The sequence below is a fragment of the Molossus molossus genome, unplaced genomic scaffold (assembly GCF_014108415.1).
Source record: "Molossus molossus isolate mMolMol1 unplaced genomic scaffold, mMolMol1.p scaffold_m16_p_1, whole genome shotgun sequence".
NCBI classification, from domain to species: domain Eukaryota; kingdom Metazoa; phylum Chordata; class Mammalia; order Chiroptera; family Molossidae; genus Molossus; species Molossus molossus.
In genome coordinates, this window is record NW_023425344.1 from 241,224,273 (window position 1) to 241,295,606 (window position 71,334).

The 71,334-nt window shown below is 48.9% G+C and overlaps 2 protein-coding genes across 2 annotated transcripts in view; both read right to left on the bottom strand.

Annotated features, from left to right (window-relative positions):
• Positions 1-3,479: 3,479 nt before the first annotated feature.
• On the bottom strand, positions 3,480-29,167 carry LOC118623593 (protein Daple-like). The gene is made up of 9 exons (XM_036251347.1): positions 29,081-29,167; positions 26,530-26,676; positions 25,749-25,905; positions 22,364-22,548; positions 19,185-19,322; positions 16,560-17,635; positions 15,611-15,730; positions 12,460-12,685; positions 3,480-4,403 (listed from the first exon to the last, which is right to left on the bottom strand). The coding sequence occupies exons 1-9, from the start codon at positions 29,165-29,167 to the stop codon at positions 3,480-3,482; spliced, it is 3,060 nt and encodes a 1,019-aa protein (XP_036107240.1).
• A 30,047-nt stretch (positions 29,168-59,214) lies between these two features.
• CCDC197 (coiled-coil domain containing 197) overlaps positions 59,215-71,334 on the bottom strand; it is a 13,894-nt gene continuing 1,774 nt past the window's right edge. Inside the window, 8 exon segments of the mRNA XM_036251361.1 lie at positions 59,215-59,247; positions 59,393-59,485; positions 59,709-59,828; positions 60,642-60,761; positions 63,361-63,455; positions 63,458-63,548; positions 65,087-65,168; positions 71,095-71,167. Of these exon segments, the coding sequence (XP_036107254.1) occupies positions 59,215-59,247; positions 59,393-59,485; positions 59,709-59,828; positions 60,642-60,761; positions 63,361-63,455; positions 63,458-63,548; positions 65,087-65,168; positions 71,095-71,167 (707 nt within the window).

Sequence of the window (71,334 nt, forward strand, 5' to 3'; positions counted from 1 at the left end):
AGTCTGGCAAAAATTAACGAGCTCTCTAAGAAAATCAGTTGGCTGTGTATACACATGTGTATGTACATATATATGGTATATGCACATATATGTGCCTACATATAAATCTGTTCCCTCCTCTTCCCCTGGCTGGTTGATAACATTTGGTGGGATGCTTCCCAGGGTTTCTCCAACCTCTTCTAATATTCTCACTTTACAGGTCTCCCCAGGGTGAGCCCCTCTTGTCCCACAGGTGACGTCAGATCCCTCCCCAGGCAGAGCTCAGCCCTGAGCTGTGGGCATGAGCACCAGCTGTCACTGGGACATTTCCCACCAGACCACACCTTTCCCAGGCCACAGCGGGGGGGGGGCCCCGGAGCTCAGCAGGGGCATGGTTTGGGTTGTCCCCTCAGCAACAGGACCCCATAGTCTGCAGTACTGTGGGGACCCCCAGGGGGGCCACCACCTGGGGTTGGCTGGGTATGTTCGTGAGGCGTCAGACTTGGAACCAGCTGAGAGAGTGATGGATGGGACACAGGGAAGAGGGTGATGCCACGTGGTCTGCATGTAGGGACAGATGTGATGGGATGAGGAACACAGAGGCTTGGGGGGGGGGAGGGATGGGGAACTGTGTGCTGAGCATCTTGAGTTGAGGTGACGTTGGGACATCCGATGGTCTGCATGTAGGGACAGAGGTGATGGGATGAGGAACACAGAGGCTTGGGGGGGGGGAGGGATGGGGAACTGTGTGCTGAGCATCTTGAGGTGACGTTGGGACATCCGATGGTCTGCATGTAGGGACAGAGGTGATGGGATGAGGAACACAGAGGCTTGAGGGGGTGAACTGTGTGCTGAGCATCTTGAGGTGACGTTGGGACATCCGAGCTTCCTGGACCTGGAATGGAGGTTCCCAGGAGAGGCTGGAGCTAGAGGTGTTTGCAGCCTTCCGGGAAGATGGTAATTAAAGCTGTGGACGTGTATGAGTTGTCTGGGCAGGAGGAGGGGGTGACAGAGGGTTGGGTACACCCCAGGTGAACCACATAGGGAACCTGGACCGCAAAGGGATGGGTGGACCCGGTGTGGGGGGAGGGGAATGTTCACAAAGGAAGGTCACCTGGGGTGAACGCCCGAGAGGTGCCACAAGGGCTGAGAAGTCGTGAGGCTGGCGGACCAGCTGACAAGCCCCTGCCAAGGCCCAGGGTCAGGGGTGTGTGTGACCTAGAACGGGGACAGTTAGCTAAGGGGGAGGGGGGGGGCAGATTCCAGGCACACTGTGGAGAGAGGCGGGGTCAAGCCTGCATCAAGGCTTTGGCTTCTGTGATTGACAGCTGGGGTCTGGATCCAGCAGGGAGCCCAGCGGTGACAGGGAGTCCGGGAAGCCTGCAGACAGGCAGGGCGCTAACAGGCAGCTGACGTCAGGCCTGCAGCTCAGGAGAGGTCAGCGCCGCAGGGGGGAGCAGGGTGGGGTCAGCCCTGAAGAGGGGCGGGGGGGGGGGGGGTGAGCCCTGAAGAGGGGCGGGGGACGTGCCTCGAAGGGGGAGCCTGGGAGTTGGCACAGGAGACTTTCAGTGGGGTTTGTGGAAGGAATGGGTGAAAGACAGAGGAACGGGCGAGTTCGAGCACCGGAGAGCTGTAAGAGGGGAGAGAATCACGGGACAGAGTTCTGCGAGCTCCTGGGACCCACCGGCAGGTGTCAGGTCCTGCCAACGCCTGGGGACGAAGCCTGGGTACAGCTGCCGGTCAGCTCAAAGCACCGGGGCGCAGGCCCTGCCGAGTGGCGGCCATGGCGGCGGCAGGCCCCTGGGGAAGGAGTGGAAAGGAGGCAAGAGGAGACTCACAGAAGGGCTTCGGTGAGGGAGGAAGGGGACAGGAAGCTGCTGCTGGACAGACAGCCACTAGAGGACTGGGCAGCTGGAGATATTTACATCCTCCCCCCGCCCTCACCTTTAAGCATCTGGTCTGAGGCCTCCAAGGCCTAGGCTGCAGGTGTGGCCTTCCTTGGGGAGCAGCCTGGCAAACACCCAAGGGCCACTCTACGCTGAGCTCCGGCGGTGGTGTAATTCCCTATCAGTATGGATTCAACTGCATGAACTTAAAATAAACGCAAGTCTGTGAAGAGCTGTTGCATGGTAAACAGGAAAACCTCGCTTTCACTTTCTCTGGCCTCCTGCCGAGGGTGCTGTGGGTTCCAAGAGCCTGGGGGCTGGCGCGGGGAGCCCGACGCCCCAAAAACACCGCCAGTGACGAGCTGTAAGGAAAACTAGGACTCAGTTCACCTCCAACTCATTTTATTACAGTTCCACCCTGTGTTCCAGAACCAGTCTATTTAACACACCCCAAAGCCCTCCTGAAATCCACTGTGTCAACCTTCCATTTCTTTCTCGGCATAGTAACTCCAAAGGAAACGTCTCTGCAACACCAAGGTCACCAGGTGCAGCGCATCCCGGGAAGAGCACCTTCACTAGACAGGAAACAAGCTGTCAGGACGCTGGCCACGCCCAGAGGAGCAGGTGAGACGCCCCATGGGAGAGGATGACCCCACGGAACGTGAATAGGGGGTCCCTCAGAGCACAGTGCACGTGAGTGTGTGCACATACACACGGTGTCCTCACGCATGGACACATCCTTAGCAATGATAACTCGGTTTTCTCTCCTGTTTAGGTTTGAAACAATGGGTGAAGCCAGACTAAGACTTGAACAAAGCTTCATGAATCCACTAGACTTTGTTATGGGGACACATGAGATAAAGTCTATGGTACAAAACCAGCAACAGCCCACAAAGGGGGGCCGCTACCGGACGAGAACGCGCGCAAACCCCGAAGCGATTCTTGACGTTTGCTGTTCGGTTGCTTCACTGCACCCCCCCTGCGTCATTGACCCTGGAGACGTGGGCCGGGGTCTGAGCCTGGGAAAGAAGTCAGGACACGTGACCAGGAAGTACAAGGAGGTGGGATCTCAGAGCACAGACAGGCCTCTTAGGACTCCCCGTGGGCACCTCGCAACTCCCACATGGGAGAGAGGGCAGACGGGTCCACAGCTCGGAGAGCCCCCTTCTCTCCCTTCTGGTCACGTGTCCTGACTCCTTCCCACCGCGGAGGCCCCTACCCGGTGTCCAAGGTCAAGGGGAGGTGGGGTGAACCTCGGAAAGCAGGCATCAAGAATCGCTTCGTTGGGTGTCTGCGCGTCCTCTTCCAGCTGCCCTTCACTCATCGACGGTGGGTGGTTTGTACCATAAACTTCCCCTATGAATCCCCAGAGAGAAACCAAGCTGATAACTGTCCTTTGTTCAGAGCTTAGTTTGGCTTCACCCATATTTCAAATCATTATTTAACCTGAAAAGACAATTAAGCTTTTAAAATGTGTCTACATTGTTGAGGACACCCTGCACATGCAAATTCTTAAAAGAAATTTTGTTTCTACCTCAAGAAGTTGTTGAAAAATAATAAATCAACATCTCATCCGCAATGGGGGACCCTGGGGTGCTGCAGCCACATTACAAATCAGGGGTGCACACGCTCTCGCACACGCTCCCGGCGGGCGTGGGGAGCCACGTCTGGAGACCTGCCAGGGCTCTTGGCAGGGCAGCCCTCTCGGTGGCCCTGTCCTGGGACCCTGTCCCCCTGTGACAGGCTGTGCCCCACCCGGCCAGGGGCAACGATGGTTGCTTCCCCTGAGTGTTGGGGGGTCTGGGGCTTGGTCCTGGCGGCTGGGGCTGCAGCAGGCGCGAGGTGCTGGAGCTGGGAGCTGCTGCCCCCTTCCAGGGCAGGGGCCGGGGCCGGGGCGGGCTGCTGCAGGGGGGCTCTCTCCTCCTTTGGGGGAGCCAGTGAGAAGCGCCTCATGTCCAGTGGCCGGCTTCGGGGCCCGGGGCCCTGACAGGAGCCACCAAGCTTTCCCACGAGGGGGGTCCTCTCCTGGGCCAGGCTGTGGGAGCTGGGGGGTGTGGAGCTTTGCAGGGGGTGGGTTTCTCTGCCCCCCGAGTTCTCGGAATGCCCAGGGTTCTGAGGAGACTCCTGTCTGAAGGCCTCCGGCCTGCTGGCCCGCAGCAGGTGGGCGGAGGCCAGGCTGAAGGCGCGGGTCAGGGCCGCAGCCCCGCTGGCAGGGGCGTGGGCCGTGGGGGCCGCCGGCGCCTGCCGGGTCTGCCCCGAGAGGGGCTGGGGGGGCAGGGCCTGCCTCAGGGGGGCACTGGGAGCGGCTGCGGCCTCAGCAGGCCTGAAGTTGGGCTTCGCGTACTGCCCCGGGGCCAGCAGCTTCCCCTCGGAGGGGCTCACAGCCAGCTTGAAGGCGGGGGCCACAGAGTGGGCGGGCACCCGGGCCCCTTCCTTCCTGGCGGGTGGTCCCGGCTGGCCTCCGGGGGTCGGGGTGGGCAGATCGCTGGCCTTCCTGAAGTAGTCGCTCAGCAGGTCATCCCGGCAACGGGGAGCGTCCTGCAGAGAAGGGAGGTGGGAGTGAGGGCCAGGAGGGTCCTCGGAGAGCCCTCTGCCTCCCAGGACACCCCTGGGCAGCCACATGGCCAGGACTAGAGCTTCGCTCCTGCTCAGCCTTTTCATGGCCAGTGTCACCCCCACCACACACGCTGCCCCTGGTCAGGGTGGCGGGGCCGGGGCAACACACAATCAGGGAGAACCGCCAGCCGTCACTCAGGCAGCCCCCTAACTTCCCCAGGAGGGGCACAGACCCAGGGGGAAGGGCTTTCCACAAACCCATCCACGGGAAGGCCGGGGCTGGAGCTGCCACAGCCTGGTCCAGTCTGTGCCTCAACCCACCAGCGGAGCGGGGCTGAGCCGGGCCGGGCGGACCGGCCTCGTCCCTCTCAGCACCGGCTCAGACGCCTCGAGAGGGCTCTGCCTCAGGCCACCAGGAGGGACCAGGCCAGCAGCTCCTGAAAAGCCAGACCGACCGCACCCCAAGTCCTCGCTGCCACCAAGACGTTTCTCTGAACCTGGGAAAGGGGTGGCGGGCCCCCGAGGGGAACTCAAGGGTGCCCAGGGGACGGCCACCCGGCCCAGCAGCTGTGCCCGGGCTGGGCATCCCCCGGAGGAGCCAGTCTCCTCTCCCCCCATGCTGGGGGTGGGCAGAGCCGCCGGAGGCCAGGGTCTGACCCTGCTCTGGGAACTGCGGCCTCTGCCGGCAGCGCCCGCCTGGAGGAGCCCCGTGGAGGTGTCTCGAGCTGACAGACACCGCCCAGGGAAGGGAGGAGCTCCTGGGAGGACGAGCGGCAGGGGTCACCCGCGGAGGGAGCAGACCCCGGCCAGCGGGCCGTGGCAGGGAGCAGCGGCCCAGGGGCCATCTGCACCTGCCAACACTCCGGGCCCCTGAAGACATGTGGACGCTCAGCCTGCCGGAGACACGTCGGCTGTTTCCACGTCAGTCAGAGTCACAGGTCCCGGGCGTTTGCAGTGAGACCTGTGCTCGTGCACACAGCAGGCCCCGTTATCAATGCTCCCCCGCCAGCCCTGAGCTAGAAACCCAGGTGTCACCGCAACAGCCGAACAAACCCCAAACTCGTTCAGTTCTCCAAGCAACCTCGCAAGGTTCTGTTACCACAACCTCGAACAGGTTGAGCAACTGCGGTTTAGAGCTAAGCAGGCCCCACATCTGGAGAAGGCAGACAGGATCTGAACCCACGGCTGTCTGCTCTGCAGCTGTCTTCCACATCACTGGGCTCTTCCCCACACTTTTCCACACCTCTGACACCATCTTCACGACCCCCCTCTCTGGCCACCCCGACTGCCCACTGTGACATCCCCCAGCATGAACACGGAGGGAGTGGGGGCGTGGGGGGCACCGCGGTGACTTCCACTTCTCCAGGCTGCTCAGGCGAGGGGAGGGGAGTCAGGTGAGTGGGGTGAACACGCTGGGAAGATGCGGGGAGGTGGGGGTGGTTCTCAGGAGTGGAGCATCAGCTTCCACAACAAACTTCTGCAGTGAGATAATTTTGGTCTCATTTAGGCTGAAAAGGACAAGGCACCATCTGGGAAGGTGGAAGTATGCAGATTCTCCGGACCCGACCTCAGAGCTCCTGAGTCAGGACCCCGGGGCCCAGCCGGTGTCCAGCAGCCCCGGGGAGCGTGATGCAGGCCAGCGCTCAGGAACCGAGCATCAGACCGGGACCCTGGAGGAGGGAGGGACGTGTGGACCATGCCCTTAGAACCTGCCTGTACCTCTCTCTCCCCCTAGTTCTCCTGCTAGGATAGCCTCACACTCCAGGCTGCTATTTGATTTCACTTTAAGTCATGCTCCTGCCTGTGCAATGACTGGGCTCCAAACAGCAGCCGTGCTCTGGCCTAAGGATAATGCAGCCAAAGGAGCTGCTGCTCAGTACCGGGGAGCCCCTTCCCCAACCTACAGCACAGGGCCCTGAAAGCTACCCTCTCTCTCCTAGGGGCCTTGTTCTCTCCAGGTGGCCGGAGGGAGGAAAAGGAAACAATCCAGCCCCTGAGGGAGGATGCTGACTTCCTAGGGACTGAACCCTGTACCAGCAACTGCCAGCCAGAAACATTCCGGAATCCAACGGCCACCAGTCAACTGCTCTTTTGCTGAGGACTGCAGTGCCCTGTGCCTGAAACCTGCTAGCTTCTCTCTGACAGCAGCCCTGGGTCCTTCCCGGGGGCAGCAGGGCCGCCGTGTGGCAGGCAGCAGGGCCTGCCTGGGCTGAGAGCGGCTGCCAGGGAGCTGCTGCGGGCAGAGCTGGCCTTGCAGCCGCGGGCCCTCGCGCAGGCTCCGCAGCCTGGGAGCAGGCACAGCCTGGGCTCAGGGTGGGATCCAGGCGGAGACAGCCCGTGGGTCAGGCCTCTGGAAGTCCCGGGGGGACGGTGTTCCCAGCTCCTGCTCGAAACCAGGCAGGGCTCCTGCGCTGCGGAGCCTGGGAGAGGGGCAGACTCCTGACGGCCCACAGCCCCTGGGCAGGTCTGCCTCCGGCACACGGCACCGTTCCCTTGACATCCAGCGGCGAGAGGCCGCCCATGCAGGGTCTGGCCAGGAGCGCAGAAGGGTGCCGGGCTGCCCTGCGTCACTCAACTCATCTTCTCCCAGGGGTGTGGCTCTTTTGTAAACAAGGGGGACCAGGTCCTGAAGCTGAGCCAGGCTCTTGCCCTCCACTCAGTCAACCAACCTCCACATCCAAGACCCTGCCAAGTCTGCCCGCTGGAGAATAAACCGCCAACATTGCCTATTTTAGCCCAAACTCCAGTTCGCCTCCGTGCGGAGCTACTAGTTGCCACCAATCCCTGCGCAGCGGTGGTGGGCTCCAGGCCTTTCCCGCCGGCGGCCTGGGACCGGCCCCAAAGTCACACAGCTGTGGCAGAGCTGGGGTCTGAACCTGTCTGTGATGCCAAAGCCTGTCCCAGCGCGGCCACCGTGCTACCACCTCTCAGTTCGCGAGGCCCCTCCTGCCTGCGAGCCAGAGCCTTTGAGAAGGACCCGGCCCGGTGCTCTTCCCTCTCCGTTCTGGGGGCCTGTGACTCACCTTTGCTGCGGCCTCCTGGGTGCCGGGACATGGGGGTGGAGCTGGACGAACAGGTCCGGGAGCCCAGCTCAGACGGCCAGGCCTTCGTGGCTGGGTCAACAGAGACATCCCTGTGGTCAAGGCTGCCCCTGTGTGGGGATCCTCGCTTCGGTTTTAGGTCCCCAGGGCCTGGGACAGAGAAAGACATTGAGAAATGGGGCTGCAGAACCCCGTGCCAAGGTGGGGCTGCCACGCCGAGGCCTAGAAGCAGAGGCCGCAGGGCACACGGACCACAGGGACAGAAGCTGGGCTGAGCGCCTCCCGGGCTGGGGTCTGCACAGCTGGGAGAAAGCAAAGGACAGACTCAAGAGGCTCAGCAAAATGTCAGGAAAAGTCCAACACATGAGCCACGGGGCACACCTGCTGGGTAACACTGTGTGTCACTCAAATCCCTGATTTAGACAGACCCCGCAGACATCTGCTCAGGACCACTGAGCCTGGAGTGAAGGCCCCCAGGTCCAGGTGTGCACCCCACCAACTGGCTTCCTCACTGCAGAGAAGATACTGCCGCCCTCACAGTGATGTGTTTAAGGAGTCCTCGTCTCTGCATGGTGCACCGACCGCAGGAATGGTTTTCACCTTGAATTTTGTGCTTTTCTGCAATCTCCGAATTTTCTACGATGAACATATACTCTTGTCAAAGTTAAATAAAATCCTTACTTAAAAAACAAAGACATTGGGCCCTGGCCGCTTTGGCTCAGCGGTTAAAGCGTAGGCCTGCGGTCTAGAGAGACCCGGGTTCGGTTCCCGTTAAGGGCATGTACCTCGGTTGCAGTTTGTCCCCGGCCCTGGTTGGTCGTGCGGGTGGCAGCCACTCGATGTGTCCCTTTCACGTCGATGTTTCTCTCTCTCTCTCTCTCTCCCCCCCACTCTATCTGTACAAAAAATGGAAAAATGTCCTCGGATGAGGATAAAAAAACAAAACAAAAAAACAAAAAAACAAAACAAAACAAAGACATTGGGAGGTACAGAGCAAAACGACCTTCAACCACTTAGGGGATGGGTTCTCCAAACACAAGTTAACAATTCATACGGTTGGAGGGCCCAGGGCAGTAGGACAATGATGTTCTGCACAGGACCTGCTCCAGGCAGCCCAAGGTCTGTGGACCCAGAGCCACGCCCTCTGTTGGGATTCAGGCCCCTCCCTGCCCCCTCCCAGGACCTGACCCCCTGCCCCTCAGCCACTCAATGTGTAGACCCACTGTGAAGTTTTAAGGACCCAAGTCTTACAATTTGAGACATAGGGAAATTTTGGATTTTGAAAGATAACCTTGATGAGAAGCAAGAGTCAGGTCTGGTGGAATGAATCGGACAGGCGTCCACGGGTGAAGTTAAGATGAGGAGCAGAGGACAGGTGGAGGTCAGCAGCAGCAGCGATGGCAGAGAAACCGCGCGTGCCCTACAGCATGCTGGGAGATGGGCTGGAGGACCAGGGAACCAGAGCAGGTGATGAGACGAAGTCACTGCCGCACCCACTGACCTGAACAGTGTAACTGCTACAGATCTACTTTATGGGACCTTGTTTTATGCTCTACTGGTTTTCCATTTACAGTACTGAAAATAATCTTTCTTTTTAAATAAATTCAAGTGGAACCAGTCAGTGAGTCAATGAAGGCACAACAGGTGAGGGAGCACAGGTGACAGAGACATGGCAAAAACCATGGCGATGGCCCAGGCTGGCTGCAGAGAGAAATCCCTGCAGTAGCTGAAGGCCTCTGTGGACGGGCGGCCCCGCCCTGCCGGTGACTGTGGGCCGACGCTCGGTCTGTCCACGCTGGTCTTTCACCAGGATCTCAGAGGTCAGAGAAGCTCCACATGGTCATAAAACATCACTCTGAGCCGAACCCTGGCTCAGCAACATCCATCCAACTGTTCAAAATGTTGAGTGGAGGAAAAAGTCCTTCAAAACATAGAGCGCATCTAAAAAGGGCATTATGTACTAAAGCCAACAATTCCAAGCTGACAGGGAAAGGGGAACAAAGGGCAGCAGGTTTAAATTTAGTGCTTAAAAGGTCTTAGAAAAGACTCACTTGAAGAGGCCATATATTTCAGAAAGCACAGCGACAGCGGGTCTGGTCTGCGTCACACACGGGCATGACGTGTAAGCCTGCAGGTACCATGGAAGGGGGCAGCACATGGCTAGGGACTTACTTACTACGGACATCCTGGCCCAAGGACCTGTGTGGATGTCCCGAGGCTCCCCTCAAACTGTGCTGCGCTGTAGGATGGTCCAGAGGGTGTGTGTGATGACTGATCTCTTTTGAAATCAGAATCCACGTTGGTTACTTTAAGTTTGGCTTGGAAGTGGGGTCAAAAAGAGAGAGATTCACTATGGGTCATCTGGCCTTTTGTTTGAGTTTCAGGAATGAAGGGGAGAATAGGGTGAAGACATCGACAAAGGAACAGGATCAGCAATCTCTCTTTCTAAAGAAGGGAGGGGCTCTTGGGGGGGCGGTAGGGGATGACAACACAGCAGGCGTTTAAAGAAAGTCGGGTGGGCCGTTGCAGACTTGTCTTTATCCTTGCTTTGGCTTCTCAAAAAGTCATTCTTTTTGCGCTAAGTTGCTAAATTGTTATCCCCGGGATAACCCAAGAGAGGAAGGGGGAAAAAAACACAACAAATAAATGAACTAAGTAATAACAAATGATGCTCCATTAGCTAAGTGTACTTGGGAAACCAGAATCCTGTCCCGCCGGAGAGATGGAAACAGTGCCCAGGGCACAAGCAGAGTCGGGACCTGGTGAGTCCTTCACGCTCTGGCCCATGTGATCCATTTAGCGCCTCCCTGCGCCCAAGGCTTCCTTACCTGGAGGAGACCCTGTGCTGCTCCAGGACCAGGCATCAGACTGTTTCAACCTCAGTGTTTACATTATTACACAAGACTGTTTATCAACTGAGGACCCGGCGTGTTCTATTCGTCCACTTTAATGAGAGGCTCCTTGACAACCCGGCTCACACACAACTCCTGCTCCTGTTCAAAGACCTTGGGAACACTGAAGGCTGTGTTTCTAGACTTTTGTAATGAAACAGTCTACCTGAACATTTCACTGGTAATTCTTGTACATCTAAAGTAACCTCTTCTGGCAGGATGAGTTTGGAAATAATGAAAATACCTCTAGGATACCAAAACACCCTCAACATCAAGAATCAATCCCATGTAGATGCCTACGCATCCTGTGCTCCAAAGCTACACTCTATGACCTTCCAATAATAGTTTTATAGGAACAAACAATTGGTCTACGTGTCTGTACATGTCCTATACATGAACGTAACTGATTTACCCAATTTCTGATTTAGGATTCAAGTCCAGAGCAGAACCTGCCTGATTTCTGTCTCCACAGCACCACCCGGTGGCCACAGCTCGCACCGCAGGATGAGGGAGGGATGGTCGGCGCTGGTGCCCAGGTGTGCTCAGCACCTGCAGGGACCACAGCAGCTTCCGCTGCAGGCAGTGCTCGCAGGGGGAAGAGCTCAGGCTCCGGACTCTGTCAGACCTGGGTTCGGGTCCAGCTCTAACACTTCTCTCTGGCAAGGGCTTACCCTTGTCAAGCCTCCCTTTCCCAGCTCTGGACCGGGGGCAGGAGCGGTGCTGTCCTCACGTGGTGGGCAGAACGAAATGAGGTGGAGCAGGTCAAGCAGCGCAGGGGATGCTGCGCCCAGATAGAGCCCCGGGCCCGTGGCTGCTGCCACTCGGTCCCCACCCCTGCTCAGTCTGGGTCAGCACTGGTCTGCACCTGTCGGCACTTCTTCCTCGGAAAGGTTTGCTAACTCAGGGAGGCTGACTACAGTTCCTGGAGTCAACTTGGACAATAACGCAAGTTGAGGTGATAAATGTCAAAAACTCAAGTAGCCAGGACAACAGCCGAGGCCACAGAGCTCTCTGGATCAAACGCTTCCTAACCAGCTTCCCCACCACCTCCCTGCACGCGAGCGTGTGCCTTGTCCTCTCCTGTACAGACTGAGCGCGCGGGCACAGACCCCACACTGTGCGCTGTCACTGTGGCCTCGCGAGGGACACAGGTCCTGAAGCGCATGTCTTCGGGAAGGCCTGTGCGTGTCACACTCAGAAGGCGGCTGCCAGCGCCCGGGCCTCGAGCCAGGCCTGGTCGTCAGAAAGTCCTGGAGTCCCTCACACACGTTACATTTCACAGGGTGCACGTTGGGACAGTTTATGGATAAATAATCTATAAATGATATTTAAGACTAAATTTGACAATTAAACCATGTTTAAGGCAAGGGCTTTGCTTAATATAATGTAAGAGGCACTTGCTTTGCCCCCAAACCTTAACATCTCTGCAATCGGAATGCAGCCTCACGGTGTCAGTCACCGGGCGAGGAGGCAGTTCGCACAACCGATTCACTCTTTAGATGTGCTCACGGCTGTGCAGATGATTGACAGCCTCTTAGATCCGATGAAATACATACAGCCTATGCAACCAGAAATCCATTTCAGAACCCCTGACAAACCCCAGACGACAGCCTAAGTGATGAGGCACCCCTGGTGGGGGGACTCAAGGCCAGCTCAGGTTGGGAAAGAAAACTGGACCTGATCAGCGCCACCAAGGTCTTGCTGAAGGTCCTGCCTGTGTCCAGTGCGTGCTGCGTGCGCTGGGATCTCCTACAGACACGGCTTCCTCTGGGCCTGGCAGGACCGAGCTGGACTCTGCGGAGCCTGTGTGGACACTGCTCCGGATGTTCGAGTCCCTGCCACCCTTACATGATGCGGGCGGCTCCTCACGCTAAAGTAACTAAATTATGGGCCGAAACTGCCACAGCACTGCGGTGGGCGTCGATTTTCTACTTGGCTGTGAACACACCTAAGGAGGCAGATGTGTGTGTGCAGAGCGCCCCCTCCAGGCTCCTGCACGTGTGTGCACATCCATCCATGCGCTGCCTCCTTGCTCCTGGCCTGTCCCCCAGGGAGACCTGAGATCCTCCCCTCACTTCCAGCCTGTAGCAGGGCAGCCCCTCCTACCTTTGTGGGGGTGCCTCCCTCTTCTACCCAGTGGGAGCAGTATGGGGTGGACTGCAGAGGCTCCAGCTGAGCCTGCAGAGGCTGAGAAGTGGAGGGCATGGCCTGTTCTGAGGACTCCAGTGGCCAGGGCATGCTGCCTGAGGTTGACGTGAGATGCTCACTGCCACCCTCCTCCTTCCGTTTCATGAATTTCACTAAGGCTTTGGCTCCAATCCAGTGGTTTGTCCTAGTTGGAAGAGGAGTTTTAGGGCATAGTCCACCCGCCCTGCCCCCCGGGTCACTGGTGCCCTAACGCGAGCTGGGATTTCCACCAGCAGCCTGGGAAGATGGCTGTCAATTTGGGGTTCAGAATGATGGTGCTCTTCGCCATCACCTCAGTCATCGTATCTGGGCTCGGGGTGCACAGTCTGCAGTGAGTTCGCACAGACCAGGGACGGGAGAATCGTTCCTCCTGGCAGAAACCCACACTAGTCCCCGGGAAAACAGAACCTCAAATTCAGCTCTCAACTCGACAGTCTGTGCGAGACCCAGGACGTGCTGCTCCGCTGATCTAACCTCGGCTTGTCGGCTATTTCCCATCAACGGGCCGTTGTCGAGAAGCCGGGGCCCCGCATTTGTCGCTGGGTTAGTGATGACTGAACTAGGCGGGCAGACTGTGACCGTCCGGGCACTGAGGAGTCTGGGTGAGGGTCGAGGAGGGCAGAGTGGGCCGAGGACGTAAACCGAGTGGACTGAAGGGTAGGTCCTGGGTTGCAGCTGACCGGAAATGGAGGCGTCCTGACCCCAGCAGCCCCTCGGGTCTGACCCGGCCCTGCCCGAGCAGCTCTGCGCTCACTGTCCCTCCGTGTCCCACCTCCGTGTCCCACCGGCCTCAGCTGTCTGCTGCGGAGGGGGAGGGCCTGAGCCTGTGGTTCTGTGACCAAGAGAGAGGCCTCGCCCGACTCGTGGTGACTCGACTTCAAGGCTGGGCTGGGACAGGACAATCTGAAGGGCCTGCACCTGGGGCGCAGGCCTGGGACCAGGGAAGCCCTGCTGGACGGTGCCAGCCTATCTTGGGGACCAAGCCAGCCCCCAACCGGCTGCTGCTCTCTGGTGAAGGGGACACGTCTGTGAAACCGCCCTGGGGTCCCGTGAACCCGAAGGAATAGGTGAGACGGAAAGGTCCCGTGTTTGAAGACCATGCAGGCTGGTCCAGATGCCTGACCCGAGCTTCCCTCCCAGAAAGAAACACGGTTTTCCGGGTCCCGAAGTGTTGAGACAAAACCTAACACTCCTGCTCGAGTGGCTCTAAGACCAGACTCCGCCCCTGACCGGCTCCAGGCGCAGACGTGCGCCCTCCTCCGAGGACGAGCCTGAGCACGGAGGGCGGGTCTGAGGGATGCTCAGGTCTTCCTGTGCTGGGAGGACCTGCACGCGCCCCACACGGCGCAGCTCCTCACAGAGGGCGGTCTGAGGGATGCTCAGGTCTTCCTGTGCTGGGAGGACCTGCACGCGCCCCACACGGCGCAGCTCCTCACGGAGGGCGGTCTGAGGGATGCTCAGGTCTTCCTGTGCTGGGAGGACCTGCACGCGCCCCACACGGCGCAGCTCCGCCGCATGCTGGTCACTGCTCCAGAGGGCTCGGCTTTCCTGCCCGAGATAAGCAAGAACTGTTTCAGTTCCTGAAGCCTAGGTCAACTCACTTCTTCGGAGCAGGATCATATAACTTGTACTGTTCCATTATTTTTTCCTCCAGTTTCTCCTTATGTCTTTGTAAGGCATTTAATTTATCTCTGCAAACAAAGGAGAAAGAAAATCCCATCAGGTGTTAAATAAAACACACAAATATACTCATCAGCCAGCCTGGGACCTGGCCCAGAGGGGCTGGTATTTTTCTGGGATTCAGACAAAACTATGCTCATGGCCATCACGATGGCCGACTTGGGATATGTGGATGGAAGCATCTGACGTGGGTCCAGGAACCCTACCGCCTCGAGGAGCCCGGGAAACACCTAGGATCGGCTGTACGACATCTCAGGGGAGCAAACCCCAAACCATCTGAAAACCGAAGCTCAGAAACCCAATTGCTCTCTGGACGGGTCAGTTCAGGATGCTGGGCACTGTGGGCAGACATAAGGGGAGGCTAGCTCCTGTGGGTACAGAGGGACAACACTGTTAGTGGTGGGGAGCTCTGCCCTCAGGGAGTTAGATGGGCATCAAGGTTATGAAAGTCAGTTTAGTAAATCAGACCTTTGACCACAACCCATTCCAAAGCAGGTTTCCGATAACACTTCCGTGAAAGCAAATGCAAAGCCTTTTGGGGGCCAGACAGAGGAGATGGAGCAAAGGGGCCTGGGAAGACGAGAGGGAGTGGTGGGGACTGCGGTGCGGCTGGGCACAGGTGCAGGTGGACTGAATGTGGGACCTGCAGACCCAGTGCTGCCCTCGATGGGGTGGAGCTTCTGATTGTTTCTTCAAAGGCTCCAGAAACCCAGGTTGTAAAGCAACATCTCTGGGTTTCTACAGGGTGGAAATCAGTTGCCATTTTCAAAAACACAGACAGGACCAAAGGGACACCACTTGAACTTGGGCTGGGGGAGAGTCTGGCCTTCATGAGGCAGATAGCACGCTTTTGTTTGGTCTTGTCCCGGACAGGTGCACGCGGGGTACCTACACTGTGCTGCCCGCTGGGCCCCAGCTCCTGACCCCTGGTTTCCTTGCTGATACAGATGGGGAGGCGGCTAGCCCGTGGGTGGGGAAGGGACGTGGAGGTGGAGCATGGGGTGGTCTGGGTGCAGGGAAGGTGCGGGGAGCTCCAGGAGGGGGGTCTGGAGGAAGCAAGGCTCAGCCCTGGAAGGCTTCTGAGCCCTGGGCTGGCCAATGAGTCGATTCACTGGAAGGTGAGAGTTTAAGGGGTGCTGGTCTACGGGGCCTAGGGAGCTGCCAGGAATGAGGTCCGGAGGAAGACCCCAGGTGAGGAAACTGTGGCTTAGAAGAAAAGCAATCGGAGATGTACTGTGGGCCCAGGGTGGTCTTCCCCCTCTGTGCTGTGCTGGTGGGATGGTCCTTCCTGTGATCAGGAATGGCCTGTGGACCCGAGGGCTTTCCCAAGAGTTCACTGTGAAGTGAGCCCCTCATGAAGTGATAGCTGGGGAACCACTGGGCCCCTGACCATCGACCCTGCCGGTGGCTCAGCCCCAGCTTCGAGCTGTTCAGTGAGGTTTCCAGCTCCTTGATGTGGCTGTGCAGCCCCTCGTGCTCCCCCTTCAGCTGCTGGTACAGGAAACTGACCCTGGGGGTGGAGAGCCACAGGGCCAAGGCTCAGGAGCACTGCCAGGCTTTAACCCAGCTGTGCAACCTTCCTCAAACACCCTCTCTGGGCCTCTGTTTTCTCTTGTGTAAATGAGGGGTTGAACAAAATCAGCACTTTTCAAACTGTCTATTGGGCTTCTATGAGGCTACCCCTGGTGCCCACTTTGGGCTGGGGAGACAGAACAGGCAGCCTCACACACCGCTTCAAGAGCCTCACTGTTAAAATCTTTTATGCATGAGGTTTTGACATATCAACCTGTTTGGAAAAAAGGGTTCCATTAAAACACTTTTTAAAAACATGGAATCAGAACATTTTTGCTCTAAAACTCTCTATGCCCTGCTCTACTCCTCAATTCCAAGACCCCTACTAATTTCAACTCCTGAGATCAATGAAACACGAGATGCTTATGTAAATCCACTGAAATTATCATCATCATAATTACCCAACTGGGTTTCCTGGGGCAAGATTTCTATCAGAAAACCCACATTGCCTGAGGCTCATGGACTCAATTTGAACACAAATGGGTCTAGTTTGGTCCACACAGGTTTTTAGAAAAATTAAGTCATTTATCAACACTTACATATTTAAAGTTTCAACATTCAGACATCTAGCTTCTCAGCCATTAGAAGTCGTGGCTTAACGCCTATGTTATGTAACGAGACAAGGCGTAATTAATACAATGCACAATAGAGTAGATAGCAGAGAGCAGGGTGTCCGTGGACATGCGTGCAGGGCAGTGGTTATCTCTGGGGAGTAAGAGAACAGCTGATTTTCACAGCATGAGGCGCTGCTGTGGACAGACGCCAACCCAGCCGTTCCCCGTGGAGGGGCTGCCTGCACCCAGCTCATCTCACTCAACGTCCTCATGTGCATGGGGACTTGCTCGGTGAGGTCTCTGTTGTCCTTCTCCAGATCCTTCTGCTTGGTGGCTGCGTCCTTGCAGCATGCCATCTCCTTGTCCAGAGCTGCGGACAGCCTGGCAGTGCTGTCATCCAAGACCACGTCCTTCAGCTCCACTTGCTGTTGAAGCTGCTTCACCTCCTCTTCCAACAGCTTCTTGTCCTTCTCCAGCCGGGCCACCTCCTGCTCCAGGGCCTTCCTGTCCTCGGACCTCTCCAGCGGCTTGTTGGCGAGCTGCTGGGTCTCCAGGTCCCGCTGCAGGGCCTGGTGTTCTGCCTGCAGCTCCCCGAGCTCGTGCTGCAGGGCCTGCGACTTTTGGCCGCTGGTCTCCAGGGTCGGCAGCAGCTGCAGGTTCTCGGGGCTCCCGCTCTGGTAGCTGAGCTCCAGGCTCCCCGACTTCGTGCTCAGGGCCTTCAGCTCCTCGCTTCTCTGCTCCTCCTCCTGCTCAAGCTCCTGGCTCTCTGCCTCCACCTGAGCCATCTTGGCCTTCGTGAAGCTCACGGTCTCCACCATCCTGCGCAGCTCCAGGTTCTCCTCTTTCAGCTGCTTGTTGTCCCGCTCCAGCTCCTCGAGCTGCACCGACGTGTTCCGCAGGGTGTGCAGAGACCTGCTCAGCTCCTGGTTCTCCAGCGTCAGATCCTGGCTCTCACGCTCCAGGGCGTCGATCTTCTCGGTGGCCGTGGTGCTCAGGGAGGTGAACTTCTCGGCCAGCTTCTCGTTCTCCTTCTCCTGCCGGTGTAGCTCCTTCTCCAGCTCCTCCATCCGCTTCACCTTCTCCTTCACCTGCTCCAGGTCCCAGAGCAGCTGCTGCTTCTCCAACTCCAGCTGGCTGAGTTTGCTGCTGGTCTCTGTCACCGTCTGGTGGAGGACTCTGTTCTCGCTCTCGATGTCCTTCATGCGGGCCTCACTGCCGGCCTGTGACCTCTCCTGCAGCAACCGCATTGCTTGGCTGAGATGATCCTTTTCTTGCTCAAGAAGCTGGATCTGCAGGAAAACACAATGGAAATGACATAGGCAGCTGCACGAGTGCATTTCAGTGACTTGGGTCCAAACTGGGGGACTAAAGTGTAGGCCTGGAAAGGCCACCCACCTTGGAGCCAAAGGAAGTTCTGATGTTTCCAGAGGCCTGATAAGGACACTAGGTGAAGGGCATAGAGACTCCCATTGAGCCAGTCCAAGTCCAAACCCATTCACAGCAGCCGGGGTGATTAGGAACATAAACCACATCTCCTCTTCCCTAAAACAATGGAAGTGCCCTGGCTGGTGTGGCTCAGCTGTTAGAGCATCGGCCCATGGACCGGAGAGTCACAGGTTCTAATCCTGGTCAAGGTCACGTACCTTGGTTGCAGGTTCGATCCCCAGCCCTGGTTGGGATTATGAGGGAGGCAACCAGTAGATGTGTCTCTCTCACATCGATGTTTCTCTCTGTCTCTCTCCTTCCCTCCCACCCTCCCATCCTCCCATTCAATATAAAAATCTATGAAAAAATATCCTCGAGTGAGGATTAAAGAAATAATAATAAAATAAAACAAGAAAAGAGCTTTTGGTCCTGGCGTGCGGGAGGCACTCCCCCCGCAGACACCGCAGGTGACCTTCCCTCTGCCCTCAACACCCACCATCCCCACCCCCGGCCTCCAGCATCCTGGCCCCTTCTCACCCTCCAGGGCTCAGTGTGAGCGTCAGCTCCTCAGAGAAGCCCTGCACCAGACTTCTAACTGTCCTGCCCCTAGCAGGACTCTATCCCTGGTCCCATGTTTTTCCTTCAATAGCACACGTCTGAAATCACCTGTCCATCAGCCGTCTAGACTGTAAGCCACATCAGGGCGGCCCCTTCTGTCTTTGCACTGTACATAGCACCATCCCAACCCCCTTCTTTTGCTCTACTAGAGAGGCTAAAAAACGCAAGTACTTGATACCCAGCCTCCCTTGCAGCTAAGGGCAGTCATGTGTTGGGTCTGGCCAATGAGATGTTAACAGTGGGTCCTGAGGAGGTCTTTCTTCTGCCCCTTCAAGCTCCACGTTCTTCCTGCCCATGTCTTTGGGAGGTACAACCGCCACTGCCAAGTCTGGCTGAGCCGAAGACAGAAGCCTGGCTCCTGGGGGGAGTCACTGAGTCACTGCCCAGCACTGGACTGCCTGCCCTGGTTCTGGTGTGAGGCAATCAAAGCTGGAGGTTTGCCAGGGTTTCCGGTGTGACTCTGGGCATTTGGAGCGGGATCCTCTGTGTCCTGCGGGCCTGTCCTGTGTGCCGCAGGACACTGAATAGCATCCCTGGCCTCTACCCACCACAGCCAGGAGCACCTCCTCTGTCCTCCCCCAAGTCATGACAACCGAAAACAAGACAGCCAGTGTCCCTGGGAGGTGAAACCTGTCCCCGTGCCCCTAATGAGGGTGGGAATTGCTGGTCCAAGCTGCAGCTGAGCAAGGGAACTGGTAGCCCACGTATCCCTACTGATCGATGACCAGGACACAGCTGTGACCTCCCTCTTGTGGGCAGGGCTTCCAGGGGAGGCGCCCACACCGGAGGGCCTACCTGCCTGGCGCTGTCAGCTGTCCGGGTCTGCATGTCATAACGCAACTGCTCTGTCTCTAAGATCAGCTCCTCACTGAAGGTCTCCAAATCCTGGTTGCTCTGCTTTTCTCTCTCCAGCTGGGTCTGCAACTTTTCCACCTACAGAGCCAGAGACCCAGCTCATGCACATGTCAGTTTCACAAGCAAATTAGTTTTAAAGCAAACCCCAAACCTGTGGGCCCCACGGACTACTTTAACAGGACTTTTCTCAAGGAAAAGCTCCTTCCCGCCACTTCTCGGGGAGGTACAACAGCCACAGCCAAGGCTGGAGGGACAGGAAGAGAGGAGCCCGGCGCCTGGGGGCCTCCGGGAGCCGCTGCCCAGTCCAGGCCTTGTTCTGCAGTGACCTCCCCACACACACCCCTGACCACTGACTCAGCCCACAGGGTGCACGTCCAGCTCAGGGAACAGAGAAGGGCTTGGGCACCCAGCTCTCCAATCCTCACCCGCACTGCTCCCCCCTTTGGCCTTGTCTACTATCCTAAGGGTCAGGCCACCTGCCTGGGGCCAGCGGCCACCACCGCTGGGTGCCCTGCAGGGACGTCACCTGGTCAGGGACATTCCCACACTCCAGCTGCTCAGAATGGTCTTCTGCTATGTCTCTCCTCCCTCTCGCACCCAGGTAAAAGTGTCACCAAGGCCTGTCCTCTTCCCATGTGCTATCCCCCCAAACCCTACTGTCCCCCTGTGACAATGCCCCCCAATCAGACTGGGCTGGTGCCCCAAAATCTGCATGTTTGACTTGTGACCCTGATGTCGCTGGTTCGGGACAACGGCTCTGAACTAAGCAATGGGTCTCCAAGCCGAAGTTCAGACGGTTCAAAAGCTTCTAAAGGCCCCGAACCTCAGGCACCGAGTAGCACCTCTGGACGTAGGACCCGGAGGTGTGCAGGACCCGGTGACAGCCAGGACCCAGAGCCTGCTCCAGGCCCGTCGGCTGCGGGCTGGCACCGGTCGCGCCCGCTCTGCCCACTTCTCGGGCTGGGGCCGCCCTGCCTCCTCCCTCGGGGCCGGGCACTGTCTCGGGCGCCTCCGGAAGCAGCAGCCAGGCAGGCTTCTTCCCCAGGAGAGGGAGGGTCGGGCACAGTGGGGCTCATATCCGTGTCCTGACATCACCCTGTCAGCACACCAGGCCCCCTGCCCTACGTGGGGACCCGAGGCCGGGGGAGCCGCACCCAGCAGGGCCACGTCCTGCGCAAGGTCTGGGCCCAGGGAACCAGATCTCCCGAGGGCAGCGCTGGCCTGAGGGTGGCCCCGAGGAGGCAGCACTGAGCGGTTGTCATTAACCGTCACTCAGAGAAGGGCACAGGGCTCTGAGAAGTCGAGGGATTTGCCCAAAGCTCCACCGTGAGGATGTGGCAGAGCTGGGACGCACCGCAGGGGCCCCACCCCAGCCTGCTCACCCAGTGGGGGACTGTGGTGTGTGCCCCCAACCCCCGCCTTGCACCCCTGCCTTACTGTTAATACCTCAGCCCCGTGCCCCTTCCTCCCCAGAGAAAGGAATTTATTCCAACCTTTGCATTTCTGATTGTCATTGCTTCTAGACTGAAGAGGTGACTGAAAACAGAACAGTCACCTCTTCAGAAGGCAGAACCAGCCCTGCTGGGTCAGGCTGGATGCAGCTGAGCAGGACAGGAAGGAGAAGCGCTCCGGCGCGCAGAAGGGCCGCATTCCCAGGACCCCCGGTACCACACACGGGACAGCTGGTCGGGGGCCTGCAGCGCTCCTTCCGCCAGGACTCTGGGCCCAGACACGCCTCCCGCGGGCTGTGGCAGGACTGCGTGGCGTCCTACCAGGGAGGGGTCCAGCGAGGACGCAGGGGTGGGACCCGAGGACAGGGGCACAGGGGTCATGCTGGAGAGGTGGCACCGCCAGTCCTGTTTGTGCAGAGGAGGGACTGGCCTTGACCCGAGGGCAGGAAACGTGCCAGTGGTCATTTCTGAGGCCTGCAGGCCTTCTGCACAGACCCTGAGGACCCCCCAATTGGAGGTCTCATCTTTCTAAAGGTCCATTCTTTTCCTCTTGGCTGAGGACAGACGGCCATTTCTAGAGACCTGTCCTGTGCCAGGCCCATGTGATGTAACACCCACTGTCCAGTGGCTCTCCCTGTGCTGCGCTGGCCTGAGAGATGGCACGAGATGGGCGTCCAGCGTCCCACCAGGAAAGGACACACTATCTGGCAGCTGCTCTGATGTGAGGCTCACGACACTTCAAAGGGACAGGAGAGGGACTAACTGACCCTCGACAAGAGGCCTGGGGACAGCGCCTCACAGAGGAGGGGGTGTCCCAGCTCTCACCCAGAGACATAGCACCAGCGGAGCGTGACCAGCAGAGCCCAGGTCTCCCGTCTGCAGCCCATGTCCCTCCACTCCCGGTGCCTCCGCGACCAGTGACACTGCAGGACTGGTGGGCAGGTCGGGACAGACACCCAGACAGCTGAATGCACCCGCTACAAGGTGGGCAGCAAGCCAGAGTGCTCTTGCCTGGCCCCTGGTCAACGTGTGTTCAGAGCCCACCCTGCGGCTGTGCCGTCCTCGGGTGGCTGTCTGTCCCGATGACCGATCCCTCTGCCCCGCCCTAGCCTCTCCATGGCCCTTCCTGCCACGTGCATGGAGCCCCTCCTGCCTGCAGGACGGCCTGGACTGTGAGTCCCACTGGGCCCCTGGGCCCGGTGTCCTGAGGGGCACATGCAGCTGAGCCCTCTTTTCTTCCTCATCCCGTCCACTGAGAGGGAAGGTGAGCTGGTCTTGTCCCCCAGCAATGCCGACAGGCCCGCACTGCCCTGCTCACACGTGTCCTCCACACCGCTGCCCTCCCAGCTCCGCCCAGGCTCTCGAACAGGGCGCAGCGCTCTGCTCCGGGAGCACGTGCTCGGTGCTGGACCCTGGACCTATACTGACCATGCGGCCCTCACAGCACCTATGTGGTGGGGACATCGTGAACCCCATTCATCAGGAGGCAACAGGGCACACAGCGGTCAGTCGTGCCGGTCACACTGCTAGTGAGTTCTCCATGACGGCTCCTGTCCGTCCAGCACAGCTGAGGCGTCACTGGGTCTGCATGTCTCCCACTGCGCATCCTCAGGACACCGGGTGCCCACCGGCCGCCTCCTTGCCCGCACATCCGCACACCCAGGTCACCTTCTTGCTGAGCTGCTGCTTCTCCTCCTCCAGCCCCCTGCACTGGCGGCTGCGCTCCTCCAGGACCAGGGACGCGTCCCGCAGCTCCTGGATGGTGCTCTGCAGGCTCTGTTTCTCCTTCTCCAGCTTCAGGATGTGGCTGGAGGCACATTCATTCAGCTCAAGCACAAACGATTTCCTGGAGGCTGAAGTGCAAAGTCGGGTCAGAGCCCAGATTCCAGGGGCCTGGGCTCCACTCTGCCCGCAGCCACAGACGGCCATCAGTCCCAACCCCAGGTGCGCGGGCCTGGGATGGGCTCCCACGGGTCAGCGGGTGTCCCTCCCTTTTCACGGGGTGCTGTTGCTGTCAGCACCTGACGGCTCCTCGGGCAGTTAAGGCCCCTCTACGGGCACAGCTGGGGTCTGTTAGGGGAGCAACCCAGAGCTTAAGAGGAAAGCAGGTGACGGTGGAGAAGCCCATGCAAAAGTTCAACACCATGGAACTGCTAGAACCACTATTCCCAAGTTCCAACCTGACCTCAGGTGGAGGATGTTAGAGGCTGACAGAGCGAGCCAGCAGATGGCATTCCCGGGCCAGCCTGAGAGCAGTGGGAGTCTGGGTGGCTTGCGGGGGGAGAGGACATGACGACTAACTAGTATGTCTTCCAGGGCGGTGGAGGCTATGGGTGCCCATGCCCAGGACTTGCCACCCTGGATAAGGTCCTTGAGACAGAGATTTCATTTTGTAATTATAGTTATATTGCAGAAAGACTGAGATAGTCTATTGAAACTGCTTTAAAAATTCCAAGGGTGCCTTTTTGGTGCAGCTCAGTGGATTGACCGTCGTCCCCTGGACTGAGAGGTCCCAGCTGGATTCCTGGACAGGGCACATGTCCAGGTTTTGGACTCGATCCCCAGTGGAGGGCATGCAAGAGAAGGCCAACCAATGTTTCTCTCTCACATCGATGTTTCTATTTCTCCTTCCCTTCAACTATCTCTTAAAGAAAATCAAGGAAAACATATTTTAAAAAATTCTAAGTGAGACAAACACATAAGTCAGATAGAAAAGGGCAGATTCCGTCCTTTGAATGCGAAGAGGAAGGGAGCACAGACCCGAGAAGGACGGGCGGTCTTGGCCATCCTGTCACAACCAGGTCCATGGCTTTACGTAAATTCTGGGGCATTTTCAGGAAAAAACGAATTTAGATGAGAGCCCTCGAAAGAGGGGTCAGGACTGCTCCCGCCCTTGTCCCTCCGAGGCCACATGCTCAGCCCTGGAGCCTCATCACACTGGACTGCGGATGCGGCCGACCCACCTGCTCCTCCTCCATCAGCACACGGAGAGGGGAAGGCTCTCCCAGCAGCCGCTCAGCTGGAAACAACATGTTTCCGGCAACTCGGGTGATCAGAGGATGACAAGTGCCTGCGTCTGGCTTTGCTTCTGCTCCTCCACCATGGACAGCAGCACGGACCCGAGAAGCCAGAACACTGAGGACCCCACGCCACAGGCAGTGCACAGCGGAGCGGCCCGGCCCCGTCCAGCGCTGACCACACACAGACACGCATGTTCTCACATGGGAAACGTGGGAGGGGCTTCGCCCTGACAAGGCTACAAGCGACACCGAGCGGCTATAACGCCACTAACTCACACCCGGGGATCACTAGACGGTACTTTGCTGCAGTCACTTATAAATTAACATTTAAAAAAACTGTGGTGAAATATACACATCGAATTTACCGTTTTAACTGTTTTTGAGGGTATAGTTCTGTGGCATTAGCTACATTCCTGCTGTTCTGTAACTATCAGATGTTTTCACTATTTCACACCAAAGTTCTCGTGGAAAAAGTTCTGAAGGTTCTCCAAGTTCAACAATGGAGTTGATTACAAGCCTCATTTCCTCAGAGACTATTATGAAGACATGACAGTTTATTGGGGAAACAGCCAATGGTTCTTTACCGGGTGCTACGCTCATGTGCACCCCAAGAGCCAGAACAATGGGACACCTTGAATAAGGCAAGGGTCACAAGGACAGCCATCCTTTATTGGTGCCCCGTGGGCCCGGCACTGTCTCCTCTCACAGGATACGCATAGCAACCCTGGGAGGCAGCTCTATTACCCCATTTTGCAGATAAGAAAACTGAGGTTTAAAAGAGGCACCCAGCCTACACGTGGAGGAACCAGGACTGTCAGTCAGGTCATTCTGACTCCAGAGGCCAGCACACCATCCACACACAATCACACTCATGCTTGTTTATTAGCTGCCAGCTAAGCAGCAGGAGCTGGGAACATCCACAATAAGCCATGGCACTGACCTGAAAGGGCTCACGAACTATACTGATCTGAATCAGTGAGGCCTCCAACCCCATCTGCCACCCTGGCCTCTGACAGAAATACATTTGGTCCCGCCAGCCTGCACTATCCTCCTGCTCCACCAGAGGGCAGTGCTCCTCCCCATGAACCTGAACTCCAGAGCAGGGATCCCCCCACACCGCCCAGCAGTGCCCAGACTCCAAACCACAGAACCATCTCACTGCTCACAATTAATAGTTTAATGAGCCGATTGTAGGTATGGAACTAATGGGACCCCTTGGATATCCAGCTGCTTTCAAAGCCTCTCCATGATGCTTAGGCATGTTTCTCAGAACTGGAAGAGCACGCCCCCCCTCCCACCCCAGCCTGACGCCCCCCCTCCCACCCCAGCCTGACGCCCCCCTGCTCTGTGAAGCTCTCAGTGAGCACGAACTTGCACTCTCGGGTGCACGTGTGCTCCGTGTGAACAGAGGAGCCGGCTGCTGTTTCCTGGTCTCAGGCCTCCTGCTGCACTGGCCACTGCCACTCCACCCCCTTCCCCTGCCAACTCAACACCTCGTCTGGGGTGCTGGGCACAAGGAAACCACAAGAAGAGGAAGAAGCCTGGGTCCCATGAGAAGCTGCCACTTAGCAGCCCCGACCCAGGGAGACAGAGAGCAGAGTGCATCCATCCTGCCCAATTATGCAAGGAAACCAAGGACAAAATGCCCAGGAAATAATCTCCATTTATAACGGACATCAGTGACCACTGGGGACATCTGCCCCCCAGGAGTTTCAGTCATCCATGGAGAGATCTAAGAAGTCCCCTGGCTGTCAGCATGCTGTAATCTGGGCTCTCCTGGGAATGTCCATGTGGAACTGAGAAATCTGGCAACACCTACTTTGTGTTTCATGTCCTGACATCAAGGCTGCTAGTCCCTCATGTTCTCCTTGGGGAGATTGCAATCAAAGGGTTCCAAATGGCCCTTGAATAAACTTCAATGTACATGGGGTGAGGGTGGGCTGACACCCAAGATTCACAGCCAAGGGCTCAGCCCCTGGATGAGGAAGAAGCCACAGCCAGGCTGCCTCCCAGGCACCAGGGCGGCTACCTACCATCTGAAAGGTCATCCGACAGGTTTATGTTCTCCGACAGCTGCTCCAGCTCCCAGACCAGGTGGGCGGACTCGCTCATGCGCTGTTTCTGCGCAATCTCGAGGACCATGTTCTTTTCTATGAGTTCCTCAGTGTGTTTCTGGTCTGTGTCTTGGGCCTAGTGCAGGGGGAGGGGAGGGGTGAGGATGCAGCCCGGAGCCCCCTCTGGTCAGGTTCAGGCCCCCAGACATCTACCCTCATCCCCCCAGGGTGAAGGGCCTTTGTGCACCCGCTCATTTCCCAAAACACAGCCGCACAGAAACGACTCCAGCACGGGGCCCAGCTGTGAGAGTTACACCCACTAAAAGGTATGTTGACCCAGTGACCTAGGTGAGGAAGAGACCTGACTAAGGTCTCCAACCCAGTGGAGTCTGAACAAAGTGATTCACAGCAAAGGGCTTTAAATCAATATGGTCACAGGCAGTCTCGTAGCCCCTTAGCAGGCCTCACTAACCTTGGCAAGGCTGTAGACACACAAATCACAGCTCAACCCACACCACGAACGCCAGCAGACCCCACATACATACATCCTCACAGAAAAGCACGCACTCCAGCCCTGTCTGCTGCGTGGGTGTGACGTGGCGCCCACTCAAGCTCTGACCTTAGCGAGCGCCTCTGGGCAGTCAGCGGCCACAGCACCGTCCCAGCAGAGCATCCCCAGGAGCTGAGCATCAGCGATGACACAGCATCCACATGAAGCTGCCCCAGTCTGCTTCACACGCGGTGACAGCAGCTGTCATACCAGCTCCAGGGTGCGAAGCTTCGATTTCAGCTGCAGGTTTTCTTTCTCCAGCTCGTGGACTTGATCACCCCAGGCCCGAGCAATGGTCAGCTGTTCCTCCACCATGGACTTGGTTTCCATCAAAACGCTGTTGTCTTCTCTCAGCTCCTGGTCAGCAAAAACATACACGAGAACAGTCAGACTGAGGCACTTGGTTCATGACGAAAGCGTCTTCCAGGCATCTGGACCCAAACCGACCCCCGAGGGACACAGCTGCTGCCCTGGGCAGTTCTGTGTCACGTTTTAGCTCCTGCACCACTTTCATCAGGCCAGGCCCACGGGACCGTCTCTATGGAACAACGTCCTGAATCAAGAAACAATTTAATTCGGGAAGGAAACACTTCCTCAGCGTCTACTTTAATTTTTTATCTTTTTTGTTAATCCTCCCCTGAGGATATTTTTCCATTGATTTTAGAGAGAGTGGAAAGGAGGGAGGGAGAGAGACATATCGATTGACCCTGACCAGGCTGGGGATTGAACCTGCAACCCAGCTACGTGTCCTTGACCGGACTCCAACCTGCGATCCTTCAGTCTGCAAGCCGACACTCTAACTGCTGACTCCATGGCCTTAGAGTGTTTGACCTGTATAACCTCGACTGGGTGCACGAGTGTACCTGCTGACAGGTATGGGACTTCCCTGAGCTGGTCCCTCAACAAGGAAGGGGTGGGACTAAGAGTCTGACCCGGGTTTGAGGGCTGAGTCTCGGCCTCTCAACTCGACCCTTATTCTCCTGATCTGGGTCCTGGAAAACACGGCCATGGGGACGAGTTTTCGCTCAATACACGGCTCTACCGGAACATTGACACCAGCACTCAGAGAAACTACAGCTCTGGGCAGTTTCCGGAAATGATGAGCCTGCAGACACAACAAACAGGGAAGAGCTGTGGACCTACTGTGCGTCAGGCACAGGCTGGGTGTGCAATGCCGCGGCTGGGCCCTCACAAGCCCCCTCACAGGAGGTGTCCGCTGACTTAATCCTGTCCCAGGTGCCCTGCACGCCCTGGGTTGCGGTTCAGCTCATTCCTCTCTTAGCTCTCTCGCCCCCCGGACCCTCCCAGCACCACTCAGGATCTTAGGGCGACAGAGTCTCCCCTGAAAGCCGTCCCAGTTTGGGAGCACTCCCGAGGGAACATGTCCGTTTCTCTCGGTGGGCAGTTTTCCGCTGTCCTTTCAGCGGGGAGTGGCCGGTAGCGCCTGCTTTCCCATCACGTGTTCATTTCCCCTGCGTGGGCCAGAATCCAGGATTCTTGGTAGAGGGGAGACCATGCCCCTTACTGTCCATGGACAGTTCTGATCAAAGCCGGGCAGCGGGTTGGGTTTGGTCGTTAAGACTCTGCAGTCACCTGGGTGTCCTCCCGCTGCCTGTCCCGGGCCTGCACTAGGCAGTCTCTGTCCCTGCCTCATCACACTGCACAACAGCCCCGAGAGGGAGGCAGGAACAGTCCCTTCCTACACATGCAGAGCCTCACTTGCATCAGTTAAGGAATGAGCCCCAAGTCACAAAGCCAGCAAGGGGTGAAGCGGGGGCTTGAACTCCACCTGGAGAGCTCCAGACCTGTGTTCTCCCCACTGGCCTCGGCTGCCTGCAACCCATCCTGAGGGGATCTGCGTGGGTAAGAGCCCCAACTGCTATCAGTGATGTGAGCTGGAGCACACAGGGGGCTTCAAGCAGGAAGAAGGCCCAGCTCTCCCTCTTTGGCCACTGCCCCCAGCACTCTCATCTGTGCTCCATCCGGTCTGCCCACCAGCACGCACCAGTATCACCATACTCTCAGGCCTGAGCTCCCACAGCAGAACCTATCCCTTCATCCTTGCCACCAACTCCTACTCAGCCTTCAAAACCCAGTTGGAGCTGTCCCCTCTGAGAAGTGCTTGCAGCTCCACTCTGTCCCACCCACTGAGTCAGATGCCTGGGCTCCCAGAGTGCCCTGGGCACACTGTGAGGCAACACTGAGTTAGCCTGTCCTCCTTTGCCAGGCTAGTCCCGTGGGCAGGACTATTCCACTTCTTCTCGTGGGCTTCCCAGGAGTGTTCAGTGACACCTGTCAGTTGAACACGCCATGCGGGGGAATCAGAGGTGGCATGTGAGCTGGACCCTGAAGGATGTGGAGACAGGCAAGGATGCACAAGTGTCCAGAAGCTGAACACAGCATGGGACACAAGGATTTATAGCTGCTGTTCATATATGTCTCAGTTTTCTGGGGGTATCAACCTCCACCGTGTATTAGGCCACAGAAATATGGGGAAGTCTGGCTGTGTGATGGGCTGTGGCCCCCTCTGCACTCCCTGATGGAACCAGTATCGATCATTAAACTGCTCTGTAAGGCATTCTGGGGGCAGATGTGTGGCTGTGCAGAGGGAGGCAGATTTGAAGATGGGAGAGGAAGGGCTCAGTTTTACTCAGCCCTAAAACTTTCTGTACAGACAGTTTTCCCCAGTGTGCTCAGGGCCTTGGGGCAGTGGTGCTGATGCTGATGGAGAGGTGAGGGGAAGAGAACGGGGGACCTTCACCTCTGCATCCGGCACCTCTACATCCACCACATTCACCTCTGCATCCCGCACCTCTACATCCACCACATCCAAATCTGTTTTACACATTGTGCTTCTGTGTAAGATTTCCCATGCAGAAGGTGATCAATATAGTTTACAAAGTGAGTGGAACCCTATGGTGGGCAGTGAGGTGCCCCTGGAGGACCATAAGCTGAGAAATGTCCCATTAAGTCAGGTTGGGCTTGAGAACCTGGATGGGTGCTGAGGCTACATGGCCAGGACATGCAGGGCGAGCATGAACACACATTCTGACCGAGCTTTCCCATCGACCGACCAGAGATTTTCCTTCTCAAACTCTTAGGATGTAAGACACTTGAGCCTGCCCGTTCTTAGACATGGCCTTGACAGATAGTGCCATTCCTGTCATCTGAACTTGAGGTTTTATGTCCAGTAATTAGTGTACCCCTTACCTCATATCTCTGATGCCTCTTGACTGTCAGGGCTAAAAACAGAACAAAACAACAACCTTTATGAGAACATGGAATCTTTAGGCATTGTTTAATAAATTGCAGTCTGTTTAAAGTCTCTTGACAGCCCTGGCTGGTTTGGCTCAGCGGTTAGAGCATCAGCCTGCAGTCCAGAGAGACCCAGGTTCAGTTCCCGCTAAGGGCATGTACCTCAGTTGCAGTTTGTCCCCGGCCCTGGTTGGTCGTGCGGGTGGCAGCTACTCGATGTGTCCCTTTCACATCAATGTTTCTCTCTCTCTCTCACTCTATCTGAACAAAACATGGAAAAATGTCCTCGGGTGTGGATTAAAAAAATAATAATAATAAAAAAAATAATAATAATAAAAAAATAAAGTCTCTTGACAGTTGAACAAAATTCTTCCAAGGCTGCCTGGATGTGTGAAGGAAAAGCAAAAACACACCACCAACAGCAACACTTGTAAAAAGATTTTTAAAAGAAATCTGGAAGTTTTTAAGTGCATATTCTCTAAATATAGCTATTAGGAAGTGTGATAACTAAGAGAAGGAAGGGAGACTAAGGAGAAATATTTGAATACAGTGTTAAATATTTAATATTATTTTTTTCTTTTAATATACAGTTTATTTAAAACATCAATTTGTAAAATTCCCAAACCTTCTGGTATATGGGACGATGTCCAACCAACTCCACCATCTGGCCTGTGCTGCCCTGTTTGGTCTTGCTGCTGAATGTGATCATAATGTCAGTGGGGTTCTAAATTTTTTATAACAAATATTTTAAGATGAGATAATATTCAAAAAATATTTGTTAATGACCTTGGCACCAAGTGACAGGTGCAGCCTACAAATGCTGTCATAGTTGAGAGGTTGGAGAAACAACTGGGAACTGACTGCTCAGGCAAAGTCTCTCAAAGGACTTTGGAATTGAGTCAGATTCTAAAAGGTTAGAACAGAAAAGGGTTTGTAAAGTGTGGCCTATCAAGTATCTTGTTTGATTTTTTAGCTTGAATGGCACAGTTTTTCAAGAGGCATTGGGACCGGAGGACTTGTGGAAGTCCATGACCTTGCATTATGCTCAGTGAAGATGTGCCAGTTTCCCAGGCACCGGATACGAGAGACTTCCTAAGGAGCAACATAAACAGAAGATCGTGAAGGTCTAAGTGAATTACTAGTTGCAGAAACAGTCTGGGCACAAACTGCAGAGTGCCACAAGTGCTACACTGAACAAAAGTGCTACACTGAACAAATCCTGTAGGCAAGATTAGATGAGAGCCTGACATCCATGTTTTGCTGCTCAGCAGTACTGGGCCAGTTGTGGGACTCACATTAATAACAATAAGTGCGTGAGCGGCCTCTGGTTATTGCGATGTGATGTACGCATCTGGACCTTTGGAACGAGTTGCTGATTGCTTTCCATTGTCATCTGAACCCTTGCTCTTCTGCAGATAGAGCTTCTATTTATACAACTGAAGGGGGATAGACTGTACAAAGTAGGCTATAAATTTTTGTAAGATTCACAAATCTGAGAGGAATGTTAAAAGAATTAGGAAACAAAGTTACAGATGCTAATAAGAGCAACCGCAGTGGTATTTATTATAGAAATAAAGTTGTTGGAAGCCAATGATTCATTCTGGAAGATTTTGCTGGCTTGAGGCACAGTTCACATGCAGTAAAATGACAGCAAACCCTCGATTTTATGGACCTCGATTTAATGAACTTCAGATTTAACAGACAACATTCCAGTCCATAATGGGTCATATGTAAAAATTAATACCCTGCTCATTTTAAAATATGTTTAACCAAGTTTGCTTATATTTAAATTAACAAGTTGTTTTTTTGTTATTAGTTTACTGTTATTTCTAAAAAATTTTCGTGAATAGGCCATATGTTGGAAAAAACATTGTAGTAATTTTGCCAACATAAATATTACATATCTATAACTATAGTGTACATACTTAAACCCACAAGTCACTTCTCAAAAACAATTAGCATGTGATCACACCGCATCATATGCTATAACACATTCTGTTGTCACGTGGCCTACTGTAGTTTAGACTTATTTTTTATTTGATAGAATTATTAAGGGTAGTGATGTAAAAGTAGAAATCCTATTGCAAAGTTGAGCATATGATGAATTTTAGCAGAAACAGAGAATCCTGCTCATTTAAAAATATTAAAACTACTTCTGGTCAAGATGACAGCATAGGTAAACGCGGTATCGCGTCCTCCCACAACCACATCAAAGTTACAACTAAACTACAGAACAACCATCATTCAAAATTGCCTGAAATCAAGCTGAATGGAAGTCCTACAACTAAGGAATTAAAGCAGCAGCCACATCCAGACTGGTAGGAGGGGCGGAGGGGACGGGCTGGTCCCACACCCACGTGTGGCGGATAAACATCAGGAGGACACCTCGGCTGGGAAGGTCCTCCCTGAGGACTGAGGGGTCCCTGTCCCACACCAGACACCCCTCTCAGGGCTGCAGTGCCAGGAAGAGAATCCCCATAACTTCTGGCTGGAAAAACCAGTGGGAACTGAGGATCAGGGAAGCTGACGCAGCTGGAGACCCAGGCAGCTCCTTAAAGGGTCCGCGCAGGGACTTAATCGGACTCACTCCCTCTAAGCTTGGAGGGGAGGCAGCTGGAGGGGCGCCAGAGACATACAGGGAAGAACTGAGCTGTTTGGCATTGGAGCAAGGGCTGGAGAGGGGGCTTTCTCCGGGACAAACGTGCTGTCAGAGGCCTTAGTTCCTTTGGTGAGCCCTTCCCTGGGGCAGCAGATAGCCGCCATATCTGGGACTCCAGCAACAAGGCTCACACTGGTAGCCCCGCCCTGGTGATTCCCTGAGGCCCCGCCCACCCCACCCAACTTTCAGGCCCACCCAAGCTGTTGCTAGTGCTTAACCATAGGATTGGCCTGTCTTGGATCCTGCTTTAGGTTTTCCTAAATTCTTTCTAACAAGCAGCATCTGTTCTCAGTTAGCCCCATACTTCCCATTAAGTAAGACATAGAAACAAACACAGGGAGGAAGCCAAAATGAGGAGACAAAGAAACGGGTCCCAAATGAAAGAACAGAAAAAATATCCAGGAAAAGAACTAAGCGAAATGGAGATAAGCAACCTAACAGATGCTGAGTTCAAAATACTGCTTATAAAGATACTCAATGAACTTAGTGAGAACCTCAGCGAACTTAGTTCACTCAGGGCCTCAAGAGCATAAAAAAGGACCAGTCAGAAATGAAGGAGGCACTAACTGAAATAAAGAATAATTTACACAAATTCAGTAGTAGAGTAGGTAAAGCCAAGAAGCAAACCATTGATTTGGAATATAAGGAGGCAAAAAACACCCAATCAGAACAGCAAAAAGAAAAAAGAATCCAAAAAAATGAGGATAGTGTAAGGAGCCTCTGGGACAACTTCAAGCGTGCCAACATTCACATCTTGGGGGTGCCAGAAGGAGAAGAGAGAGAACATGAAATCGAAAACCTATTTGAAACAATAATGGCAGAAAACTTCCCTAACTTGGTGAAGGAAACAGACATACAAGTCCAGGAAGCACAGAGAGTCCCAAACAAGATGAACCCAAAGAGGCCCACACCAAGACATATCATCATCAACATGCAAAAGTTTCAAGACAAAGAGAGAATCTTAAAAAAGCAGCAAGAGAAAAGCAGTTAGTTATCTACAAGGGAGTTCCCATAAGACTGTCAGCTGATGTCTCAAAAGAAACTTTGCAGGCCAGAAGGGAGTGGCAAGAAATATTCAGAGTGATGAAAAGTAAGAACCTACAACCAAGATTACTCTATCTTGCAAAGCTGTCATTTAGAATCGATGGCCATATAAAGAATTTCCCAGACAAGAAAAAGTTAAAGGAGTTCATCACCACCAAACTGTTATTATATGAAATGTTGAAGGGTCCTTTTGAAGAAAAAGATAAAATATATGAACAAACAAAATGGCAGTGAATACATATCTACCGACAATGGAATCTACAAACAAAATGAACAGGCAGAACAGAAACATTCTCATAGATACAGAAAACATTTTGTTGGTTGCCAGATGGAAGGGGGGTTAGAGGAATGGGTGAAAAAGGTGAAGGGATTAAGAAGAACAAATTGGTTGCTAGACTGGCGAACCTCAAAGAGAAGGGGGTTTTGGGGGGTGGGAAGAAATAAACCAAAGAACTTATATACATATATGCATAACCAATGGACACAGACAACAGTGTGGGAAAAGGCAGGAGGGGGGTAGGAGTGGGGAGGAGGGGGTCAATGGGGGAAAAAATGAGGAACATCTGTAATACATTTAACAATAAAGATAAAAAAAATATTAAAACTAGAGATATGAACTCATGGTTTTAAATATTTAAAGGTTAATACAGAAATAGATATAAATTTGTGAATACATATAATTACGCTTCTCTTTCACAGCTCTGTCTGCTAAGAGGACTCAGAGGCAATGACAAAACGAGTAGCAGTGAACATGCCCAGTATTAACACATTAGTTTTCAAATATCATTCTCCACTAAAAGTAACAAGGAATCCTTTGAAAAATGGTTGAATCCAGGGTTGGAGCAAAGAAAATGCAAGGTGAGCCTGGTACATATTCTTATGACATAAACTAGAGAGTGCACAAAGAATCAAATCTGGGACAACTGAAGTATCAAAATGAGTGATGACAATGATAGTTCCTACCCCATTTAATAGAATAAGAACTCATAGTCCACATAGATAGACTAGACAGACAGAGAAAGTACTTCCTTGCAATAGGAATCCAACTAACAAATGTAGAAGCAATGATAGAATCAGAAAATCACCATCTGGCAACCATAATAATAATAATTGATTTGGGCAAGAACCATCAAGAGACCTAAAACTAACAGGTGAAAATTTTAGGTGGGGTAGGGTACTTAAAAATTCTCAGAGCATAGGTGCTCATTAATTTCAAACAGAAAAATAACTGTTTTCTTTTCCAATTTTTTAAATTGATTTTTTAGAGAGAGAAGAAGAGAGAGAAACATCAGTGTGAGAGAGAAACATCGATCGGCTGCCTCCTGCACGCCCCCTACCAGGGCATGTGCCCTGACCAGGAATCGGGGCCTGTCAGTCCATGGGACGAGGACCAGTCCACTGAGCCACACCAGCTAGGGGAAAAATAATAACTTTATAGAGGAGAAATCTAGAAGTCATCACCCTAATCAAGTGATCTAAGTTAACACACCAGTAATGGGACATGTTGACATCACATGCTCCTGATACTGTATATATTATATATTACATTACACATATTATATGATATATATATATATAAATATACACTCAACAGTAACTGTGGTAATTGTTTAAAGTATTTACATAAACAAAATATTTGGGGGCAGATTTAGTTTTGATTCTTGGTTTTGAATAAACTCTGTTTTCGCTTTAAGGCTTTTTACCTTATTTTTATTATGACTGTTTATTAAATTTCTTAGATGTTTAATTCAGTTATATTCACATAAAGTTAATAGTCTAGAATTAAACCATATTATAAGGTATAGCGCTCAAGCATAACACAGTAACAGTTGCATATATGGTCAGTTAATATCTTTTTTAAAATCCTCCTATATGGGTATTTCCTAAATGTTCATCCCTTTTTTTTAAAAAGTCAGGCAATGAACCTGGCTGATGTGGCTCAGTGGTTGAGCATCAACCCATACACCAAGAGGTCGCCAGTTCCATTCCCTGTCAGGGCACATGCCCACGGTTGTGGGCCTGGTCCCCAGTGGGGGGCATGCAGGAGGCTGCCAATCAATGTTGTCTCTTATTGATGTTTCTCTCTCTCTCTTCCTCTCCCATCCACTCTTCCTAAAAATCAATAAAGAAAAAAAAAATTTTAAAACAGGCAATGAGAATATATATAATATTCCTCTCTTTTTTCCTCTTCTGCTGAAGGAAACAGCACAGTGCTCTGTTAGGGTACCTACATTTAATTAGGTGAACATGTATTCTTTGTTGCATTATATGACTTTTTTTTTTTATCCTCACCTGAGGACATTTTTTTCCCATTTTTTGTTCAGATAGAGTGGGGGAGGGAGGGAGGGGGAGAGAGAGAGAGAGATTGAGAGAGAGAGAGAGAGAGGGAAACATCGACGTGAAAGGAACACATCGAGTGGCTGCCACCTGCACAACCAACCAGGGCCAGGGACAACTGCAACCGAGGTACGTGCCCCTAGCAGGAACCGAATCTGGGTCTCTCCAGACCGCAGGCCGACTCTCTAACCGATGAGCTAAACCAGCCAGGGCTATGACAAGTTCTTTTATCTTCATTTTATGGAAGTAAAAAGTATATCAATGATGACATAAATCTCTTTTACTTCATTTGCCAACCTATGGAATGTACTTCACTTACTGTATATATGCAAATATTTATTATACTATAAGTGTATCAGAAGCTACACTATTGCATTAGTTCCAGATTATATGATAAACTCTTGGAAGATAAGTGAGAAACTATTTTATTTTAAAGTGCATCAAACTGTACATAGTACCTACAGGTTATATGTAATATATTATTTTGATAATGATATGAACTTCATCTGAATTTTCAGGTAGATGATTCAGGTCTTACTGTAGTAACACATGAAGAGAAATAATTATACCCCATGCAGACTAATGAAAGGTGGAGTTGTAGATAAATCAACAAACTGCTCATCTGGATGTTAATTGTGGGTGCTATGGCATCAACGGGATCTTCTTGATCCTTTTCATCCTTTTCCTCTTCCTTTTTTTGTTCTGGGTCTGTGGTCCTATCTCCCATTTTTCACAATTCTAAAATAAGATCATCCTATATTCAGCTACTTAGGGATGTCTTCACTTATAAAGTAAAATTAATGGAAAATAATGAAAGCAAGCAGAACTCAACCAGTTGAAGCTATTCTCCAATGGAACTATCCAGGTAAGAAAAGTTAGCTCTAATCATGTTATTATAAAAGCCTGCTTGGTTATAAAGATTCTCCACATTGTTACACACAAATCACTCATTTTAATTTTAAAAAGTAGATTACTGTTGCATTAACTGGGGAAATTACATATATAACTAGAATGTAAGCTCCATGAGGCCAGAAACCTAATTTTGTTTACTGAGCACTGTAGTAGGCACTCAATTACTGTTCATTGATTGGGTTCATCAATAAACCTTCATCCTGAAATACAACACAAAGTTTAATTAATTATATTTGCAATATAAGACCAACACCCAGGGAGCCCCATACTGCCTAAGACCTGCACTTGCGCTGCAGACCACCAGGCTAAGTGCTCAACCCCCTCGCTGCCTGCTGTGGCCCCGCTCGGGCCTATGCCTGTGTGCACTGCCACCCGCCTGTCTCTGAAGCTCCTGTCTATGCTCACTTGCCCTATCAGACTTTACTTGCAAAGCATAAGCACAAAAATAAAATATTAAAATATCAAGATGGTGATACCAGAGCATTAAACTAAATGCAAGACCCTTCTGAGAGCAGGTCCATATATGAGTGCACAGGTCACGACACCTATGAAGCCAGCTCTGTGCACTGGCCATTGATGTGCTCAGTATTCAAGTGACCCAGAGTGATTTCTAAAAGAGCCCTGTCTTGGCTGGCAATGTCTTTATTGGCCCACTTTGGTGGCATTGGGATGGCTGCCCTTCCAAGAGAGGCCTCCATTGCACAAGAGAATGTCAATTTCATTGTTTGCTCTTTTTATCTATGAAATCTATGAATTTACATGCAACACAAGAGTATACCAGCACTCTACTCTTGCCAAAGGAGATAACTCCAACTGTCGTAATTTTTTCTTTTAAAAAAATTAAATTGATTGGTCTGACATTTGTTAATAACATCATGTAAGTTTTAAGTATACAATACTCTCACAAATCATCTGTATATTGCATTGAGTGTTCACCATCGATGTCTAGTCTCCATCTGTCACTGTATATAACCAACTGTCATAATTTTCAGGTCTGGACCTTCTGTTGAACATGTATCATCTCTCATGTTTACCTTATCAAATTAGCTTCTCCTTGATCATAGGATCCCCATTCTTGTAATATGGAAAGTATAATCTATAATATAAATCCAGAAGGCCAGCTAGGCTCTGGTTGCTGAATTTATTAGTCAAGTGGCCACAGGCATGTCATTTATTCATTAAATATCTTTATTATTCTCTAAAATGGGAGTAACAATAATTTTTCTGCTTCATAAAGAATATATGCCAGCAAGACCCCAAATAGCCACAGCAATCTTGAAAAAGAACAACAAAGTAGGAGTAATCACATTACCAGATTTCGGGTTATATTACAAAGCCACTGTAATCAAAACAGCCTGGTACTGGCATAAGAACAAGCAGATAGATCAATGGAACAGAATAGAGAATCCAGAAATTGACACAAGACAATATGCTCAATTAATATTTGATAAAGGTGGCAAGAACATACAGTGGAGTTAAGACGATCCCTTCAATAAACGGTATTGGGAAAATTGGATAGCTACTTGCAAAAAAAATAAAGCTAGAACACCAACTTACACCACACACAAGAATAAACTCAAAATGGATAAGAGACTTAAATGTAACTTGTGAATCCATAAAAATTCTAGAAGAAAATGTAGGCAACAAAATCTCAGACATCATACGCAGCAGAATTTTCACTGATACATCACCTAAGGCAACAGAAACAAAGGAAAAAATGAACACATGGGACTACATCAAACTAAAAAGCTTCTGCACAGCAAAAGAAACAACCATCAAAACAGAAAAGGACCCCACTATATGGGAGACCATAATCGCCAATGATGCATCAGATAAGGAGTTAATTTCCAAAATATATAGAGTGTTCATACAACTCAACAAAAGGAAGACAAAGAACCCAATTAAAAATGGGCAGAGGACCTTAATAGACATCTCTCCAAAAAAGACATACAAATGGCCAAGAGACATATAAAGAGATGCTCAATGTCACTAATCATCAGAGAGATGCAAATTAAAACTATGAGGTATCACCTCACACCTGTCAGAATGGCCGCCATCAACAAGTCATGAAACAAGTGTTGGCCAGGGTGTGGAGAAAAGGGGACCCTAGTACACTGCTGGTGGGAATGCAGACTGGTTCAGCCACTGTGGAAAACACTATGGTGTTACCTCAAAAAGTTAAAAATTGAACTGCCATTTGACTCAGTGATCCCACTTCTAGGAATATACCCTAAGAAACCTGAAACACCAATCAGAAAGAATATATGTACCCCTGTGTTCATAGCAGCACTATTTATAATAGCTAAGATCTGGAAACAACTCAAATGTCCATCAGTAGATGAGTGGATAAAAAAGCTGTGGTACATGTACACAATGGAATACTATGCAGCTGTAAGAAAAAAAGATCTCTTATCCTTTGAGATGGCATGGAAGGACCTAGAGAGTATCATGCTAAGCGAAATAAGCCAACAGAGAAAGACAAATATCACATGATCTCACTTATTTGTGGAATATAATGAACTAAACAAACTGCTGAACAAAATTAACCCAGAGACATAGAGGTGGGGTACAGACTGACAAGTCTCAGAGGAGAGGGGGTGGTGGGAGAAGAGATAAACCACAGAACTTACATGCATGTATACATGACCAATGAACACAGACAACAAAGCTGGGGATGGGGCGAGGGGAAAGGGGAGGAGGGTGTCAATGGGGGAAAAATGAGAAACATCTGTAACAAAAACAAATTAATAATAAAAAATTTTAAAAAAAGAATATATGCCAGCGATTTTCAGCCCTTTTCATCTCATGGCACATATAAAGTAATTACAAAAATTCTGTGCCATACCAGTTTTTGCCAATCTAACACACACACAAAAGGTATAATTTTTATTTAATTCACAAAGGACAGCTATTGTGTTGGCTGTTGTCATTTTTTTTTTTAATGTGACAATTTAATGTGACAATCTAAGGGAAAAAAGGCCAGTGCCTCTCACTAAATAGTCAGATATTGCATGTTTTAAAAATTCTTGTGGCACACTGGTTGAAAATCACTGATATATCCAGATTAAATGTGGTAATGCCTCAGGACTGCTAGCTTCCTCTCTCTACTTCTAATTTTCTTCCATAGCTATAAATTACATATGGACTTGTTTTCCTCTTCCCACTACAAAAATAAGTCATAGGTGGTAGCATGTACATCTGTCAGGAGGAACTATGTATCAATATGTATTAATCAATACATATCAATATCAATATGTATTAATATAATTTGGACTGTCCATCCTTTAACACACATATGTTGATTCAATGCCAGAAAGAAGTTTTTAAAAAGAACCTATTATTACCCTGGCCAGTTTGGCTCAGCAGTTAGAGCTCATACAGCTCAACAAAAAGAAGACAAACAATCCAATTAAAAAATAGGTAGAGGACCTTAAAAGACACTTCTCCAAACAGGACATACATATGGCCAAGACACATGAAAAATGTTCAACATCACTAACTATCAGAGAGATGCCAATTAAAATAACTAGGAGGTATTACCTCACACCTGCAAGAATGGCCGCCATCAACAAATCATCAAACAAGTGCTGGAAAGGGTGCGGAGAAAAGGGGACTCTAGTACACTGCTGGTGGGAATGCAGCCACTATGGAAATCAATATGGTGTTTCCCCAAAAATTAAAAATGGAACTGCCATTTGACCCAGTGATCATACTTCTCTTAATATATCCTAAGTGTCTGAAACACCAATCAGAAAGCATGTATGTACCCCTATGTTCATAGCAGCCCAAGTGCCCATCAGTAGATGAGTGGATAAAAAAGGTATGGTACATGTACACAATGGAACACTATGCAACTGTAAAACAGAAAGAACTCTTATCCTTTGTGACAACATGGAGGAAACTGGAGAGTATTATGCTAAGCAAAATAAGCCAGAGAAAGACAAGTACCATATGATCTCACTTATTTATGTAATACAATGAACAAAATAAGCTGAGGACCAAATAGATCCAGAGACATGGAAGTAGGGAACAAACTGACAAAGCTTAGAGGGAAGAGGAGTGGGGAGGGGGTGGGAAAAGATAAACCAGAGAATATATATGCATAACCTATGGACACAGACAATAGCGTGGGGAAGGCAGGAGGGAGATGGAGCAGGAAGGAGGGTATCAATGGGGAACAAAGAAGGAACATCTGTAATACTTTAAACAATAAAGATTTAAAAATAAGATAAGTAAAAGACATGAAAATATATAAAAATTAAATAAAACTGCAGAGTATCAAAGAAAAAAATTCCAAAAATAACCAAAGAGAAAAAATAGACTCTCTACAAAGAAACAAAATTAGATATCTAGAAGGCTTCTCATGAACAAAAATTGTACTTCTTCAAAGTACTGGGAGACAGTACTGTCATCTAAATTATTTTAAAAGTGAGGGTAAATTAAAGTCATTTTTAGACATGGTCCGAAACTCGGAGACTCATTGAATAAATATAATGGATATACTTCAGTAAGAAATGAAACTGATCTACAGGAAAGCAGTAAATTGGTAATATTGCTACATTTTAAAAAGCATTATTTAAAAAGAGTGACAACAATAATAATAACTACTTGTGTGGCTTCAAAAACAAGTTGGAACTAGAATCCACAAGACAATAAATGACATGGAAGGTGGAAGGGAAAAGACTGATGTTAAAAAATTCTGTTGCTCGAAAGGAGGATGAAGATATTGATCATATGTCTTCTAAGTCCCGTGACTATTCTATAATTTTAAGAATAATGACTAGAAGAAAAGAAAATAGCCTCCCAAACTATTATAGAAGAAAAAGGTGAGTAAAGAGAAACATTTTGACTAAAAGAAGACATGAATGGAGAAAAAGAGGAAAAACAAAATAAGGCACAAAAGGCAAGGTTAGTGGGAACCACAAAATAACATGGCAAGAATAGTACCAATGGAAAAGTAATTACAAAACATGTGAATAAATTAAATTGATCAGTTAAAACAGATTCTCAGATAAAACAGTTTTAAAATATAGAGTTGTGTTCTGTTCACAGAAGACAAATCCAAAATACAATGTGACAGGTTTGAAATAAAAAGATGAAAATATTATTAGATAGAAATATACACAAAGACAGAACACAATACTAGAGATAAAAAGGGTCATTGTTAAATGACAAAAATAAGTTATCAGGAATCAGTAATAATCCTGAATCATACATAACTAACAACAAAGCCTCAAAATATATGGAATGTAAATGTAATTTCTACTCAGAGAATAATATATCAATGCTACTACTGAGTGACTGGTTGAAACACTATTGCTACCTTGTAGAAATGGAATGAAGCATTAGCACCACAAGAACTCTAGTCTAAAGTAAGCTTTTAAATTTTTTCTATTGTAAGTAAACTCTGTGATTGCAATAAATACTATCTTTTTTTAAAAAAAATCCTTACCTGAGGATCTTTTTTTAATTGATTTTTTAAGAAAGAGAGGATTGGGGGTGGGTGGGTAGGGAGTGGTTTTGAGGGGGGTAGGGAGTGGGGGGGGGGAAGAGCACATCTATGTAAGAGAGAAACATCGATGAGTTGCTTACCATAGGGACTGAACCTGCAACCTAGGTATGTGCCCTGAATGGGATTTGAACCCACAAACTTTTGGTGTAAGGGACAGTGCTCCAACCAACTGAGCCACCTGTCCAGGCATAATGAATACTATTCTTTTTTTTTTTTTTTTATCCTCACCCGAGGACATTTTTCCATTTTTTGTTCAGGTAGAGTGGGAGGGAGAGAGAGGAACAGAGAGAGAAACATTGACGTGAAAGGGACACATCAAGTGGCTGCCACCCGCACAACCAACCAGGGCCGGGGACAATCTGAAACCCAGGCACCTGCCCTTAGCGGGAACCGAACCGGGTCTCTTGGGACCACAGGCCGATGCTCTAACCGCTGAGCCAAACCGGTCAGGGCATGAATACTATCTTAAACACACACACACCCCCACACACATTGCTTTCATGTACAAAGTACTCACATCCCCCTACCTCAAGAGTCTTCATGAGATATTTGTAACCTAGGTAACTTCTCAAGGCATTTAAAGTGGGAGTATTTGACCACATTAAGTAACAACTTTCTCCGATACATCATCTGCATGGAAAAAATAATGTAAATTTCAAATGGGACTACCTACCTGTTCATTGAATGCTTAATAGAACAGTAAGTTAGTAGTATAAATTGTAGGGTTCATTAAGATTTCATAAGAAGTCATAAGATATATTTATTTTAAAAGTTATATTTAAGAAAGTTAGTAAAGTCCTTGGGCTCCCCTCACTTAACCTGAATTCCATAATCCTTCAGTGAGGTTCCATTCTTCAGAAAACTCTCTCATGGCCTCTGCTGTCCATTTATGAAATATAAATTGTTAAATAAAATATTCATAGACATTTACACATTAAGTCATTCGCATGAAGCAACGTATACTAAGAACTGCTTTGTCTATTTTAAATTATAAATGTAATATGGCCCTGGCCAGTTTTGCTCAGCGGTTAGAGCGTGGGCCCGCGGACCAACGAGTCCTGGGTTTGATTCCCACTAAGGGCACGTACTTCAGTTGCAGTTTCTCCCCAGCCCCAGTTGGGGTCGTATCGGTGGCAACCACTTGATGTATGTCTGTCATGTCGATTTTCTCTCTATCTCTTCCTACCTCTCTCCCTCTCACTCTGTCTGAGGATAAATGCAACAATGTCCTTGGGTGAGGATTAAAAAATAAACAAACAAATAAATAAATAAATGTAATATGTTTTCTATTGAAAACACACACAAAAATTGAAAAAATAATTTATTGTCTCACTACTTAGAGATAATAACGGTTATCAAGTAACCACAGACTTATATGCATGTACGCATAACTGATGGACATGGACAACAAAGCTGCGGACAGGGTCAGGGGGTTGGGGAGGAGGGTGGCAATGGGAAAAAAAGAAGAAACATCTGTAACAAAAATAAATTAATAAAACTGTGTCAGTTTGAAAAATGGCCAAAAAAATGACTGTTATCAAGTCACATATTTTCCTCTAGAACTATTTCTATGAAATATATTTTAAAATATAACTTGATGTTAAAATTACTATTATTATTAGAGAATTGGGGTCATACTAGACATACATTTTGGTATTCTACCCTTTTCACTTAAGATTACTGAGAGCAGGAGCCTCTTGTGTCCCTGTGCAGATGGGGAGCACGCACTCCATGCAAGAGGGTGACACACCCCATCTCCACAGGGACAGAAGCTTCTGCTCTCCAGACCCACCCAGACATAGTGCTGCACATCTCTTCATCTGGCTGTTTCTCTGCATCCTTTATCATATCCTCAAATAAACTGGTCAGTGTAGGTTAAATGTTTCCCTGTGTTCTGTGAGCCAGTCTAGTAAATTCATCCAACCTGAGGAGAGGGTCATGGGAATCTCCACTTTGTGGCCAAATCAGACAGAAGATGCGGTAACCAAGAGACCTGCGATTTGTGATTGGCATCTGAAGTGGGCGCGAGCAGTTTTGTGAGACTGAGCCCTTCACCGGTGGGATCTGACACTTTCTCCAGGTAGACAGGGTCACCAGTGAGTTAAATTGTAGGACACCCAGCTGGTGTCAAAGTGAGTTACTTGTGATGGAGAGAAGCCCCCATGTGGTGATGAGAAGTGTCAGAGGGGCTGTGAGTGTGGTAACATAATGCGAGTGAAGGGAATGCACCCAGGAGCGAAACCAGAGGTTTTCCCTGTACAATGATATTGTGGAAAAAGTCCCATATCTGTGAATAGTCTTCAAAAGATAACTTTTAATTGTTGCATATTAATCCAGATGTATACTAATTTATATTAACACTCTCCCTCCTATTTATAACATTTTAAGGTGCTTCAATTCTTTACTATCATAAATAACCCTGTAAAACAAAACACCTTAAACATAAGTCTTTTTGACCATCGGTGACTTTATGCTTACATTAAATGCTAAAAGGCACAATTTCCAGGTCACAGATACACATATTCTCAAGGTACTTAATGTATGTTGCTGAACTGACAGCTGGAAGTTTGTAATAACTCACACACCAACCAGCAGAGCATGTTCATGGCCACAGGAACAGCTTCTTAAAAATTGAAGACATAAAAATATCTTACAAGTACACCGAAATAAAGGGGGAAATTTATATATGATTCTCCATTCATTTGGTGAATAATTTGTTTTTCTTCAAAGGTGTCAGAAAGATAGGAGTTTTTGGTAGAGTGGTAACAGGACCAGACCTTTTAACTCTTTAGCCTTAAACTTTCTGAATTTGTTTTCTCATCTATAATATGAGGATAATAATACTTGCTCTGCTAAACAGTGTTTTGTGAGGATACATGTGAACATGCTCTGAAACTATAATGTCATACAGATGGAAGGTAGTATTTTTATTAGTCATTATTGACATGTGAACAGATCTGATACATGAATCATTAGACTTTTCCAGGTATCATTAACTTTTAAAAAATTCTGATTATTATTTTTAGAGAGGGAAGTAGGGAGAGAAAGATAGAAACATCTATGTGAGAGAGACACACAAATCAGCCTCCTGCACACCCCCTACCGGGGATGGAGCACAAAACCCTGGCATGTGCCCTGACCGGAATTGAAAGGGGACTTCTCAATCTGTAGGCCAACGCTCAACCCACTGGAGCAACACTGACTGGGCAATAACTTTTTAAAAAAATTCTCACCCAAGGCTATGTTTTCCATTGATGGTAGGGGAAGGGAGAGAGAGAAAGAGAGGGAGAGAGAGAGAGAGAAAGAAACATAGATGGAGGGAGAAATAATGATTGGCTGCCTTTGAAATTATCCTGACTGAGGACTGAACCCACAACCTGGGTATGTGCCCTGACTGGGAATTGAACTCAAGACTCTTCGGTGCATTGATGGTGCTCCAACCAACTGAGCCACACCAGCCAGGGCTCAATAACTTCTTACTATCTTGTATGAGTGTTAATTATAAATAATTTTCTCTACTTAAAAACTCATGATCAGAAAACTAATTTTTCAATTATTTTAAGTTTTATTATATTTACTTCAAAATAGTAAAATAATCATTTTACCAGATAGACAATTAAGGGTCAGTTGCCAATTCCATTTACTTGGTTTGTCAGAAATTACCATAGAAACAAAATTATCTAGTAGAAATTCTTATTTAATCTAAAAATATATGACATGTGTTCAACAAATTTGAGTGGGTTCTCAACTTGCTTAAACCAACACCTCTTTTGAATTCTTTTTCGAAGTTATTCCCATGGGTTTTCATTAAAAAAGACAGTTTGGAAGTCAGTCGGAATAATTATGACCAAATGAAACAAAAGCCAAGAACAGAGCTCATATTCAGTAGGAACATGGTGAACCTAAAAGCTAGCACCTATTGTGAGTCTTCACTAGGAGGAAGAAGAAGAAAGAAGGAAGGACTAGGACAGATAGAAGAAAAAAATAACTTAAAAAAATACTAAATTTTACAAAAGGTAATGGGTAGCGAAGAACCCTGGGACTTGGGCCTGTAAAGATTAGCCCACCTCGCCCTGGCCGGTTTGGCTCAGCGGTTAGAGCGTCGACCTGCGAGACACCCAGGTTTGGTTCCCCCTAAGGGCACGAACCTCGGTTGCAGTTTGTCTCCCGCCCTGGTTGGTCGTGCGGGTGGCAGTCACTCGATGAGTCCCTTTCACGTCGATGTTCCTCTCCCTCCCACTCTATCTGAACAAAAAAATGGAAAAATGTCCTCGGGTGAGGATAAAAAAAAAAAAAAAAGAAAAAAGATTAGCCCACCTCTGTCACTATACAGCTCCCAGTAATTCTGGTTACTGCACATGGCCAAGGGCTTCAAATTTTTAAGGCATTCAGTTTCTGCACTTGCATTTTATTAAATGTCATTGTTTGCAGTGTTTTTGCTGAGAACTTAGAGAATAATTTGTAGAAAAAGGAAGTGGCACCCAAAGGGAAAGATAAGCAGGAAAGGAGAAAAAAAAAATTTTTTTTTTTTAAATTACCCACGGAATAATAAAAGGTAAAAGAGGCCCCATAGAGTCATTCTGTAAAAATCCCTCTTCATCTTAAGGTTGAAGAAACAGTCGCAGGTGACACAGATAAACCAGAGGCAGAGCCAGGAAAATAATCAGTCCCATGTTCTTCCCATGGCACCACATTGACTCTCCTTTATGCGTCTTATTTCAGTCCTAAAACCCAGGATCATTTGGAGACAGAGATCAGTGCTGCTGTCAACACAAGTCCTGATCTCTCAGATTTTTCTTGGTAACCTGGATTCAAAGTCATCCCTAAAATGAAAATACAGTACTGTACAGTGCCATTTTGTGGCCTGTGCTCTGAGTTCACATCCATTATCTCATTTGATCCTTACAAAACCCTTTTGAGATAAGTCAAGGAAGGTGCTACTGACCTCATTTGAAGAGTGAGCAATTAAAACAGAGACGCCTGATGACTGGCCTAAGATCACGTCGAGTCAGCACGAGGCAGGATCTAGCTCTAGTCCTAACATTGTCAGAGTAAGTTCCCTCACAGGGTCCCAGTCTGGCTTTTTATCCCCTTGCCTAGGGATTCCCCCGCAGTTTAGACCTCACCACCCCCTGAGGGTACTCCGAGTCTGCACGTCGTTCTCACCTTTACAACCACAGTTCCTTACTCCTCCCCTTGGTACCGATACTTATTTAAGCTCCTTGATATCCCTGTCGGTTGTGGCCTCCAGGGTCTCACTCTAAAGCTCCACCCTCTCCAACAAAGTCGCGTCCGCGGTATCCAAGGAAACCACAAAGCCTTGCCCACCTTGCCCCTTCTGCGCTTTCCATTGGCCAGCTGAATTCCCATATCGATCTCTTTCCGTCCTCAGCACGGCTAATCCGTTCGAGGCAAAGAACGCGCGCCCTCGGAGCAAAACCGCTGAGGCTGACGGTCTACCCTGCGCAGTGCCTTCTGGGAGATGTAGTTTCGGAGCATCCCGGAACCCTCGCTGTTCGGTTCCCGGTGGAACTACTATCCCGTCCGCCTTTGCGAAAGGGGCGGAAGTAGGCGAGAAGTTTTTGTCAGAGCGGCTACTTTCAGCTTTGAAATTCCAGCCAGCGGCTGGCGCGAGTGCGCTTGAGCCCCACGCTGGGGCCGGGCTCTGCGGCCTCGGCTCGTCACCTCCGAGTGTGGGCAGGCGGATGCCGCGGGGCGCTGGGCGTGTGGGGCTGGTCTGGCCCGGCTGTACGGCCCACGTGGGCGCGAGCGCCGGCCCGGGTCGGAGCAGAGGTGCCGGTCGCCCTGCGGGAGTGGAGGGCGGCGCGCAGGCCCGGCCGGCCAGCAGGGCGAGCGGACGAGGCGCTGACCCCCAGGCGGCCGTGGAAGCGAACGCCCCTGAAGTTGGGCAAGTGACGGGAAGTGAAAATGGGTCTGGGTCCCAGGCCCACGTGTCCGTTCAGCTGGTCCCTGCATGGGACTTTCTGACCTTAAATATGGTTGTCGCCTTCAGAAGCTTCCTCTTTTTTTTCTGTTTGACTTTGAGCGTCCCAGTGGTAGTTACAAACTCGCTTCCCGTTCTTAGACGTTTTAGAAATGGGATGCGACATGATTTGGAATGACCGCAGGCGAACAGCCTTTGTGGGGCCCGTCGTGTTCTCCGCGGGCACGTGGTTCCAGTGTCTGTCGCTGTCCAGCGTCGGTGGGAAAGTGGTTTGTTTTTAGGGTTCACGTTTCTTGACCATCCTCGAAGGTATGGCCGTCCACCCACGTTTCCCCTTTCCTTTGGGTCTGCCCCCAAAACGGCCCTGCCTGTTGGATGTTCCATTTCTAACCCGGCCCAAGTGTTTGGGTTCAGATAGGCACCCCGCTTCTTACTGGTGCGGTGACAGGAAAGGGGACCTGGCTCCTGGTGAGTCTCAGCCGGGGGTTTTTGACTTCGCGCAGGGAAAGTTTCACAGCACGAGTCCAGGTGGATTGGGGGGACATTTATTATTAAAGCTGGGGACGGTGAAATCAGAAAAGGCTGGGGAAATGAGCCTGAGCCGGCCTGCTTTGGCTAAGGCAACAGAAAAGGGAGCCTTGGGGACAGGTTCGGGGTGAACCTGGGCATAACAGGGATAAACTGCCACTGTCCTCGCTGCCCTGGTTGCAGGCCTCCTGGGGTCCCTTAGAGTCTAGGAGGTAAATGCATGTGGGGGAGGAAAGGGGTGGAGGTGGAGGCAGGTGCTGGGTCCTTTGTCTGGAGACATTTCTCTTGTTTTGAGAATCTTAGGGGAGGTCTCAGGGGAGGGTATTGACAATGTTCATTCGTTTTCTAGGTGTGCTCCTCCAGGGTCGTGCTGTCCACTGACTGGTCATTGTCAGGCAGGGGGACCCTTCCTCATTGCAGCTGGTCCCAGCGTTGCCCACATGGCTTTGCTGCTTTGCTGGGTCTAGCGCTGAAATAGAACTAAGGCCTAGATGTTATTTATAGAGAGGTGACCTTCTGGGCCTGGTATAAATTGCTCTGTCCGTTTGTTCAGTTACCTGTCTCAGTTTCCCTAGTCCACTTGTCCTGGCTTCTGGCCTGTCTCAGTATGTCTCCATTCATCCTGGCCTAAGTAAATTTTCCACAAGTAGCAGGTTTTGAAGAAAAAACACTTAGTAAGACTGCCTGGGAACTTTCCATTGATAATGCCTGCAAGACATGTTTCCTAGGTGTTTGGGTTGCATGTTATTTCTCAAACGCAGGCCAATACTTTTCTAGGAGAGTCTCCCCAGGGTCTCCTCCTTCTGGAGGCTAAAGGATGATATTGTTGATGATCATACTAGCAGCTTACACTTCTAAAATAATCTTTGCTAATCTTTACAGTTGCACTTATAAAGTAGATAACTGTTATTGTCACCATTTCAGCCAAGGAAATCGAGATGCAGCAAGTTCATAAAGTGTATTTATTGTGGGTGAACAAATAGGAAAAAATCCATGCCTCATTTAATTTATATCCTAGTGGGATTAGATCAAGAAATATGCCTGTTCTCTCTCAGACAGAAAGTGGTGGGACTGGGATTTGAACTGACGGAGTCTCCTTAACCACTATGCTTTATTGCTTCTCAACTTCTTACTAGCTTAGATAAATAAGAGACCCTTACCTCAAAATGTAACAGTCTGGGGTGGGCAGATTGTAGTACAAAATAAACTTGAGTATTGAAGTAGAGATACACAAAATTTTATGGCAACATAGATACAAATGGGACTACCTGGGTTGGTGATCCCAAACATTATTTATTGATTGCTCTTTTTAGAGCCAGAACCCCATTTCCAATGGACTGTTTCCATGTGTTGATTGCACAAGCCCCTTAAATCAACGTAATTCAGTTTTCTTCACTTGTTCTAGTTTGTCTAGACCGGTGGTTCTCAACCTTCCTAATGCCACAACCCTTTAATACAGTTCCTCATGTTGTGGTGACCCCCAACCATAAAATTATTTTCGTTGCTACTTCATAACTGTAATTTTGCTACTGTTATGTCTTAGGCGACCCAAAGGGGTTGTGACCCACAGGTTGAGAACTACTGGTCTAGACCCATTTCAGTGAATGGGTAAGAGTAGCGTTACTGCCATTCAGTGTCTAGCCTTAACTTCTCTACCTACCTAGTGAGGGTAGAGTATATTTAGAATCCGTTAACTTCTTTCCGTGTCTTTCAGCACTGCCTTAGATCAAGCCTTGCATTGTAACACAACTGCGTAAAAATTTTGCAATTACATTTGCATCCATGGAAGTATGAGGTAAAATTGTCTTTATATATTTTAGATTATTCCCAACCAAAACATTGCTGTTATTTTAAGCTTTTATAAAATAGAGACAGCAATATACACAACTGTAGAAATAGATTTTTATGCCCTAACTATTGAAATTGTAGTGTTACACCCCAGTCGTTTGTGTTTGGGGCAACATAGTGTTTATTTCACTAGTCTGATTTTTAAGGGAAATCATCAATATTTATTTGAATTAGGTATTAAATATCAGTGTTGGTTTTATTTTTTATTTTTATTTTTTATCATCCTCACCTGAGGACATTTTTCCATTTTTTGTTCAGGTAGAGTGGGAGGGAGAGATTGGAACAGAGAGAGAGAAACATCAATGTGAAAGGGACACATCAAGTGGTCGTCACCCGTACAACCAACCAGGGCCGGGGACAAACTGCAACCGAGGTACATGCCCTTAGCGGGAACCGAACCCGGGTCTCTCCGGACCGCAGGCCGATGCTCCAACTGCTGAGCCAAACCGGCCAGGGCATCAGTGTTGGTTTTAAAAAAAATTTTATACAGAGACAACTATGATTATATCTTAAATTGATAGCCAAGGATAGCACCTTTGACTCTTTATTGTCCAGTTTTCTTCGGATAATGTTATTTTGAGGTTTTTATGTCCACAATTTTGAGATTTTAATACTGTTTATTTCTTGGGTTTTCAAAGTTGTTCCTATTTTTTTATTACTGAAAATAATAATTACACTGATATAGCTGCATGGTAATATCCTTTTTTAGAAACAAAAGGTTAGAGATAGGATTTGAAATACTAAGTCATGGTCATATATGCCGATCCACACTACTTCTGCAAAATGCATTTAATTTAGAAGATATTTGGGAACACATTTTCAAATCTTCATGAATATAAGGAAGAATAGGCTAACTGTCTTATCCAGTTTACCATAATGACTTGTTAACTTGCTGTGTTCTTACTAGAATTCTGTGTGTGTGCGCGCGCGCGCGTGTGTGTGTGTGTGTGTGTGCGTGTGTGTGTGTGTGTGTGTGTGTGTGTGTTTTCTCGGTGGGAAAGAAAATTATCTTTCCTAGGAGTGCCTTTAAGATGTGGAGTTTCTGACCTCCTTCACATCCCTTCTATGCTACTTTCTCTCTTGAGATGATATTGGCCAACAGAAATAACTGCTCTATTTCTAAAAACTGGCAGAAAAAGGCATTACATTTGGTCCTGTTGGCACAGTGGACACCCCTAACCTTTAGAGAGAGACTACTGAACTATGCTGTCTCTAGGGTTCAGTAATATTAGGAAGATAACCGAGGAGCTAGATTTCAAGGGGGATTGAAATGCTTTCGAGCCCATTGACTTATAGCACTAACTTGTATTTTCTTTTTCATTTCTGGATTTGAATATCAAGTCATCAGGGTCTGGCTGTATAAAAATCCCAAATATTGAGAGTGTGATAATTGCAAAATTGAAACTGAGCAGGGACTAGCATCTTACAGTTTGTTAAGGTATAAGCATTTTTCTAATTTTGTTTCAGCATTATTTAAAAAGTAAAACCTTAAACTCTGAACTGTAGTATCAGGCCAAAACTATTATTCTATCACTTATTATAAATATTGAGTATCATTTATTCATCACTCAGAAATTATTTGCAAAAAGTATGCCTTGAAATCAGTTCTATTCTGAAAGTAAAGAGGTTGTAGCAATTTGAAGATTTTTTCCCTCATATTCCTTTTAGATTTCATTTTGAAACATATAGTTAAACTAGTAGTACATTAAAAAAAATATTAGATTAATCATATTTTTTAATGTACTAGTTATCTCATTATTTAAGGATTAAGTAGGTATTTGTGCTAAACAACAAATAATTCATCTGATTCTGTAATGACATTTAAAAAAATATTTTTTAAATTGATTTTTTAGAGAGAGGGAAGGAGAGATAGAAACATCGATGTGAGAAACATGGATTGGCTGCCTCCCACACGGCCCCTACTGGGAATCGAAACTGCAACCTGGGCATGTGCTCTGACCCGAAATTGAACCGGGGGACCTTTTAGTCCTCTCAGTCCACAGAACGACTCTCAATCCACACACCGGCCGGGCTGTAATGACATTTTTCTATTCTTCATTTTCTTAAAATTAGATTGGTCTGAGTTCTAAATGACTTCAAATACATCTCTGATAGATTCAGCTTATCCTTACTACTGGTACTTCTTATACTTGCATATTCAAAATACAATACTTTTGTGAACTTTGATGGCAGGTAACTTTGAAGATAAGTCGGTCATCTTTGCAAAACATTGTTATTTTTAGATTTATAAACACTAGAATGATTAATGCATTAAAATTTTTTATGTTATTTGTTTTGTTCTAATTACTTTTATTTGCACACCTGCCTTAACATGTGTCCACATGTGAACCATTTCAAGTACATTTAGTTGCACAAATATAAAAGATTAAAGAATATTGTAACATGTTCCTGTAGCAAAATGGAATGGTTCAGGTTCTTGTAAAAGATTGCACAATGAAGTCTTCATGTTGAATGACTAAATGGAATGGAATACCATAGTTCTTTTTTTTTCCCTAGAAAGATACTGTTGTCATCAATGCTTGAGTTTCAGAAAAGTCATATAAAATATTGTCCTCTAAAGACTCAGAGTCTTAAATTTTCAATTTCACAATCAAATTCAGAAGCTGCCCTGGCTGGGTGTCTCAGTTGATTAGAGTGCCGTCCTATACTCCAGAAGGTTGAGGGTTTGATTCCGGGTCAGGGCACATACCTAGGTTGTGGGTTCGATCCCTGGTCCGGGTAGATACTGGAGGCAACCTATGGATGTTTCTTTCTCACATCCATGTTTCCCTCTCTCCTTCCCTCCCTCCCTCCCTGGGATCAATGAAAACATGTCCTTGGGTGAGGACTTAAAAAAAGGTCAGAAGCTAGTATGCTAAGTCGCTCTTTTTTCCCGTTTGAGACCACATGACTTATTTAATCTCCTTAACAGCAGTTGATGTTCTTTTCTAGTTGATGTTATTATTCCAAACAGTGCATTTCTGTTTATTTTATTACTATTATTTTTTAAATATGTTTTTTTAATTGATTTTTTTTTTTTTTTTTTAGAGAGGAAGGGAGAGAGATAGAAACATCAGTGTGAGAGAGAAACCTCAGTCAGTTACCTCCCATATGCCCCCCAACTGGGGATCAAGCCTGCAACTGGGGCAAGTGCCCTGACCAGGATCGAACCAGGACCTCTCAGTCCATGGGACTGTACTCAATCCACTGAGCCACAGGCCAGGCAAAACTGTTGAAATTATTTAAATCCCACTCTACTTCCCTGAATTCTCAAGACAGTTGCTGATATAAATTTTAATATAAAATATTTTAATCACAAAATAGTATTGCTTTTGTGTGAACATAGTTAGTTGTAAGATTACTTTGCTTTTATTAATAAAAACTATACCATCTTTCATAAAACTCTAAACAAATTAAGAACTGTGATGTAGAACAAAAATTACACGATGAAACAGGTACCAGCACAGTGTTAGATGATATTACATTCAAAAAAGTTTTAATGGTCCCAAATATATATACTCAACTAAGCATACACTCGGGAGCAAAACAAAAACAAAATGAAACAAAAATTATGACATGGATGACCACACCTAGAATTCCACTCAATCTTGATTCAAGTAGGGACAAATCCCCACTTTAAGTCCCAAACATGGTCTGAGAAAGCATATTCTCATTGTAGCAACTGACCAGTCAATCCAGAGTTCCACTTTCAAAACCCCTGCCCTGTTGGCTTTATGTTTCCATTTCCTTCCCTGAGGAAAGGGCAATGTGTGGTCCAAGCTGGAGAGCTCAAAGGCTTACGTCCTTCCCCTAATGTTTAATATTCCCTCCTCCTGTTCCATTACATTGGCACTTGATGAGCAGAAGTCAAGCATGCGAGGCTGATCTGTATCAGTCATTCACAAGACTATTGCTTTGTTGTGGATTCTGTAGGGGCTAGGGGTAGAGAACCAGTTTTTTCAACAGGTACTGATTGTAGGCAATTGGCATTATTATGACTCAAACTTTGCTTTCTTTGACAATGGTAGCATGTCTTCCTTGTCTTCATCCTAATCATCATCGGGATAATCTACCAGACCCACAAGGCTCCCCTGCTCAGAAACAAGAATTATTTAAAGAAAACATCATATTTTCAAGTTCTAAGTCTGGATAAAGGACACCCCTACCCCCACCTCAATATACAACTGTAGTTATTTGTGGGTGGTGAGATATATAACTGAAATTCATTATTTTTATATAGTTCCTAAATTTTCTGGAGTAAAACATAAATTTTTCAGTAGTTTATGATCCTAGTAAATCACCCAGGAGATAAAAACATTAGTGATTAAATTTAAATGTTTTTAAGATTAACAATTTTTTAAAGAAAACCTATGTAGTATCAAAATAAACTACAGAAGATAAACAGACCACTAGAAATGAGGGCAAGCAGACTATCAGACATTAGGAAAGTGATTCAGCTCTGTCCCCTCCCCATTGTTTCATCTGCACTTCCTTGACCCTGCTCACCAGAAACTACTGTAGCTCACTTTGTTTAGATGACTGGTGAAAAATTCACATTGCTCTTGCCCAGAGCCTGCCCCTTCATCTCAGCATTTCTCACATTCAGTTTTAGCCCTTAGAGGTCTGCTCACAACAGGAATGATCGTGTGTGGATGGGCATTCTATTCCTGATTTAGACCAATGAATCCCAAATGCCAGTCTGTTAGGCTAGTCCCAGGAAGCATAAGGCAACCAAAAGAATTGTTTTTAATTCTGAGATTATGTCTTCCCTACATTTTTGGTGTTAAAATTTTATCTTATTTAAATATGAAATAATGATAATAAATGGTCAATTCCTTTTTATAAACCTTGCTTGCCAAATAAAGTTAGGAGTGTCTAGATATTTAGATTATCTTTTCCCCCACAAAGTCTATTTTGGTATTAATTGGGAAGGTAAATAAAAAATAACTTTTAAATTCCTGCAAATGTTTTGACACATACAAATCTGAACCTGGGGTTCTAAAATGAAAATAACCAAAATTAGAATATATTCAGACTTCTCTATTGATCACAAAAACATTCAGAAAATTCTCAACTTTAGGTAAGTTCAGGTGATGTGGGAGAATGATTGTCTAGTTCACAAATGTTATATCATTTCCAAAAGACAGTAACCAAAGGGGTTCTCAGTCACAACAATTATTGTTGAGAAAGCTTAAATTAGATAGGCCTGGGGGTAAAAAAAATGTACCTTGGTAGTAATAGCTGCCGTCTGAGACGTATTTTTAGGGACTGATCCAAGAGAGCCTGGAGGTCCTGGGGATCCAGGCTATCCTGGGGATCCAGGCAGGTTTGTTGCAGGTGACTGGCTGGTGAGGTTAGTCTTTGTCCCACTAGAGAGGGAAAGCTTGAAACTTGGGCTCTGCCGGCCGGAAAGATTTGTTTTCAGAAGCACCTCCTTTTCCTCACTTTCTTTTACTAAAAATAAGAATGTTGTCAATTTTTTAAAATCCCCAAATGAGGTGACACTAAAACACAAATGACTTAGTCTTCTGTTAGGGAGAACACCGAAGATCAATTTCTGAACAAAGCCTATTTAGCAAAATACTAAACACCATAACCCACTGGATTTACCACTGAGAAGGAATGAAACCTGCAGTATTATATACAGTGTTCCTACCCTTCCTGAAATATTTCTCCTTACTTAAGAAAATTTAGTTTATACCTTCAGCTCTTAATTCACACTATAAAGCAACAAAGTCTTTAAAAATATATGCTGTCACACATACAAATTAGATACTAATCATCGTGTCAAGAAATAAATAAACCTAGAGTGAGAAAGACTTAACTTCCTTGCCTGTCTTTTCAACATACATTTCTTCCTTTCAATGAATTTACTTATTGGATGCATAATATCATCATTTTTAGCTTTGTTAGATAGAGACACCACAGCTTCTCCATCTTCCATGTCATCTTCATTTGTGTTGAACCACATCTCTTCATCTTTGAGTGTTCTGGCATCTCTTCGATATCTATGACTCCTCAAAATGGAACATATACTGTGAGAAAAGAGAAGAAGGCAGAGTAAACAGACTCATAAAAACTTAATTGATAGTCTTCGAGTACTGTCCTGAACTAGATATAGTATTAATAGATGAATGGAATAAAACAGATTTATACAGTCAAGACTGACAAAACAGATTTTACCCAACATACAACTTAAAAACACTCTGCCATATCTAGTATTAACTGGTGGGATCAAACTTCCTATTATCCAAATTGTACTATTACAGATCAGTTATTAAACTGAACATTAGGAATTAAGTCAATTTATGGTTTTAAAAATATACCATAAATATGTGAATTCAGGTATTTAGGAAAATGTACAAGATTTCTTAAAATGATTTGTAACCTTAAAGTAATTCAAAGCAAGTAAGATAATATTCTTAGTTGTTTGAACACGTGAAACCTAATGCCACCTAAGTGGCATTCTTTTTCATTATCTGGCTTCTTGAGGACCACGTGACCCTTTATCTTCCCCCACTTCCAACTCTACGTAGCACAATGCTGAGCACATGAAGATGTCTCTAAATCTAGGTTAAGTGATTATTACAGGAGACCATTGGGACCCCTTGACATCACTATAATTTCTTCCTTTTTTATGGGAAGATGATGAAATTAATACATTGCGACTATTCAGACAAATGTACCCTTATTCACAATTTCATCATTCATATTGCAACCCAAAGAAGCCCATGGGATGCCAATTATGTGGCCTTCAATGTGATTGGTGCCCCTGAACTATGCCCCAGAGTGGCCCTGATACTGCCTGTGATGTTCTTGTGAGAAGTCCAACTGGGATGCAGGCTTGCTCCCCACTGACTGTTGACTAACACTGGAGAAGGACTTGTCCTTGGTTCTCCAGAGAAGCTAAGGATCCTGTTTGAATATCTCCATTGAACCTGCCTCAAGTGAGGAAAGCAAGTTACAACCTAGGCTGAAGTCAACACTGAAGATGACAGACGGGAGGATGGAAAGGCCAGGTCCTTGATGGTGCTACTGAGCCTCAGGTCACACCACGCCTGAAACCCACCTCCAAAACATCCACTTGTGATGCAAGACATGCCTGTTAGAATAGTAAACCTCAAAAAAGAACAAGGTTGTAGGACTCACACTTAACTGATTTCAAAACTTAACTACAAAGCTGCAATAGTCAAGACAGTATGGTACTGGCATAAGGACAGATAACTAGGTCAATGGAATGGAATAGAGAGTCCAGGAATAAAACTTCACATTTACTGCCAGTGGGGTTTTGGCAACGGTGAGGAGACAATTCAACGGGGAAAGAACAGTTTTTTTTCAAAAAAGGACATCAGGACAACTAAGTATCCTTATGCAAAAGAATGAAATTTGACCCCTACCTTATACAGAAATTAATTTAAATGGATCATCAACCTAAATATTAGAGCAAAAATTAGGAACTTCTTACAAAAAACTAGTTGTAAATCTTCATGACCTTGGATTAGGTAAATAGTTTTTAAGATAATGCTGCCTAAAGCACAATAACCAAAGAAAAAATAGATAAATTGAATTTCATAAAAATTAACTTTTGTGCTTCAAAGGACTCCATCAACATGAAAAGACAGTTCATAGAATGAGATCAAATATTTTCAAATCATAAATTGTATAAGGGACTTGTATCCAGAATAGATAAAGAATTCTTACAACTCAATAATAAAGAGAAATGGTCCAATTAGAAAATGGGCAAAGGATCTGAATAGATATTTCTCCAAAGAAGATGTACAAATAGCCAGTAAATACTTAATGAAAAGATGACCAACATTATTAGTTATCAGGAAAATGCAAATCAAAACCACAATGATGGCTAAATAACAATAGACAGACAATACAAAAGACATTTCCTTGTTGACAAGGAAATGGGGGAAATTGGAAGCCTCATATACTGATAATAAGTTTATAAAATTATGCAGCCACTTTGGAAAACAGTATGGTAGTTTCTCAAAATGTCAAACATAGAGTTACCACATGACTCAAATTCCACTCCTAAGTAAATACCCCAAATAAATGAAAAGATATGTCCACGCAAAAACATGTTCATGATGTCCATAGCCGCATTATACATAATAGTCAGAAAAAATAAAAACAGCCCAAATGTTCATCAGTTGATGAATGGATAAACAAAAATGTGGTATATACAAACAGTAGACTATTATTCAGTCATTTAAAGGAATGGAGTATTAATGCTATCATATGGTTGAAACTTGACACTATGGGAAGGGAAAGAAGCCAGAAGCAAAATATATTTTGGGGGTGATGAAAATATTCAGGAATTAGATACTAATGATGGTTGTGCAATTCTATACTGAAAACACTGAAGTGTGCTCTTTAAAAGGGAAAATGTTATGTTATATGAATTATATCACAATAAAACTATTATTAAAACTAAAAAAAATATGTCTGGGTTTAATCCCTGGTTCAGGGCACATACAGGAAGCAACTACAAATATCGCTCGCTTTTTCGCTTTCTCTGTCCCTTCCTCCCTTCCTCTGTCTCTAAAATCAATAAGTAAAAATTAAAAAATAAATAAATTGAAGAACCAGCACAGAGGCTCCTTCGTCACTGAAATGCCCCCTCCCAGCTTGTGTGCATGTCAACATGTGACATCTGTGTGCGTCTTGGTGTGTGTGCTTGCAGGTGTGTCACTGTATGTTTCATGTGTATAGTTAGGTGTGCAGAGAGCACGTGATTAATGTGTGATTGTGTACACTGTGTATGTGTGTGATGATGTGCCAGGGTGGGGCTACACATAAAGACCTGGCAAGGCAGGAGTTCCTTGACACCTGCCTCTGATCCTGCACCTAGTAGGTGCTCATCACAAGTTTGTTGACAGTCTAAGAGACCCCAAGACCTACAGCACCAGGAGCTCATGCAGCCATGGAGGGAGATACTAATGGGGGACTAAACAGGAATGTAGCATGAGCCGAGGCCCAGGACAGGCTGAAGTTGGGGCCAGCCTAGGAGGCAGGGAGTCATCACCTGAATCAGGTCGAAGAGGCCCATGCTCTTGAGTACAACACAGCCAGAGAAGCAGCTGCTGAGCCATATTTGCACATAGTTGGACAGCTGGTTCTGCAAGAGGAGGCTGGGGGTGGGGGGCGGGGGTGGAGGATGGGGAGGCAGCGGCACAGGCCCTCCCATCATCCCCTGGCCCCCTGGCCCCAGCTCAGTCAGGTCAGAATAACATTCTGGAGCCAGGAGCCATCTCTTCCTGGCCTGGGCTCCACTCCCAAAGAGACTTTGAACAATCCCTCTCATCCCCAGGGTCCTGGCTGGAGATGTCTGCGGTCCACACCTGGGGCAGGGGCTGGGAAGAAGCATGGAGGGACCCAGCGCTCCTCACTCCGAGCAGTACCTGAGCACTGGACTTCAGGCCGGTAGGCTGGTGATCAGCTGTAACCACCTTGCTTCCCAACTTAAACAGATCCAGAAGGGGCTCCACAAACTGTGGCCAGTTGACTCCCTCTCTAAGCTCCTTGGAGGTCAGCAGCCTACAAAACTCAACTTTCATGTCTTTCAAATTAGGATCCCATGGGGCCTGAGAAGGCCCTACATTAATTGGCTGCACCCTGTCCAGGTGGAGTATGCCCAGAACAGCCCTGTGCCCCAGGCCTCACTCCCTGTGTCCTCCCAGCAGCCCCTGGGGCTAGAAGGGCACAGTTTCGGTGTCTTTCTGCTAGGTGGGGACTGGGGGTGGAGGTTAGGAGGGTAATTAGTTCTCATTCCCAAGGCCAATAAGAAGCAGCGTGAGAGCTTAGGTTAAAAAATGTTGGCCTCTGGTCATGAACTTTGACCATGGCTTACTTTCCTGAGCATCAATTTTCTGATCTATGAAATAGGTATGGGTAAGAACAAAGCAATAGTTAGGAGTGCCATTTCTGGGTTAGGCCTTGTACTAAGCACTCCCCAGTAATGATCGAAGAGATATAAGAATTACTGAAAACAGTGCACAATAACCACTCACATAAACATCATTATTTTGTTATTAGTCACATGCGTGGTAGAAGGACTGAGTAAGCACCCAGCATATGCCAGGGGATCCCAGCTGTGGCCCTTGGTAGAGCTGCTTGGTCCTTAACTATCTGCGGCCTCAGTTTTCTCATCTGTAAAGCAACGCCTGCCTCATCTTAGAGAAGGCCTTTGAAGCTAACAAGTGGGTAAGTGGTGTGTGTTGCAGGTGAGGAGACAGCAGCTCCCAGCCCCTGCCCCTGCCCCTGGGCCAGCAGACTGGACTCCCATTATAGCTGCCCGTGTCTTTCAGGTAGGTGACATCATGTTCCAACTGCCACTGCTGCTCATGCCTATGGTGATGCCTCTTCTGCAGCAGACACAGCCGGATCTTGAGGCTCTGTGGTGAGAGGAGCTGGGTCACTTGCATGTAGCAAGCCTGCCCAGGTCTCAGGAAGCCCACTGCCCAGGGTGGCCTGAGTGATGATGGGGTGGGAGGTAGATACAAATCTGGGTGGTTGGGGCCGTTTAAAACACCAGGAGAGTCCTGGCCGGTTTGGCTCAGCGGTTAGAGCATTGGCCCGTGTTCCAGAGAGACCCAGGTTCGGTTCCCGCTAAGGGCATGTACCTCAGTTGCAGTCTGTCCCTGGCCCCGGTTGGGATTGTGTGGGTGGCAACCACTCGATATGTCTCTCTCACATTGATGTTTCTCTCCCTCTCGCTCTTTCTGAAGATGAATGCAAAAGTGTCCTCAGTGAGGATGATAATAATAATAATAATAATAATAATAATAATAATAAATAAAACAAAAAATGAAACACCAGGAGATGCAACAGAGGGCATGTTCAGGCTACCTGGGGTTTAAATCCCAACTCAGCCCCCGGAATCTTGTTTTCCTCATCATAACCAGAGCCAACAGTCTCTGCCCTCCTCGCCTCAAGGGGCAACTGGGGAGCAAGGCTGCAAATGGCCTTTTGTGCGCAGGCCTGCGGCCACAGCGCTGTGCTGAGCACACCAGCTCAAGGCTCCATGGCAGTGTTTGGAAGACACAGGACGTACACAGTGTTCTCACTTCTCTGAGCCTTAGTTTCTTTGCCTCGAAAATGAGAAGAACAGATGGCTGTGAATAAGGTGTAAAGATTTAAGGGGGCATCAAACAACCTCAACAATTAAGATAAATAATATTGTAATGCAGTGTTTTGTTTTGTTTTTCTCTTTCTTATTCTTTTTTTTTTTTTTTAATCCTCATTACACGATATTTTTCCATTTATCTTCAGATAGCGTGGGAGGGAGGGAGAAAGAGAAAGAGAGAGAGAGAGAAACATCAATGTGAGAGGGACACATCCACTGGTTGCCTCCTTCACAACCCCAACCAAGGCTGGGGACAAATTGCAACCAAGGTATGTGCCCTGACCAGAACCAAACTCGCAACTCTTTGATCCACAGATCTACGTTCTAACTGCTGAGCCAAACCGATCAGAGCTTAATGCAATGTTATTAAAAAAATCAAAGTTAATGCAAAAAAGTCCATGATGAACAAAATATTACAACTTTATTTATTTATTTATTTATTTATTTATTTATTTATTTATTTATTTTATTAATCCTCACCTGAGGACATTTTGCCATTGATTTTTAGATAGAGTGGAAGGGAGAGAGGGAGGGAGAGAGAGAAACATGGAGGTGAGGGAGACACATCGATTGGTTGCCTCCTGCACGACTCCAACCGGGGCCAGGGATCAAACCTGCAACCAAGGTACGTGCCGTGCCCTTGACCAGACTCAAACCTGCAACCCTTTAATCTGCAGAGTGACGCTCTAACCGCTGAGCCAAACCCACCAAGGCAAAACTATTACAATTTTTTTTTATCCTTACTGAGGACATTTTTGCATTTATCTTCAGATAGAGCGGGAGGGAGAGAGGGAGGAAGAGAGAGAGAGAAACATCGATGTGAGAGAGATACATCAAGTAGTTGCCACCCACATGACCCCAACCAGGGCAGGGGACAAACTGCAACCGAGGTGCATGCCCTTAGTGGGAACCAAACTCAGGACTCTCCGGTCCATGGGCCGATGCTCTAACCACTGAGCAAAACTGGCCGGGGCAAAACTATAACGATTTTAAATAAGGATGGGAGCCAACCCTGCACTAACACACTGACCCGCCCTCATCTCAGCCCTGGGAATACAAGCACCTACCTGAAGGTGCTGGGGTGAGATTTAAATGCGATAAAGCATGTGAAATGCTTGTCACAGTGCCCCTCACCCATAAAGGGTCCTGGTTCTCTGAAGGAAAAAAGGCACAAATGGTGTAGGTTTTCAGTGCTGCCACTAGGGGGGAAGAGACTAGCTGCAAACCTCTCACCATGTTACTGCGCAAGAATCAACCAACCTGTGGGCCTTCCTCTCCCTCTGTTGTCCCCTTCCCCCTCTGTCCCCAGGCCCCAGCTACAGCGCGCAAATTTTTCATGCCATGTCTTTGATGGGGCAGTTTCTTCTGCCTGGAATGCCCATCCTTCCTGGTGAAAGTTGTATTTATTACAAGATTAACCAAAAAGGAAAGAGAGAGAACTTCTTGGGGGCACTTACTTTGAGACAGTTTGAGTTTGGTGTCTCTCAACAACCTAGTAGCTAAGTTGCATTGCCCCTGTTTGACAGATAAAGAAACTGAGGCTCAGAGAGGGTAGAGACTTGCCCACGGTCATGCATCTAGTTAGAGGCTGAGCTAGAATGTGAAGCCCAGTCTGTCTGAATCCAAAACTCATGGCTTTTCTACCATGAAGAACACCTTGTAAGCATCAGCTGAGTCTCAGGAGAAACCCAAGTCAGCCAGCAGAAGGGGAGAGAAAGGGATAAAGAGAAAGTCGCTGGAGTGATGACCCCATCCAGAGCCTCTCAGCAGCCCACCACTGTTCCAGGCCTTCCCCGGGGGTGTAGAGGGACCTATGACCTCAGGCCCCTGGTCCAAGGGCAATAAGCCAGAATGCAGGCAGCTGTTACCAGGGTAAGAGTTCTATGGCTCTCCTCTAGAGACTCCAGACTCTGGTGGACAGCTTGGCTCATCCTGGAGAAGGCCTCAAGATGTTTCTGAATGCCCTACCAACTCTGAAGAGCTTCTTCTAGTACTCCACCAAGACCTCCACCAGGACCTTCTGGGCCTCCTCTGGCTCTTCCCCTTCATTGTAGCCAATGGAGACAAGCCAGCCATGGTAGGATCAGTGAGTAGGAGAGTCAGCCCTCATCTGCTCCCTGCAATGGGTGATGCTAAGAAGGTAGATGGGATTTGTGCTGTTGCCCCAGAACTCCAGCTGGAGCCCCAAAGTTGAGAGGTGTCAGACAATCCACGCAGGACTTGCTCTAAGATAGCAGGATTGGTCCAGCAGCTGTAGGGGGCCCGTCACCCACCTCCTGCCTCTTCAAAAGAAGCATCAGCATTGAAAGGCTGCCTAGCAATCTCAGATTCTGGATCCAGGCTGCCCAGTGAGGAAGAAACTGCCTTTGAGGAGAAAATGCTGATCCAGGGAGCCTGAAAGAAGGGGATAGGAATTGCTGTCATCCTGAGTGATGGAGGTCCCCAGCTCTGACAGTCACTCGTTTTGAATGGGTTGAACAGGGTTGAGTTGCTGAATTGGGAAGGCCTCAAACCATGAAGCTACCAGAAGCAACAGTGGGTGCTGAGTCTGCTTCAAGCCCCATGCTCGACCTGGAGCCCTATACACCTCCTTGCCTCGGTGCTCAAGGCTCTTTTGTACTGCTCAACCTTCCAGTCATGTCTTCCAGCAGCCCCTGCCAGGTTCTGGTGCTCCAGAACCATTCCCAAACCCATTCCCAAACCCACCATGCGGGGCCGTGACTGCAGCCCATGTCTGTGCTATTCCCCCTGCCTGTAGTGCTGTTCCCCTTTGCAGAATTCATTTGAACCCCATGAGAGGCCACCTCCTCTGTAAAGCCTTTCTTGACCCCAAGGGTCGAGTTTTGGGGGCTGCCACAGCTTCACAGCACTTTGTGCAGTGGCTATGAAGTCAGACCAGAGTCTGAGACCCAGCCCCACCACTTCTTGGCTGAGTGACCTTGGGCAAGTTCCTTAACCTCTCTGAGCCCAGATAACACAATTCTCAGAAGCTCATAAGGCAGGGTAAAAAGATTTTCTAAATAATTTAGCACAGAGTAAACATTTAATAAGTGGTAATAGTTATTTTTATTATTAATGATGTTGGGATGATAATACGATGACAATAAAAATACATGTTTGTCTCCCCTTCCCTTTCCTAACAAGTCAGCACTTGTAACAGTGGACTTTGGTATAAATCATGATAAAACAAAACTAAATACAAAAACTCATTCAGATGTCTGTGTAATTTTAGTTGATAATAGCAAAACACAAACCAAAGACAAAATACCAGTTACAGTAGCTCACATTTACTGGGTGCTAGCTACATGCCCAGCCCTGTGCTACATGCTTATAAAAGATGAGTTCATCTAATTCACATAACTGTTGCTGTTCCCATTGTACAGATACAGAAACCAAGACCTTGAGAACCTGCCACATGACAGGTTCCCCCGGCAGGCTGGCTCAGCACCTGTGCCGAAACACGGTGGCATGGGGCTTGGTGGATCCCCATTCCGAGATGAGCTTGAGGCTCAGTGAGGCCACACACTGTGCTCTACTCGAGTCTAGGAAGTGCCACAGACAGGACAGGCTTTCTGAGGAAGCTACATACATACCCTTGGGGATTTTCTCAAGGCTCTTAATCAGATAGTCTTCAAAAAACCTGTGCTTCTTGACAGCTCTCTTCAGCTTCTTCTGCCTGGGGAGACATTGCAGTGATGGTGTGAGTCAGACATGAGAATGTGATTAGGAAGCTCCCAGGTCATGACCCCTGCAAGGTCACCCTCTGGTCTCCTGCTCAGAGCTGTGCCAGCTGGCCACTAAACCACATCAGCTGGGTCTCTCCAACCCATTTTACTGCTGAGCAAACTGAGCTACAAAGAGGTCAAAGAGATGCCTGTGGTCAGGCTGTGAGGTAGGGGCCCTGGAGAGAGTGAAGCCAGGTTATTCTGGTGCGGCAGCCTACTGTGCCTCTCCTGGTGGCTGAGCAGGTGCTGGGCGGTTTAAGCTCCTATTAGCTGGTGACCTGGCAGGTGTTTCTCCTCTCTGTGCACATCTGTAATGGGGGCTGGCCAGGACTATACTTGGGGAACCTAGCACATCATAAACACTCAGTCTGAGGGTGGGGGTCCTACCAGGGAGCCAGCCGCATGCTGTCGCCCAGCCATGTGCGACTCTCAGGGGATCCCTAAGCAAGATAAGTCTCCAATAGGTGCCACTCTGGGCCTAGTCAAGGTCAGCAGTCAAGGGCAGAGGGCAGAGTATGGCCTGCCCCAGCCAGCTGGCTGAGCCAACAAGGTGGGTGGGTATCTCTGAGTGACTGCAGAGTGACCCAGGGCAAGCAGCTCTGCCTCTCAGGCCCCATTTTCTCATCCACACAGTCCTGAAAATTGTAGCGGAGGGTGGGGGGATGGTCTTTTCCTATAAAAATAGCACATGGTCCTATGAGCCACAGTGCTAAAAGACCGTGCCTGGCCCAGGGCAGGGGAGCAGGCAAGCTGAAGGAGCCTTCAGGACCTAAGTCTGGGACCTGGCCCTGCCTTATGGATCAAAGGCTGGGGCTGGGGCTGGGCTTGGCGGGCACGGAGGCTGGCTGGGTCAAGGGCTAGGTAAGAGGGGTAGGGCTCATTGGGATTCTGGGGCGGGACAGCGCCTCCACCTCCCACTCCTCAGTACCTCCCTTCATGACCTCTCATCACTGGGCAATGGATTCAGTCCCCGCTGGCCCAGGAAGCCCTGAGCAGGTCCCAAGGAGCTGCCTTTGTCTGACCCTCCATGGTTCTAGAGCCATTAAACAGTTGTTGAGCATCACCTGAGAAATGAAGGCGAGCAGGGCCTGGTCTGGCCTTGACTTCAGACAAGGCAGGGAATGCTGGTGCAGAGGAGAGAAGGATCCAGGGCTGCCCAGAGGTCAGAGCCAGCCTGGCGGTGGGAGGAGGGTTGGCGTTGACAGTGTCTGAGGTGGTTCTTGAGGATAAATGAATAAAGAAGTAAGGCGGGAAGGGCCGTCCTGGCAGAAGGAACGGCAGCGACAAGGTTTAGAGGCACAAAGCAGCATGTATGGTCTGCGTTGGCAGACCCCTAAGAACAGAAGGTGAAGGTCAGAGTGGGGGTGGTCTGGGATGCGGCTGGAGAAGCTGTCAGCAGGAGCCAGAGTAACATGGGCCAGGCTCCCTGGTTGCCTGTAACAGAAACCCACCAGGCTACTCCGGGCAGAGGACATCCGTGGAAGTCTGCGAGGGAGGGCACAGAGTCAGAAGAAAACCTAAAGACCCAGGCTCGGAGAGAATAGGGGCCCTGGGCACCCCTGGAGGTTCAGGCAACAGGAATTCAGGGGATACCCCCTAAATGAATCCTCCTCAACCGCTTTTCATCGTCCTCTGCATCCTCAAGAATCAAGGTCCTTAGAGAGGTTGCCCAGTTGGCTGAGCCTGGGTCATGTGCCCACCCCTTGGTTTGACTGACGGCCACACCATAGGAGGCTGTCACATCACAGTGGGGGGCTGGAGGTTTCCCAGAGCAAATCCTGAGCCATTGGCTGGAGAGGGAGAAATGGATGCTGAGCTCACCACACTGAGGCTCAGATAAACCAGGCCAAGGACTGGGGCTTTGTCCTGAAGGCGGCAGCAGCTGAAGGGTTCGCCGGAGGCATGGCACGGTCAGGCTGGCCCTGCAGAGCATGCTCTCGCTCAGCGTGGACAGAGGAGGGAGGCCGGCAGCGGTGGCAGCTAGCCTTTGCCAGCACAGTTCTAAGCACTTTCCCTGCAGGGGTTAACTTAATATGACACCTCCGCCAGTAAAGCTGTTACTTCACAGGTGGGGAAACTGAGGCCCCCAGAGGATTAGTGACTTGCCCAAGGTCTCATATTGGGAAATTGTTGAGCTGAGATGTTAACTCAGGAAGTCGGGACTCTAGAAATGTCTGGGAGGTTGAGTAGCTGGGATGTGGAAACAGATCCAGTGTGGGTCCCACAGGTGTGACATAGAGAAGGCAGGCAGCTTTTGGGGAGACTCCCAGTAGCCCAGGGCCCTAAACCACTTGACCCAGTACAGCACAGGCAGGGGTGGGGTGTAGGGATGGTGGAACGATTTGCTTCCCAGTGAGGATTTAATTTTGGCCGGAAGTGTCCTGTACAGTGTCCAGAGAGCCCTGAGACAAGGCTGGGAGACACCGCAGCCACCTGTGAGATTCTTCTCCGGCGGCCCTAGAGAGCGACTGTCCTAATTACAGGGATTGACACCTACCGTGGATTTACCCTGCCTGGCCCCTGGCCTGGAGTCTCCCATCGACTTCTCAAAGCAATCTTCAGGGTGGGGGAAGCACTGCTCCATTTTGCAGATGAGAAAACGGAGGGTCCAGGAGGCGAAGGAACTTGCCAAGAACGCGCGGCTAATACCCGGTCGCAGGAATGGCATATTCTGTGGGGCTCAGTGCAATACGAGAATGCTGGGTTCCCATTCAGAGCATGGAAAATGTCACGTCAGCAACGGCAGAACATCAAACCAAATACGGGCTGTCCTGAGCACAAGCCCCCTGCACCTGCCCGTGTCCCGTGCTGGGATTTGAACACAGGTCTACAGACTCCAAAGCTATTCTTTAGCTCCACCCTACTCCCTCCCTAACCTCAGAGTCCTCTTTACAGCTCTGGTTCCTCCTCCTCCTCTTCCTCCTCCTCCTCTTCCTCCTCCTCCCCCTCTTCTTCCTCTTCCCTCTCCTCCCCCTCCCCACCCAGCAAGATGCAGACCCACCGTCCTTGTTTGGGGGAAGAACAAGGGGCTTACACTGGGGCTGAAAAGAGCTTTAGAAGAGGGGAGACCAAGGCTTCGAGAGGCCAGAACTGCCAAGGTTACACAGCTGGGGAGGGGCCCAGGTCGCAGACCTCCCAGCCTGGTCTATCCCCTGGGCTTTGGAAGACAGACCCAAGGCAAGGCCGTCTGTTCCAGACAGCTGGGAACCGTGGGAGCTGGGAGCCTGCTTCAAGGGCAGAGTCACAATTAAATGGCAATAGAATCTGCCCCCCACCTCTGTTAAAGCCTTAATAAGGACTCCTGGGGCTGGAATTTGACCCTAGAGCTTGAGTCTCAAGGCACAGCAGAAGAATGGGCCAGATCAGGCCTCAGGCCCAGATTTCCAACCCCTACTGCCTGCAGCCCCAAATGTCCTCACCCAGGGCATGGCCAGCCTTCCCCTGCAATAAGTGATGTGGGGGTGAGGAGTGAGTTTGTGGAGCCAAGCAAGACCACCTCCAAGCTGTGTGACTTTAGGGAAAGTACATAACCTCTCTGAGTCTCTGTTTCCTAAAATACAAAGTGGAGATAACAGCACCTAGGATGAAATGAGATAACCACAAGGAACATTTAGCATCATCTCATTTTCAAAAATCTGTGCGTGTGTGTGTGTGCACGCGTGCGCGTGCAGGAGGAAGTCTAGAAGGGTATGAATAAACTTCACAGGCCTTATCGTAGGGATGGGGTGAGGGGAACGTCTATGACCGTTTCTGTGAGGAAAGCCAGCAGCCCAGGGCCACGCACAGCAGGCACTGATCAGCTTTAGTTTTGTTTTCTGCCCTCCGTTCAGTCTCCCTCCAGAAGACCACAGTGGCAATGACTCTAGCCCAGGACCCTTTCCCGAGACAGAGTTTTGATGGAGGGAGGGGCTGGAGCCAATGAGCCCTGTTGCTGGGGTTGGCTGCCAGAGGTGGTTTCAGAGAAGGGCGCGAGTGTGTGGAGCCTGTCGGCTGGGGCCGAGTGTGTGGGGAGGACAAGCACGGCCTATTTATTCCGCTGGAAGTTTGCTAAGACCTGACACTGCTTCTATTCTCTCAAGCCTCCATTGGGATAGACTCGCGGAGATCTGTCCCTCCCAGGAGGAAGCAAGTCCCAGGGCCCAGGAAGCTGTGCTTTGCCTACTTCCCCTGAGACCCCCAGCCTGGCTCCTACACCCTCATTCCTGCTCTGCACCAGGGAAGGTCTCAGCAAGGCCCACTGGTTCTGCTTTGAAAATCGCTCAAATCCATCCACTGGCTCACCCTGGTCCAAACCCCCATCTCTCTAGCATGGACCAGTGCTACACCCTTCCCTGGCCACCCAGCTTCTCCGTCCCCCGTAGGCCATTCTTCACCCGGCCACCAGAGAAAGCTCTCCTTAAAGTGCAAACCCAATCTCCCCATGTCCCTGCCTAAAATCAGTGCTATGCAGGTAAATAACTAACCACCTTGCTGCCCAGGGAACAAAAAGTCATGATGGATGGTGCTTACCATTTTCCATGGTGTAAATGCTCCCATCGTGGCTGGTTTCAAACTATTAATAGTTAATAATCTGCTTGCAAAAGACCTGAAGATTTAAAATATGATTTTTAGCAGCTGGTATGAGGTATCTGCAGCACACTGCTGGTTTAAAATCCTCCAATAATTAAAATGAAGGTCAAATCCTGGCTAACCAGACCCTGAATGATCTGTCTCTTACCTTGGCCATTCCTTCCACACTGGTCTTCCCCTGCCCCACCCCAGGGCCTTTGCACCTGTGGTTCTGTCTGCTCAGAGCACTGTTCTCCCAGCTCTTCATAATGTTCTCTAAGCTTTCTCGCCTGTCAGGTCTCAGCTTAGATGCCATCACCTCAGAGTGGCTCCTCTGACCAACCCGAGTCTCCCTGACTCCAGCTTGCTCTTGGTTTCACCTGTCCTCGTCCAGTTCTGTTTTATGGCTCATTACTCCAGATTATCTCACTTCTACTGTAATGTGATCTCCATGAGGGAGCGGACAGAGCCTAATGGTCCCTGATGGCCCTGCCAGCATGGCACAGTGGACTGAGTGTCATCCCATGGACTGAGAGGTCCCGGTTCGATTCCCAATCAGGGCACAGTCGAACCCGGGTTTCGGGTTCGATTCCCAGTAGGGGGCATACAGAAGGCAGCCAATTGATGTTTCTGACATCGATGTTTCTCTCTTTCTAAAAAATTAATAAAATAATATTTAAGCCCTGACTGGTTTGGCTCAGCGGTTAGTGTCAGCCCGCAGACCAGAGAGACGCAGGTTTGGTGTCCGCTAAGGGCACATACCTCGGTTGTAGTTTGTCCCCTGCCCTGGTTGGGGTTGTGTGGGTGGCAGCCAGTTGTTGTGTCTCTCTCACATCAGTATTTCTCTCTCTCTCTCTCTCTCTCTCTCTCTCTCTCTCTTCCTCCCCTCTATCTGAAGATAAATGCAAAAATGTTCTCAGGTAAGGATAAAAAAATTAAAAATTAAAAAAAAAAATGATAATAAATGGTCCCTGCTGGACACATAGCAGGTGCTCAATGGATGTATGGGTACAAGCAGAGATTTTGAGATACACAGCTTTGGGTTTGAGTCATGGCTCCCCCACTAACCATCTGCATAACCATCAGTGGGTCCATTTCTTTGAGCCTCAGTTTCCTCATCTGTAAGCTGGGGACAGTAGTGTTCATGTGATCGAGCAATGAAGGCTTAAAGATGACATATATAAAGTGCTCAGTACAGTGTCTGTTATTACTAAGGCATCAGAAAATGAGGACTAGCATATGTTCAGCGACAGGCAGCTCATTCCCTCTCAAGGTAGCTATGTTCACCCCTGGGTCACTCTGATGGCTAGAACAACTGCCTTTCCTCACTTTGAGTCCAAATATATCTCTCTGTAGTGTCCCTCCCTTAAGGCCAGGCCGTCTTGAACACTCTCCAGCCAAGCTGGCAAAAGAGCCCGTTCTGTCTGGATCACCCACCCCACCTTCACGCCCCCATCAGAGGGTGACTCAGCACTTTGCAGTCTCCCGGGAATTACCTGACCCTGGGCGGTCACTCCATCCACTGAGCTTAATGAGCGAGGCCCCCAACCTCTGGGACATGAGCTGCCT

Bases quoted from the DNA above. Each gene is read 5' to 3' on its own strand.
- LOC118623593 (XM_036251347.1), bottom strand. From the start codon at position 29,167: ATGTGTAAAACAGATTTGGATGTGGTGGATGTAGAGGTGCGGGATGCA. The intron at 25,906-26,529 runs GTATGACAGCTG...CCCCTGCACTAG, and splicing joins AGCTTCGCACCCTGGAGCTG to GCCCAAGACACAGACCAGAA. The intron at 4,404-12,459 runs GTAGGAGGGGCT...CCTTCTCTGCAG, and splicing joins AGGGAGGCACCCCCACAAAG to GACGCTCCCCGTTGCCGGGA.